Source organism: Sorex fumeus, unplaced genomic scaffold (assembly GCF_029834395.1).
Source record: "Sorex fumeus unplaced genomic scaffold, SorFum_2.1 ptg000108l, whole genome shotgun sequence".
NCBI classification, from domain to species: Eukaryota; Metazoa; Chordata; class Mammalia; order Eulipotyphla; family Soricidae; genus Sorex; species Sorex fumeus.
Genome location: NW_026606165.1, coordinates 855,342 through 927,430, shown reverse-complemented (window position 1 = coordinate 927,430; position 72,089 = coordinate 855,342). Strand labels below are relative to the sequence as shown.

General features: G+C 47.1%; 2 pseudogenes; both read left to right on the top strand.

The window, feature by feature from the left end:
* Nucleotides 1-11,583: 11,583 nt before the first annotated feature.
* On the top strand, nucleotides 11,584-20,732 carry LOC130042701 (60S ribosomal protein L7-like; annotated as a pseudogene).
* Nucleotides 20,733-51,312: 30,580 nt separating this feature from the next.
* On the top strand, nucleotides 51,313-57,491 carry LOC130042700 (uncharacterized; annotated as a pseudogene).
* The last annotated feature ends 14,598 nt before the right edge of the window (nucleotides 57,492-72,089 follow it).

Sequence of the window (72,089 nt, the reverse complement as noted above, 5' to 3'; positions counted from 1 at the left end):
CCTGTGTGAACTGCCCTATGTTCAGTAAGGCCTGAGGACAGACGAAAGGCCTTCCCACATTCCTTACAAACAAAAGGTCTTTCTCCAGTGTGAATTCTCATATGTTCAGAAAGGCATGAGGAAATAGTGAAAGCCTTCCCACAATCCTTACATACATAAGACTTCTCTCCAGTGTGATTTCTCACATGGCAAGTCAAGTGTGAGGAATAAACAAAGGTCTTCCCACATTCCTTACATACATAAGGCCTTTGTCCAGTGTGATTTCTCATATGAACAGTAAGCTGTGAGGAATAAACAAAGGCCTTTCCGCATTCCTTACATACATAAGGCCTCTCTCCAGTGTGATTTCTCATATGAACAGTAAGCTGTGAGGAATAAACAAAGGCCTTTCCGCATTCCTTACATCCATAAGGCTTCTCTCCAATGTGAATTTTCATATGATCAGTAAAGTCTGAGGACATAGTGAAGGCCTTCCCACATTCCTTACAAACATAAGGTCTCTCTCCAGTGTGATTTCTCATATGACGAGTAAAGCTTGAGGATTCAACAAAAGCTTTTCCACATACCTTACATCCATAAGCTTCTCTCCATTGTGAATTCTCAAATGCCGAGTAAGGCCAGAGGATTCAACAAAGGCCTTCCCACACTCCTTACAAACATAGGGTCTCTTTCCAGTGTGAATTCTCATATGGCATGTAAGTCTACAACCATAAGGCTTTTCTCCACTGTGAATTCTCATATGCCCAGCAAGGATTGAGGAATATGTAAAGGTCTTCCCACATTCCTTACATATATAAAGCCTCTCGTCAGTATGATTTTTCATATGTCCAGTAAGGGTTGAAGATCGAGTGAAGCCCTTTGCACGTGCCTTATATTTATGAGGTTTCTTTCCAGTATGAATTTTCCTGTCTCTAGAAAGGGATGAGAAGTAAGCAAAGACCTTCCCACAGTGCTCACACAAATATGCTTTCTGTCCAGTATGAATTCTCCGGTTTTAAGAGGTCTGAGGGTCGAGTGAAGGCCTTCACACAGTCCTTACATGTATGTGGTTTCCCTCCAGTGTGGATCTTCATGTCATCACAAAGGGGTGATGCTGAATTCGAACCATGCCCTTGCTGCTGACACTTTTGGGGATTCTGTCCACTGTGGAGTTCTAAGGGAACATCACAGTCCTGGGAACACGGGGATGCTCCCCAACATTCCTCACACTTGGACAGGGTCAATCCATGGTGACTTTGCCTGTGGACCTTTCGGTGTGAAGGACTCACTATAAACAGTGCTCCTCTCCCACATTCAAGGGTCTGACCCAATGTTGGGGTGTGTTTCTGTGGACCATGAACAACAGACTGTGTGAACCTTTTCCCAGTGGAGGGCTTCTTCAGAGTGAGGTTGCTCTCTCCATTCTCATCACCCTCAGAGGCCATCCTGCCTGCCTTGGCATCCCCAATGGGCTGAGGGCACAAACGCTCACTCGAGACTTTTTCACAGTGCAAAGGGTCAGAGACATTCCACTCGGGCTTGATGCTTCCCTGCAGAACAGCAGAGGATTCCAATTATCATTCTATGCCTTAAGAGTCTCCATGTCAAAAGAAACTGATACCTGCAGATTGATTTCTAACATTTGCACCATACCAATGCAAGCCCCGACAGGTGTATGGCATTACCATAAGGTAAAGGTAAAGGTAATGTTTCTGTAAGACACACATGCAAAATTGATGAATGATGGGCCATTATTTGTGTAAATATTTTTTTCAACTCAATGAACAGGTACAAATAATTCCCTCCGCAGAAAACTGATGCACCAGTTTCAAGATAATATTAAACACACTAAACTCTGGGTTCAGTTCTAGCTCAATGTGCAGTGAAGGCTGGGACACATCTGTGAAGAAAAAGTGCATACCACACTGCTAAGACTGACCACAGAGGCCATTGAAAACATCTCACCACAGGCAGATTCTTTTCAGAATCAATGACTTTTTCTGTTCTGTAGTTTGTTTTCATTTGGGTGTGGGGGTACACCATGCAGTGCTCAAGGATTATTCCTGGTAGGTCTTGGGAAACATATGGAGTAATTTGGATGGACAAGTTTAAAAGAACAGGTCTTTTCACGATTACCATCTGTAGATACTTTCAATCAAATGAAAAAACATGGCATTTTCATGAAACATATTATAATTTTCTTTAGGTTTTGAGCAGAGATGTCAGCACCCAGTGAAGATAAGGGTCCTCTACCTCAAGCATCATACTCTGAATTTCCTCCCGGCCATACAGAGCCCTGCACTTTAAAAATAACATGCTAGTATTTTAAATAAACTGACATTTTCCATTAGTTTTATAATACTGATACCAAACTTGCAAATCTTACCAGCTCACTCATACTCCGTGACTGAGTTCCCAAATCAAATTGCTGAAAGGCCAAATCCTGAAGCCATGCTTTGAGTTCTGAAACCAAACACAATATACAATGTAAGAATTCCTCGAATGGAACATCCTTAAACAGGCAGTACAGCCTGAGGACATCTCTATGGTTCTCACAGTCCAACGTATCCCACAGAAAAGGGAAGATTCCTGGGGAGGATCGCTGTGCGAAGACTGGCAATTCTACTTGACATATTTTTGGGTTTTTGTCTGTTGAACATATGCAGTGATGCTCAGGGATCTATATGGGATGCTGGTTATTGAACCAGGTGGACAGTGCGCAGGACAAGAGCATTTCCTGCATTACTATCACTTAGAGCCAAAGTAGCATTGTTATGGCCTCAATTATTAACTGGAAAAGGCAAAAACATTTTGAAACTACAGCGGCATTATAGGCTGTACAGAAAGGTGGGTAAGGCAAAGACGGGGGGGGGGACAAGGAGCGAGAATTTCATGGACTGGCAGATGAGGAAGAATAATGTCAAAGTCAAGAAGGTAAAGCATAAGATTATTCCATGGCAGACAATCCATGGGAGCAAAGGGCAGCGTGAATGCAGCACAGATGCCTGGATCCAGGAACCCAAGGATATCAGGGTGAGCAGGGCATTCCACATGCGCTTAGGGCACCTGCACACTGTCCAGGGCCTGAGCCATGGAGGGTTCTCAGATACTCACCTGTATGCATGCCTCTCCTCCCCATCCTCAGGGTTCCTCCTTCCAGCCAGGAGATCACCGCAGGCTTCACCCCAGAATTCCCTGAACCTCACAGAGATGGAGCATGGATTAGAGACAAGGAAAACGTGACAAGTAAACCCCATGTGTCCCTATAAAAATGGAGTCAATTACTGGAAAGTCATGAACAGAATCTGCACTTCTAAAATGCTCCAGATTTGGAGTTAGCCAAGAGCTAAGATTCAGGTCGTAATTTAAGAGTAAAATATGGGGCCCCAGAAAACACCACAAATAGAATAGCCCTGGCCTCGCAAAGGGCCAACAGGGGTTTGATCAGATGGCAGTATGTATTATTTTTTTCTATATTTTGGGATCCTCACCTGGGGATTCTCAAGGCTTCTTCCTGACTGTGTACTTAGAAAATCATCTTTGGTGTTGCTTGAGGACCACATGGGATGGTGAACTTGCAAGAAAAGTATCATGTCCTCTGTACTGTCACTCTAGGCTCGGCATCACATGCAATGTACTGAGCTGCGTGAACTGATGCCTGAGTGCAGTATACCCCAAAGCTTAACAAATCCAAAGATGGACAAACAAGAGCAAAGTCCCAAATTGGTTTTTAAAATAAACATAAAAGGATGCAAACAGACAGCACAGAAGGTCAGGCACTGGCCTTTCTAAAGGTCAATTAAAGTTCCTTCCTGATATTCAGTAGCGTCTCTCAATCCATCAGCTGTGATCCCTGACTGCATAATCCAGAGGGAAATCCTGACTCATGATGAACCAGGAACCACTGGAAGTGACCACGAGCACTGAAATAGAGCAACATCTGATGGGGTGAGGCCCTAAGAAATAAATGAGCTATGTTGGGAGCAATATTACTCCAGGCAGGGCACAGACACTGCAAACACATACAGAATTGATGCCCACCAGCACACAATATCCCGGACCACAACCAGGATGAAGAACTGTATATTCAGTCAGAAATAATCCCTAAGTATTTGTAAGTGTAACCCCAAAACCAAATCAAAACAAAACAAAAGGGAATGCTCTGCCACAGAGGCAGGTTGGGCAGGGGGTAGGGGGTGGGAGGGATACTGGCATTAGTGGTGGTACAGAATGAGCACTGGTAGAGGGATGGGTACTTGATCACTGTATTACTGAAACCCAAGCACAAAAATGTTTAAGTCTGCACTGTCCCTCATGGTGTTTCACTAATAAAACTTTTTAAAAAATCAAATAAACAAAATAAAAATAAATTAACTGAAGTTGTGGGCCTGTTGCAATAGCACCAGGATTAAGACAGAAACCTTTTAAGCTGCCAAACATGTTCAATCCTCAGAACCCCATGACCCCTGAGCACCCCCGGAGTGATGCCTCAGCACAGAGACAAGAGAATTCAGGTTGTGCCCCAAATAAAAGCAAAACCAAAACAAAGACATAGAAATTATGTGTAGTACTAGAATTAATCAGAGAACTCAGTATTGGCAGGAACCAGGAACTTTTTAGAGAGACCTGAGCGATGGTACAACACGCAGGGAGCTTGCCATGCACGGGGCTAACCTGGGTCGATCCCCAACACTCCAGATTCATGGAAACCCACAGAGAGTGATTCCTATGGACAGAGCTTAGAGTAATTCCCAAGCATCGCCAGGTGAGCACCAATAAGAAAACCAGGGAAGGAGCTAGAGAAACAGCTACTGAATGGCTGTCCTCGCCAGGACAGTCACAGCTTCTGCTGGACACACCGTCACGACCAGGCACAGGGAGCCATCATGGGTCTGTCCAGACAAGGTTGGCCCAACATTGCTCTCACCAATGGCCGACAGTTGCTCGTAGGTCTCCAGCATCACATCCTTGTAGAGCTTTTTTTGAGAGGCATCCAAGTACGTCCACTCCTCTGGGGTGAAGATCACGGCCACGTCGGGGAAGGTCACCGTGTCCTGAACCAGCATACAAAGGGGTCAGGAATCAGGATCTGTCCCCAACCTGTTACCTGGGCTGTGAGGTCAGGACCCTAGGGACCTAGAGGGGCTCAGGGTCTTTCCCCTCGGGAGGAACCAGCTTCCACCTGAACTCCTGGCAGACGGGTCCCAACTTCTTTCTAAGACAGCTGCACCTATGAAAATGTGAGAATGCTCTACTAGAAGGTTCCTGAAGGTGGTGGTCTAGCTCCTGACCCCAGGGATTTCCACCACTGCTCCTATGAGCACTGCAGAGAATAACAACTGAGCACACAATCAGTGGTTCCCAAATGAGTGACCCTGCTTTCAGCTCAAAACACTAGACATAGAGCCCCTGCACCCCACATCCCATGCTCTAGGGAGAAGGGGACACTTAATATCCAGCCACCTACTGAAAGCTGTACATGCACATATGTGCCTGTTGGACTCTGATCATGGTGCAGGGCAACCCAAATTCCTCTCAAAGTGTCTTAAGCCCAAAAGCTCTGCTGGCCCCAGAGATCCTTTGCTCTGTCTCCCTGGGAACAGCGCATGCTGAGAACTGCAAAAGGAGCAGCGAGTGAATACTAGACTATATGAGATAACAGGCCAAGCTCTCCAGAGTGAGAAGGACAAAATAGGGGAAAAACATGTTCTGGGGCCGGAGTCACTGTAGCTGCAAGGGCACAAACAAGGCCAGCACACCAGGGGACCCATGATGCACATCAGCTGGAAATTCGGAGCAAAGAGGCAAGAGGAAGCCCTGAGCATCTCCCCTGTTGGACAAAAATAAATACGAAAAGAAAAAAGCAGCATGATTTTGTAACAGGACTGTATGTTGTGGATATTGGGTAGGGCTGGTGATCCCCGCCATCCCATAGGGTCCTCTAAGCACTGCCAGGTGCAATGCCAGAGTGCAGAGCCAAGAGTATAATCCCCGAAATCACTGCGTGTGGCTCCAAAAACAAAACAGAATACTCAGACACCAGCCTCTGACGCCCAGTACCCCATATGGTCCCTGAGTCATGCTTGAGCAACAGTAATCTTTTTTTTCAAAATTTTTATTAGTGAAACACCATGAGGTACAGTTGTAGATTTACAATTTTTTTTGCACTTGGATTTCAATTATACAATGATCAAATATGTATCCCTCCACCAGTGCCCATTTTCCAACACCACGGGTCCCAGTATCCCTCACATCCCCCATCCCCCCATCCCCACCTGCCTCTGTGGCAGGGCATTCCCCTTTGATCTCTCTCCCCTTTTGGGTGTTGTGGTTTGTCAAAGAGGCATTGAGTGGCAATCATGTTTGGTTTATAGTCTACTTTCAGCATGCATCTCCCATCCTGGGAGGATCCTCCCAACACTCTTTATTTGGTGCTCCCTTTTCTATCTGAGCTCCCTTTTACCCTAGGATGTGTGGCTGGCCTCCGAGCCATGGAGCAAACCTCCTGATACTAATCCCGACCACTCTTGGGTGTTAGTCTCCTATTTTGTTACTTTATGTTCCCCAGATGAATGCAATCTTTCTATGTCTATCCCTCTCCTTCTGACTCATTTCACTTAGCGTGATACTTTCCATGTAGTACCACTTGTATGTAAATTTCATGACTTCATCTTTTCTAACAGCTACATAGTACTCCATTGTGTAGTTGTACCAAAGTTTCTTTAACCACTCATCTGTTCCCGGGCACTCAGGTTTTATCCAGATTCTGGCTATTGTAAAGAGGAGCACGGGTAATCTATGAGGTGGGAGTGGTCCAAAAGCCAAATACATTGGAATTGACACGTGGCCTCATGCAGCAGAGAGCCGGGTGCTCCCACAAGGCATCAGGATCCTTCCTGAAGCAACTGAGAGACAGACAGCCCAGGAAGCCTGATGCACCTGTCACTGCATCACCTCATTTTGTCACTCTCCTCCTACCTGGGGTCGGGGTGTCCGATGGCACCTCACCACCATCTTCTCCTGCCTGTTTTTCCAGAGGATCAGCAACCTGGAGAAGAAGTCAGAATTTTGAGCACTGGACAGGAGCAAAACCCCAAGTTCTGAACAGCCATGCCCTCGGGCACTGGCTCACAGACCCGCCTGGGAGACACTGCCTAAAGCTTCTGTCTCCCCAGGAGAAGCAAAATGGGTTGGCATCTGTGCTGTCTTTCACAACACAAGTTCTAGGCTTGGCATCAAGAGAGAAAAGTCAGCCCTTCCTTGATCTGGGGACTCCTCCCAGATCCTACAGAAGGTTCACAGGCCCAACCAGTTAGGATATCCCATGCATTAGCTCCCCCTTCTGTCCTCCTGAGAGAGCGACATTCTGGGATATGATTGCCTGGGGATGCCCCTTTCTTCTTAAAAAAAAAAAAAAACAGTGACTGGAGTGCTAGAACAGTGGGTAGGGTGTTTGATTTGCAAGTGGTCAACCTGGGTTCAATTTCCTGGATCCCATATGGTCCCCTGAGCACCTCAAGAATAATTGTTGAGAGCAGAACCAGGAGGAACTCCTTGCATCCTGGGTGTGACCCAAAAACCAAATAAATAAATAATTAAAAAAATTCTACAAACCCTTTTACCCTACTATACACACACACACACACACACACACACACACACACACCCTTTACCCCCAGTACTCACCTTGATAACCAGGGGTCTGGGCAGGACTTTGCAACTTGATGTAAGGAAGCAGATATTCCTATTCCAACATACAGTAAACCTGTTAGGATGCTTGCGTTGCTGACACTAATCAATCCTCTGCATCCCCACGGCCCTCAGAGCACTGCCAGGAATGACAACTGAGGCCAGGGCCAGAGTAAGCCCTCAGGATATCTCCGGGAATTCAGAGCCCCCCATTCCCCACACCAGAAATAGCTCCAAAAGGAAAGTATCACTGGCAAACCCCTGTCACCTGCAGATCCACTGCCCCGGCCCGAACCACGAGGGCAGCCAGTGAAAAAGCTGGACGGCAACAGGGTCTCTTGCCATTGCAGGGGGGCTGTTGCTCTGCCCCTCAAAGTGACTCTGAAGGTTCTACAGCAGCGAAACTTGGGCAGTGTCCCATGAGTCAGCTGGAGGGTCCGAACTGCTAAGCCCCTGACCTCGGCCGGTCCTGTATCTCAAGGCCCGCAAGCCCCGTGCTCAGCCCCGCACCCACCCGCGGCTGCCCCAATTTGCAGCTGAAGGTGACCGTGGCCACAGCGGCCCCCCAGGATCACGCATTCACAACTGCGACCCCCACATCCCACTACAGCCCCCGATGAACTTCCAAAAGCTCTGCGCCACCCAAAAGACTCCATCATACCTCAGCAACCACCTGGATATCTGGGAACACAAGAAAAAGGAGCTCGAGAGGCCCTTTGAGCTAGCGCGGTCCCGCGGCTCAGTGTGGGGATGGGAGGCACAGGGAGCTCACGCGAGGCCACCCCCGTGCTGCAGCAAGACAAAATCACCCTTCAGAGTCCCGCTTCCTCGCTGGGACCCTACTTTGTCCTTCACCCACCTGAACAAGGACTCTCTGATCCTGTTTCCAGGAAGAGAAGCACCAGGAAGTCCCCGCTGTGATGTCATTTCCGGTCCTGCAAGCAGCCTTAAAGGGCCAGACTCCAGATGTGCAGAGAACCATTATCCCCACCCAGGTGAATCAGTGGCTTGAGGGGGATGGATTCGCATAAGAGAGTGGAGAGGCAGCTGCTGGATTGGGAGCTCAGGTAAAAAGAAGTCCCCTGATGCTTTACTGGTCAGTCAAGTGTAAAGTCAAAGCTCTCACACACAAGGCCATCAGGAAAACTAAAACAGTGTTGATCCAGGTAAAACAGGCAGGTAGGGAGTGGGTGGGGCACAGGACAGTGAGTTTCTCAGGGAAGTAACAAATCAAGATTGGGGTGAAAGCCAGCCCTGGAGAGGAACTGGCACAACCCAGACAGAGAGCAGCCACCTGAGGGGTGGACAGAAACTGGAAGAGGAAGAAATGCTGCAAAGGATATCAGAGAGCACTTTACGCCTTAATGCTCTACCTCTGACAACACAGGAGCAATGGAAAATCACCGGCAAGGAAAGTTCGATGGGGGGCATTCAGAAATACATTTCAAACCCAGATTATGGACCAGGAGTGACTGATACAGTGGGTTAGCACTTGCACTGAACTTGGTCTACTTGTGTTCCATCCCTGGCATCCCAAATGGTTGTCGTAGCACCACCAGAAGTGTCAGGTGTGCTTCCAAAATCAAAAGTATTACTGAAAGAGCATAAGGACCCATCCTAGAATGGAGGTATATACTGATTCACAGTTAGCAAACTTCCCTGGTAAAAAGGCCTTATTTAGCCTTTTCAACAACCTAAATGATTTATAGTATCATATGACTACGAGATTATTGGGATTTTTACTACTTCCCAAAACAAAAAGTGTCAGGCTTTTTTTCCTCTCTAATATTAGTGTGAAGTGCTCTTCTTTAACTCTTTTTTTTTTTTGTTTTTTGGGTCACACATGGCAATGCACAGTGGTTACTCCTGATTCATGCAGTCAGGAGTTACTCTTGGAGGTGCTCAAGGGGCCATATGGGATGCTAGGAATCGAACCCCAGTCGGCCACATGCAAGGCAAACGCCCAACCCGCTGTTCTATCTCTCCAGCCCCTTTTTCATTTTTAGTTTTTTTTTAAAGGAAGAATAAAGACAGCGTTAAGAAAGCAAATCACAGGGTCATTCCATGACAAATTCCCAAGAGGCCATGGAGGAGAGCCGTGTGTGCAGGTGACTGTCAGGGACCCTCACTGGCTCGGGTCCTGGACAGTGTGTGGGTGCCCTGAGCTCATGTGAAATGTGCCACTGACCCCTGGGGCCTCAGGCGCCTGGATACAGTCATCTGTGCCGTGCTCTCTCTGCCTTTCACTACATTGGACAGTCCATCATGGAATGACCCTTTGATTTGCTCTCTTGACTCTGTTGTTATTCTTCCTCAACTGTCAGTCCTCAGGGCTCCTCCTTCTAGCCAGGAGATTACCGCAGGCTTCAACCTGGAATGCCCTGCTCCCAGAGACAGAGACCTGGATTGGTGACAAGGAAAAGGTGACAAGAGAACTCCGTGTGTCCCTGACATAATGGGTCAAATTACTGAAAGAGCATGAACAGAATATACACGCACAGCCTGTGTCACTGAATTGGCAAGGCACCCCAGATCAAGGACAAAAAAACCCGGAAACAAATGACTTGTGTCTGAATCATGGTAGCTGCCAGGGTGCGTATAGGGCTACTACACCCTGGTGGTCCTGATGCCTGTCAGGGGTGTATCCGCAGCACAGAGCCAAGAGAACATCTTAAACACTCCACTACGGCACAAAAAATACGAAAGAAAACAAAACAGCAGGCTGGAATAACAGGACAGTGGATGCAGGGACAGTGGGTAGGGCTGGTAATGCCCAACGTCCCATATGGCCTCCCAGGCATTGCCAGGTGCAATGCAGGAGTGTAGACTCACGAGTAACCCAAGAATCACAGGGTGTGGCCCCTCCCCATCAGCACCCTCCAAAACAAAACAAGGCAAGATCAGCCTGGGATTGCTGGCAGCCCACTGGGTTCCCCAGGCCTGGCAGGAGTGATCCTTTAGTATGGAGCTGGGAGTAACCTTTGAGCACCACTACTGTGGCCCAAACACAAATTAACAAAGTTTGGCATCCAACAGCCCAGGTGACCTCCAGCACCTCATCCCCAAGACTTTGCAATGAACTGCCACCCAATTGGCCAGGAATTGCCAGTGGGGACCCCCCGTCGATTTCTTGAGCACTGCTGTTGCCCTCCCAACAGAAAGCATCATGGTTTCCCCCTCTTCTCCACTCGGGTGCTTGCAAGGGAGGCAAAGGATAAAACATCATAAAAAAAACAGCTTTGCCAAGGAGTTCGGTGGTTTCCAGCCCCTTAGCGCTCTGCCACTTTATTATTTTTTAATTAATTTTTTTGTTTTTTTGGATCACATCCAGCAATGCACAGGAGTTACTCCTGGCTCAAAACTCAGGAATTACTCCTGACAGTGCTCGAAGGACCATCTGGGATGCTTGGAATTGAATCTGGGTTGGCCGCATGCAAGCAAACACCCTACCTGCTGTGATATGGCTCCATCCCCAAAAGTCCTGCCTTGAGGATCAGAGAGATAGGTTAGAGGATAGGGTACCATCCCTAGCACCCCAGAGTATCCTTGAGACTCGCCAGTAGTGATCCCTGAGCACAGAAACAGAGGGAATCACTGAGTACCAATGCATGTGGCTTGAAACCAAATAATAATAAGATAAAAGTATGGGTTTGAGTAGCCTAGGACCATGGATCAAACACTGAAAACGGAACTGGTAGGGCACTTGCCTTGCATGTGCGATCCAGTTTCTATCCCTGCACATCATACGTTCCCAATGAGCACCGTCAGCAGTGATTCTTCAATGCAGGGGAAGGGATGACCCCAAAATATCACAGAATGTGGTTCCCGAAACACAAACAAAAGCCTTTCACGGAGGATTCCTTCATGCCAAAGTTGGGGATGCCGAGTTGAGTCTTGCTTCCACCACCTTCCTCCATGGAAGACTGCGAAGGTGTGGGGATGCCCGGGACAGGAACCGTTTGGGAAAGGGGGCTTAGAGGGAGAGATTGTACTGTGGGCAAAGCACTTGCCACACTGCTGGGTTCAATCCCGACACCCGGGTTGCCCCATGCGAGGCAAGCGCCCTGGATGCTCGGCTACCACTCCATGCCCTGAGGCGGCCTGCTGGATCCTAGTGACCTGCAGGGTAACATGAAAGCGAGCCCAAGGGCTGGATATCTTTAGGCAGGAGAGGTCGGGCCACAACTCTTCCACCAATCCACCGCGAGAGGATGCTTTGGGGCGTCTCTGTCCTTACTCTGGGACTTTTCTCTAAGAAATGTATATTCCTGTTCCTGACCTGCCTTCAGGAACTGCTATAGCGCCCCAGGATCATCAGAATTTCTGCAGGAAAAAAATCACTTCTGTACAGAGGAGTCGTATCCATAGCCCTCAGAGCTGACTTCATAAGCTAGTGACTCTGGCTTAATTATTTTGGGGTGTGGGCTGTGGATGTCCGCAAAATTTTTCAGGGCAGCTCAGGTGACCCTATATGGTGCCTGAGTCGGAACCCAGAGTGAGCACAGAAGACGACTGTGCCTTCCCACAGCACAATCTCTTCAAACCGACCAGTTCTTACAGGTCTCCAGCCCCATCATCCCCTCCCTCAGCACCCCACAATTCTGACAGTATATCTTCCTCCCTCCCTAAGAGATCTTTGGGGTTCATATACAAATGGAAAGTCCCAAGTCCTCTGTTTTCCATAAGGAGGGTGGCAGGGGCCAGGTCCAACTCCAACATCTCCAGAAGTTTGGGGTGGAGGTACCTGCCGTTAGAGGAACTTGGGTGGGGTGGGAAGAACTTTATTTAAAATGGTAATAATGAGCCTCAGCAGCCAATTTCCTTCCCTGGAAATTCTAAACACACCAAATCTTCTGAGTTTTTTTTTTGTTTTGTTTTTTGGGTCACACGCAGCGATGTACAGGGGTTACTCCTGACTCTGCACTCAGGAATTATTTCTGGCGGTGCTCAGGAAACCATATGGGATGCTGAAAATTGAACCCAGGTGGCCAGGTGCAAGGCAAACGCCCTAACCGCTGTGCATTCGCTCCAGCCCCACTGCTGAGGATTTTTCATTTTTATGGGGGTTTGGTGTGGGCCTGCGAGGTTCTGGGGACCATCAGAAATGCCTAGGATTGAACCTCATCTGCCACAAGAAGGCAAGTTTTCATTTTTAAAAAAAATTAAATAAACCTCTTCCTCTTTGTCCACAACGCTGTGACGGTCCTCTTCTCCACCCAGGTCAGTTTATCCGCCAGTACTTGAACCTGGAATTTGGCTTTCTCTGTGCAAGTGCCCCAGGCGTCCTCTAGGACCCTAGAACAAAAGCAGCCCTGAGCCTCTTCCTCTTCCTCTTCATCCCCAACTTTGTGCCCGTCTTCTCCTGCACCCAACCTTTACTCTCCCAACACATACCACATTCCCGTGGGGGAGTGGCCTCTTCAGAAGTGGGTGTCACTTTGGTAGGAGTGGTCCTGGTCTAATTTTAGGCAGGCCAATGCTCACACAGATGCAGGTAGTTAATCATACCAAGAAATCTAGCGTAACATCACAATTCCCATACCCACTCACCAAAATGATGAAACAGGGCGATGAAAAGAGACCAGAAGCCTCAGTAGGTGGTACCTAAGGAAACTGTCTGACAAAGAATTCAGATATGAAGTCATGAAGATGTTCAATGAACTCAATGAAACAATCAGACAGATATCCAATAAATTGAAGGAGGACATGAAATATACAATGGATGGGACAATCGAGAAAATCCAGGATGAAATGAGAGCAGAAATTGGAAAGTTATGCACAGAAATGTCACGAATTAAAGATTTCGTTAGATGAAATAAAAAACTCAGTTGTGCCCTCAACAGTAGAATGACCACAGCTGAAGACAGAATCAGTGAGCTGGAAGAACATCTGCACCAAGCTAACTGGCAACAACAATGGCAAGAGACCTCAAAATAGCTCGAGAGCGAATCACAGTCTTAGGAGATGATTCCAAGAGGAACAACATTAGAATCATCGGAGTACCAGAAGCTGAGGGAAACAATCCCAATGAAAAAGTCACGGTGAAACAAATCATTCCTGAAAAATTCCCAGAGCTCGACAATGCAGCTATGCAGATTCAAGGAGCCCAAATGGTGCCAGCTAAAAGAGACCCTAACAAAAACACTCCAAGACATATGATAGTTAGAATGATCGATGCTGTCTATTGAGACACAATACTGCAAGCAGCAAGGTCAAAGAAGGAAATCACACACAAAGGAGCACCCCTTAGCTTCACAGCAGACCTATCAGAGGAACCCTGCAAGCCCAAAGGCAATGGTGTGGTATAGTGAAAAAACTCACTGAAATGAATACTTCACCAAGAATACTCTATCTGGCTAAACTCTCACTCAAACTTTAAGGAATGGTACACTATTTTCTAGATAAACAGCAGCTCAGGAACTTCATAGATTCAAAACCAAACCTCAAAGAAGGCCTAAAGGGACTATTATAAGACAAGACAAACCCTACAAGCACTACAGACCCCTACAAAAAGATGATACAAAACCCCATAATAATAATCTCTCTCAATGTCAACTGTCTAAATTCACCAATTAAGAGACATGGAGTGGCAAAATGGATTCAGAGACAGAACCCAACATTCTGGTGCTTACAAGAAACTCATCTCAACAGTCAGAGCAAATACAGGCTCAAAGTGAAAGGATAGAAAACAATCCTGCAAGCAAACAGCTCCCTCAAAAAGCTGGGGTGGCCATACGAGTATCCAACAACATTACATTCAGGTTAAAAAAATTAGAAGGGACAGCGAAGGCTATTTTTTCTTCTTCAAGGGATACATACAACAGGAAGAAATCACACTCTTAAATGTATACACACATAATGAGGAAACAACTAAATATTTAAAACACCTGCTCACAGATTTTAAGGAGGGCATTTATAGCAACACAATAGTAAAGAAAGTTCGGTCTCCGCGCTCAGGAATCCGTCCTGGTGGAGCTTGGAGATCGGACTTGGGTGGGCCACATGCAAAGCAAACGCCCTAACCACGGTGCTATTGCTCCAGTCCTCTAAGTGAATCTGGAGGTTCTACAGCAACAATGTCGGGCCAAAGGATCCAGGACAGGGCCCAGCGAAGCCCAGTGCTGGGAGGGTCAAGACCGCCCCCGCTTCCCCTCCCCTCTCTGTAACCACCTCACTCATACCCACGCCCACCCGCCACTGCCCATTTGCGGAGCTGGAGGAAATTGAGGCCACATTTTATCCCCAGGATCACGCTCTCACTCCCTCGACCCCTGTGCCCCGGTACAGCCCCTGCTATACTCATCAAAGCTCTGCGTCCCCAAAAAGGTCACTGCTGCGCCACAGGAATGACTGGAAAAGAAGCATGAACGTGCCCCCAAGCTGGCGTTGCCCCTGTACTCACAGTGACGAGATGTGGAGGCGCCAGGTGCTAATGGGAGGCCGCTTGTTCCCTGCCACAAAAGCAGCCCTCAGAGATCCCCTTCAACGCAGGACAGCCACTGCTCCCTTCACCAGTGTGACAAATGGAGACCTGATCCAGAAAAGCAAGCACCTTAAAAGCCCTGCTGTGATATCACTTCCACTTCTGCAAACAGCCTGAAAGGGCCAGACATCAGGTGCACAGAAAACCACTAGAACAAAGCAGGTAAATGTGTATCGCTGGCTGGGCCAGAGTGATAGCACAGTGGACAGGACATTTGTTTTGCATGCAGCTGACCCAGGTTCAATCCCCGGCATCCTTTATGGTCCCCCAAGCACTGCCAAGAGTAATTCCAGAGTGCAGAGCCAGGAGTGACACCTGAACATCGCTGGGTTTGACCCAAAAAGAAAAGAAAAAAAATGCACTGCAAGTGGAATGGGCTCACATAAAGGAGTGGAAAGGTGGTGGCTAGAGTGATAGGTCACAAAGTGGGGATCTGGAAGAAGGAGAAGTCCCCCAATCCTGTATTAGCAGTAACTCTGTAGCCAGCCCTGGAGATGCAGAGAGGAACTGATCTAGGAACAACCCTGAGCGCCGGAGAGACACTGGAACAGAAGCAAAGGCTTCTACCCCTTAACAACACAAGAGCAGTGGACACTTGTCTACAAGGAAAATCCTAGGAGGCAGTTTCACAAACAAGATTTCAAGCCAAGAGTATGTGGCCAGGGCTGGAGTGATAACATAGTAGGTAGGGTGTTTGCCTTGCACGCAGCTGACTTGGGTTTGATTCCCAGCATCCCATATGGTCCCCTGAGCACCACCAGCGTTAATTCCTGATTGCAGATCCAGAAGTCATCCTTATGCATCACTGGGTATGACCCAAAAAGAAAAAAAATAGTACGTGGCCAGAAGGGTAGAGCAGTGGGTTAGGTACCTGCATTGAACTTGGTCAACCTGAATTCAGTCCCAGACATTCCCCAATGGTGGCAATGGGAACCATCAGGAGTAACTCTTAAGAACTGTCAGGTTTCCCCCAAAACAAAAGTATACAAAACACAGCATATAGACAAACCCTCAGAAAGGAGCGGCTAATAGGCAGCAAACCACACTGGTCACTCTGCAGCCTGGCTTGGCCTTTTGCACATATCTACATGGTGTTTACCACTCTGGTGAATATTAGATTGTTAGGATTTTACTGCTTCCAAAGTAAAAATTTCAAAACATTTATCCTCAACGTTTGTGTAAATCTAATGGAAACCTGAATACAAGGAATACAGATATGCTACAGCAAGTAAAGTGCTTCCTTGCACGCGGCTGACCTGGACACCAAATATGGACAGCACAGTGGGATGTGGCTCCCCGAATATAACACAGAACGGCCTGAAGAATGAAGGTTTGGCTGTCTATCCGAGGTCAAAAAGTTCTCCGCAGGATCGTGGTTAATCTCTGCCATGATCCCCCACAAACCAGGACCTCTGAGCCAAGCCAGAGTCACAGCGACAAATGAAACCATGGTGTGCCTTGACAATACCAAGCAAAATGCAATTTTTGTACCTATTTATTTAATATTTTTATTCTTTTTGGGTCACGCCTGACATTGCACAGGGGATACTCCTGGCTCTGCACTCAGGAATTACCCTTGGTGGTGCTCAGGGCACCATATGGGATGCTGGGAATTGAACCCGGGTCAGCCACGTGCAAGGCAAACACCCTACCACTGTTCTATTACTCCAGCACCCACCTATTTTTTAAAAACTTTTATTAGTGAAACACCATGAGGTACAGTTGTAGATTTACAAATTTTTGTGCCTGGGATTCAGTTATACAATGATCGAGTACCCATCCTTCCACCAGTGCCCATTCTCGACCACCACTAATCCCAGTATCCCTCCCACTCCCCAAGCCCCCATCCCACCTTGCCTCTGTGGCAGGGCATTCCCTTTTGTTCTCTCTCCTTTTGGGTGCTGTGGTTTGCAAAAGAGGCATTGAGTGGCAATCGTGTTAGGTCTAGAGTCTACTTTCAGCATGCATCTCCCATCCTATAGCCCCCACCTACTTACGTTTTATTTAATTCCGTCCACCTTGCTCTATCACTGAGACTCATTGTTTACCAGTTAACAGAATGTGAAGTCCAAATGCCAGGGTACACTCTCATAGGCATGGTCCACGTGATAATCAGGAAGTACCTTTCCCTTATGGTACTAATGTCACAGGAAGTTTTTACACGCACCAGGATTATTTCCTTCCGGACTGTACTTTTGTAGCAATCCCCCACCCACTTGTCGAAACTAAAACTGTTTTACTGAAGGGCCATGTTCTGACCCTGGCCATTGTTATTAGGGAATTGATTGATCCAACATAACTTTTATATTTACTAAAGCTTGAGGGGAAAACGAAAACCTCCTTATATTCCTTACCCACAGAATTTTTTGCAGTATTAATTCTCTTATGCCTTAAAAGGCTACAGGTGCCTTTAAATGACAGATGATGGAATTCCCATTTTCTTACATATGTGTGTGAGCGTATATATATATATATTTTTTTTTCTCCCCAGTGTGAATTCTCCTATGCATAGTAAGGCCTGCAGATCCAGCAAAGGCCTTTCCTTTCCGCACTCCTGGCATATATAAGGTTTCACTCTAAAATGACTTTTCATATGCGTAGGAATGGCTGAGGACAAACTGAAGACCTTCCCGCATTCCTTACACTTATGAGGTTTCTCTCCAATGTGAATTTTCCTGTTCAGAAAGTTATGCTAATTGATTGAAAATTATCCTACAGACCTTACATATGAAAGTCCTCAATCCTGGATTATTTTTAAGCAAAGCAAAGCTTGTGGATTGAGTTAAGGTCTCCCCACCCTAATATATGTTTTTTTCAAGTATGAATTTTCCTATGTTTAATAAGGAGTTAAGGGGAAGTGAAGGTGTTGCCAAAATCTTTACAAACATAAGGTTTGTCTCTAGTACGAAATTTTTTGTGCCTCAAAAAGGCTTGTAGAATAAGCAAAGGCCTTGCCATACTCCTTACATATATATATATATATATATATATATATATATATATATATATATATGGATTCACTGTAGAGTGGGTTTTCTTGTGGACTAAAAAGTTTGAGGATAAAGTGAAGACCCAGGCTGCAGCGATAGCATAACAGGTACAGCATTTGCCTTGCATATAGCTGACCCATGTTCAATTTCCAGCATCCCCTATGGTCCCCTGAAAACCACCAGGAGTAACTCCTGAATACATAGCGAGGAATGACCCAAAAAGGAAAAAAGAAAGTGAAGACCCTCCCACAGTCGTGACATGAATAATGTTTCATTCCAGTATGAACTTCCCTGTGCTCAGAAAGAACCTGAAAATAAATGAAAGGTCTTCCCACCTACCTCACATATATAAGGGTTTTCTTCGATACAAATTTCGTGAAAACTAAGACTTCAGGGGAAGGCCTTCCCACATTGTTCACACATACAAGTTTTCTCTCCAGTGTGAGTTTTCCTGTGCATTCAGGCTTATGGAACAACCAAAGACTTCCCACTCATACAAGCATATGGTTTCTGTCCAGTGTGACTTTTCCTGTGCATACTAAGGTCTATGAGTCAGATAAAGTTCTCGATACATTCCTTACATGCATATGGACTCTTCAGTACAAAATCTCCTGTGTATAAGGTATGAGATTCATCGAAGGCCTTCCCACAGTCCTTACACTTAAGCGGTTTCCCTCCTGTGTGCATATTCACATAGTCCTGCCGGGGTGACGCTGGACTCAAGAGTTTGTCCTCAGTGCTGACATTCCTTGGAATTCTGAGCACTGTGGGTTTCTAAGGGAATGTGATGGTGCTGAGAACACGTGAAGGCTCCCCCACATTCCTTACACGTGGACAGGTTCAGTTCAAAATGACTGCCTGTGGGCCTGTCAGTGTGAGAGACACATTATAAACACTATTCCTCTCCCACAGACCAGAGGCTGCCCCACTATGAAGGCGTTATGTTTTCTGACTGAGCTGAACATGCAAGGATCTTTTCCTAGGGGAAGACTTTGTCAGAACAAGCATATTCTTGCCATTTTCATCACCCTCAGAAGACAATAGACCTGTCTGAGCATCCCTATGCTCAGAAAGAACCTGAGAAGAAATGAAAGGGGATGAGGGCAAAATTGCTGACTTAACCCTTTATCACAGTGTGCAGAAAGAGACATTCCACCAGGGCTGGCTGCTTCCACGTAGAACAGCAGAGAAGGATTACAATGATAAAGAAATCAAACTCTGCAGGTAGGTAGCTGCTGAGGTATGAGACAATGGGTATCTTGGGGAAGTAATTAATCAAGATGGGGCTGAAAGCAACGACTCTGAAGCCAGCCTTGGGGATTCAGAGACGAACTGACCTAGTAGAAACCCAGAGAGCTGGAGACTCTGGAACAGGAACAAAGGCTGGTAAGAATATCAGAGAGCACAGCGCAGCCAACGCTCTACCCCTTGACAACACACAAACGGTGGACTCTCAGCTACAAGGAAAACCCAAGGAGGCAGTTTCAGAAACATGATGTCAAACTGAGAGTATCAGGCTAGTGGGTTGGGTGCTTGCCCTGCACGCAGTCATTCTGGGCTCAATGTCCAGAATCCCAAATGGTCCCCTGAGCACCATCTCATAGATGGATGGAATTTGGCTCCATCCAAACATAAATGTTTCCTTTTTTCCTTGTAAGATTAGTGAAGTGGCATGGGTGGGATTCAGGAATGTGACCAACCTTTTGAGTATTCACAGGTAAATGGAATGCCCTGCCGGTATGTGGGGAGCTTGGGAGCTGACCCATATTCCCACTTGTAAAAGATTTCATCATCCTTTTTTCTGACTGGAACCAGGTGCAGAAGAGAAGTAAAAGAAGGTCCCTGCTAAGCCGGCAGCAGCGTCCACCAGAGAGAAGACAAAGAAGCTTCCTGATGTGCCAGAAACCCTGAAGGAAAAGGGAAAGAATTTTGCAGAGCTGAAGATGAAGCGCCTGCGAAAGAAGTTTGCTCAAAAGATGCCTCGAAAGGTGAGGAGGATGCTGATCTACGAAAAAGCTAAGCATTATCACAAGGAGTATAGGCAGATGTACAGGACAGAGGATCGCATGGCTAGGACGGCGAGAAAAGCTGGCGACTTTTACATCCCTGCGGGACCCAAATTGGCTTTTGTCCTCAGAATTAGAGGTATCAATGGGGTGAGCCCTAAGGTCCCAAAGGCGCTACAGCTTCTCCGCCTTCACCAGATCTTCAATGGTACCTCTGTTAAACTCAAAAAGGCTACGATGAACATGTGAGGATCGTGGAACCCTATATTGCATGGAGGTACCCAAACCTGAAGTCAGTAAATGAATTGATCTACAAGCATGGTTATGGCAAACTCCACAAGAAGCGAATTGCCCTAACGGATAATGCACTGATCGCGCGAACTCTGGGTAAATATGACATCATCTGCATTGAGGATCTGATTCATGAGATCTAGACTGTTGGAAAGCGCTTCAAAGAGGCAAACAACTTCCTCTGGCCCTTCAAATTATCTTCTCTCCGGGGTGGGATGAAGAAAAAGACCACCCATTTTGTAGATGCTGGCAACAGAGAAGACCAGCAACCAGCTGATTAGATGGATGAACTAAGGTATCTACCATATTTTTATAATCTGGTCAGTTAATAAACGATTGCTTTCAAATTGAAAAAAAAAGATTTCATCATAGATCCCCTTCTATCCTTTCAAATGACATTCTATGCACAGTATAGTTCATCTAAACTGTCTCCAATTGAGACCAGAGCAATTGTACATAGGGGAAGGGTGTTGCTTGCACACAGCTGACCTGGGTTCAATACACAGGATCTTAAGAGTTTCCTGGAGCACCAACAGAAATAATACCTGGGTGCAGAGCCAAGAGCAACCCCTGAGCATTATCAGGTATGATCCAAATAGACAAAGGCACTTTAATTAAAAAAATAAATTATCCCCCATCCCACCCCATATAGGAACCTTGCCAGGGCCATTTTCCTAAGATGACACTTGGGAAATTTTTATCCTTTATACGTACACAAATATAACAATATCAGAGATGATACAGGGGGTAAGGAGCTAGTCACACATGGCCGACCTGGATACTAAACACAGTACCCCAAAATGATCCAGAGTCCCCAGGTATGGATGCCTGAACTCAGAGCCAGGAGTAGGGCCAGAGAACACCAGTTTCTCTCCAGTATGCTTTCTCTTATGACTAGTAAGGTCTGAGAAATGAAGGCCTCCCACGAGTAAACCTATCCCGGGATCGTGCAGCCATGAATACATCATCTCATATCTCACACCACTCATACTCCAAGAGTAGCGTACCACATTTGATGTGGTTTTAAAGTAGAAGGCAACCAATTTGAGAGAGAAATATATTTTTAAAGATTAATATATATATAGAGAGAGATAGATATAAGCACACAAGAATCAGCCCTTAACAACATATTAGTAATCGCTTATGTAAGGGCTTAATGACCCCTGGGTGAAATACAAAAATCTTTACACACTTTCCTCTAACGAAAGTTTTTTGGAGCATTTTCAGTGGTTTATTCATCAGAAACAATACAAAATAAATTATTTCAGTTCTGCTTTGGGGCAGGGGTTGGGGTACAGGATGAAAACATCCAAATTATGGTGGTGGGAAGGTGTAATGGTGGTGGGATTGGGGCTCAAATATTAAATGTAATCAAATACTATGAACTACTTTATAAAAATAATATACTGTCACTGTCCTCCCGTTGTTCATCGATTTTCTTGAGTGGGCCCAGTAACGTCTCCATCGGAGACTTTGTTGTTACTGTGTTTGGCGTATCGAATACATCATGGGTAGCTTTCCAGGCTCTGCCGTGTGGGCGAGATACTCTCGGTAGCTTGCTGGGATCTCCAAAAGGGGCGGAGGAATCGAACTCGGGTCGGCCATGTTGGCTGTGTGCAAGGAAAATGCCCTACTGCTGTGCTATTGCTCCATCGCTTCGGCAGCACATATACTAAAAAATAATATAAAATTTTAAAAATTTACCAACAAAATGGGGGCTGGAGAGATAGCACGGCAGGTAGGGCGTTTGCCTTGCATGCAGCCGACCCGGGTTCGATTCCCAGCATCCCAAATGGTTCCCTGAGCACCGCCAGGAGTAACTCCTAAGTGCAGAGCCAGGAGTAACCCCTGTGCATCACCGGGTGTGACCCAAAAAGAAAAAAATTACAAAAAAAATAGCAATGATGGGCTTGGACCAAAACACTGAACACAAAAAAAAACCCCGACCCCCAGGGCCCTAAATACTAGGGATGATAAGGGGACACTCAATGTCTAGTGAGCAATTCAAAGTTGTGTGTGGACATTTGTGCCTAGAGGACTCTGAACTAAGAGTTCAGGCTGCCCCAAATTCCTCTCAAAGCAGGCAAAAGTGACCTGACCCCCAACACTTCTGCCAGACCCAAAGATCCTCTGCTCCATCTCCCTGGTACTGGTACATGCCCAGAAGTATATACAAAGCAGCGAGTGAACTTGAGACTGTGTGAATGAGCAGGTGAGGCTCTCCAGAGTGGGAAGACAAAACATAGGAAATGTATGTCCTCGGTCCCGAGTCACTGTAGTGGACAGAGTACATATGGGGCCATGTGGCCCGGGAGCTACGATGCCCGTTAGGGGTGAATCCAGAGCAGAGAGCAAGAGGAAGCCCTGAGCACCTCCACTGTGGCACAAAAATAAATCTGAAAAAAAGAGCGGATAGGGCTGGTGACCCTGGCATCCCATATGGTCCCCCAAGCACTACCAGGGGCAATGCTGGAGTACAGAGCAAGGAGAAACCCCAAGAATCACTAGGTGTGGTCCCCAACCTTCCCAAACAAAACAAAGTCAATGAGGTCAGTCTTGGATCTGCAGCACTACACAGAGTATGAGACCTGGCAGGGATGAATCTTTTGCACTGAGCTGGGAGTACTCCTCAATGGAGTATGATCCAAAACCAAATACAACAAAACAAATGAACAAGGACAAAAGCAGCCTCACAAAACAGTAGAATCAGTGCTCCCTCCTGAAACAACTCTAGAGACAGTCAGCCCTGAAAGCTTATGAACTACTGTCACTGCATCTTATCATTTTGTCACTTCCCTCCTCCCTGTGAACTGTGTGTGAAACAGCGCGACATCATCTTCTCCCACCTATAATTCCCAAAAATGTGCAAGAAGCTCCATGCAAAGATCTAGAAAAGTCAGAACTGTGACCATGAGAGAGGTGCACAAACCCTAGGGTCCTGACCAGAAGTTTCTGCTTTGGAGTCTGAAATTGCTCTCAGGGAAGGCAGGCCAAGCAGCTGACCTGCTCTCCTATCTCAAGGGTCGTAGATCCACTTGAACTGAAAATGTTATGATATCTAAATAGAAATATAGTGGAAGAGAGAAGAATTAAGTCCCGGGCCAGAGCAACAGCATATTGGGGAGGGCACTTGCCTTGAACGAAGCTGACTGTGGTTTAATTCCCCACATACCATAGGATCCCCCAAGCCCACCTGGAGTTAATTCTGAGTGCAGAGTCAGGTTAGCCTAGTACCCAGAGCACTGCTGGCTGTGGCCGCAAAACAAAAACACACAGGTAAAAAGTTAACTGTATAGTTAATAAGAAAAAAGAAAACAACTTTCTGGAATTTTCCCAGCATAAAAGCATTTTTATGATGGCTACAGAGATAGCACAGATCACAAGGTGCTTGTGTGGCACACAGCTGACAAGGGTTCAATCCCCAGCACCCCACAGCATCCCCAAACCTAGAGAAATCAATGACAACAGAGCCAGGGGTAAACTCCGCCCGGTGTGGCCAACCAAAAATAAATTTAGGTGTCAGAACTATAGTCTGGTAGGGTATGGACCTTGTACACAGCTGACCTGGGTTCAGTCCCTGGCACCACACTGGGTACCAAAAGCAGCAACGACAGGGTATGACCAGAAAAAATAAGTTTTTGTTCATGAGTCAACCTCCACCAGCCAGTTTTGGAGAATGCAGGTCAGACTTGGGTTTTGGAGCCACAGGTGGCAGATCTTTGGGCTTACCCAGATGGTTCTTGAGGAATCCTGCATTGTGCAGGAGATTGTACTGTGTGGCAGGCTGCTTGCAAGGCCAGTGCCTGCACTCGTGGCCTATCACTGATCACAGGAATTCAAAGTCTAGATAAGTACTGTGAATCTTATGATAAGGATACAGATAGGAAACAGGGAAGGGGCCCAGCTGGTAGAGATCCAGGCAGGGCTGCTGGCACCTGGGGACTCCTGGTGCAAACCTGAGCCAGAAGTACAAATTGCAATTTCAAAGGTTTGCAGGGGCCAGAAAGAGCACAGAGTGATTGGCAGGGCACTTGTCATGCATGCAGCAGACTCAACTTCACATTCTGCATAGCCAATACCTCTCCTCCCCAAATAAAAGCAATGAGGAATTTATCTGCCAACAGCAGAGGTGTGAAATCTAGTAATATATTTGCAAGGGTCAGTCCTTTGGGTTTTTAGTTTTGGGACCACACCCAGAAGTGCTCAGAGTTTACAGGCCAGATTTTCAGACTATATGATTTTATTCCTGTGGGTACATGATTTTACAAAAGAAAAGGGGGATGTAAAATTACACTTGGGCCAGAGTGACAGTACAGCTGGCAGGGCGTTTGACTTGCACACAGCTGAGCTGAGTTTGGTCCCTGGCATCCCACATGGTTCCCAAACCACTGCCAGGAGTGATTCCTGAGTACAGAGGCTGAGTGCAGAGCCAGGAATAAGCCATGAGCATCGCCATTGTGACCCAAAAAGAGAAAAAAAAATTGCACTTATCCCAAATGAAAGTTTAAAGTCCATAATTTCGCTCAGAGCCTCCAACTGCTTCCTTTCCTCCTAACAGCCTCTTATTCAAAGGACTCAAGAATGTTCATATTTGGGGCTGGATAGATAGCACAGCCGGTCGTGTGTTTGCCTTGCACGCTACTGACCCAGGTTCGATTCCCAGCATCCCATATGGACCCCTGAGCACGACCAGGAGTAACTTCTGAGTGCAAAGCCAGGAGTAACCCCTGTGCATTGCCGGGCATAACCCAAAAAGCAAAAAAAAAGTTCATATTTAAGAACTTCCAATTAAGGTATGAATAGAGCAGTCGATAGAGTACACCAGACTGAAACAGATATTGGCCAACTGAAAACCCAGAGGGCCTTCCCTGGTACCCCATATCCACTAGTCCCCTGAGCAGGGCACAGACCTCAAGCACTGCCAGGTGTGGTCCCAAATCTCACCTCATCTGCTCCCCAAGTAGTGAGATAGACCCAGAGAGAGGAGCTCAGATGGCTGAGCAGCAGCTTTACCTTTGGGGACATGGCATGGCTCCCCCTGCATCCCAGACACACGGACACTGAGGGGGAGAGTCTCTGACTATCTCCAAGTTTGTAGCAAACAGGGGGGAAGGGGGAACAGGAGAAATACCCCAACACCCAAAAAGAAGTTCAAAGAATGTTCATGTGTCAGACAAATTCTGGAGTGGGGGGGTTGTGGCCATACCTAGTGATGCTCAGGAGACCCTATGACATATGGGGGATAACCCTAGTAACCACAAGAAAGACAAATGCCCTCCTGACTATACTGCTGACCGGCCCCTAAGAGTGAGACATTTAAAACCCACTGCATCTGGTCGCTGGAAAACCCCTTTCTGCAAGTACTCACTTCAACATCAGGGCACACCCCTGGTCTGGGAGAGATGGACAGTGAAGGATGCTTGGAATCTTGACAGGTGAGGCAGACATTCTTTTTTCTGAGGAAATATAACCATATAGGTTTAGCAAAGATAATAAGTTGATAGGGTGCTTTTATTTCAAGCAGCTACGCCAGGGTCAATATGCAGCAGTACCTATGCTCACCCACCCCAGCACTGCTAAAAATGATGACTGAGCTCAGAACCAAGAGTAAGCTCTGAGCAATGAGTGGTGTTGTGGCCCAAAAAATTACAATAAATAAATTATAAGTACATTTCTGTGTAAAGGGATTGGAGAGGGTAGTATAGCAGATGAGGTGCTTGTCTGGCACTCAGCCAAACCAAGTTTAAATCCTGGCATCCTATATGGTTCCCTGAGCCCAGCCATAAATAATCCCTGAGTACAAAGGGAGGAGAAGTAACTGAGTCTTGCAGTTGTATTCCTCCAGACTACATAATTAGTTCATTTAAATGAGTAAAGGGGTGTGGCCAATACTGATCCTAAATTGCATTACCTGAGGGTTTAGGGCACACTCTAGAAGTCTTTGAGCTACTTTCTGCTGAGATTGCACATTTGGTTGCAAGACCCACTGTGATGATGCACCCCTCTGGACCCACCCCCCAACACTGCGTTGTCTTATAGCTCTACACCTTGGGGCTTGAGTGATAGCATAGACAAATGAGCATTTGTTTTGAAGGCAGCCGACCTGGGTTTCATCTGGGCATCCCTGGCACCACTAGGAGTGCTTGCTGAATGTAGAGACAGGACTAAACAACATGCATCGCTGGGTGTGACCCAAAAAGAAAAATAAATAAATAAAAAGAAGTAAAGAGAAGCTCCCCACCTCCCTGTACTCCCAGAACCCACTGAATGCACAAGTAACAAGTGAAAAAGAAAGGCTCTGCCAAATGCTTTTGAGCCCCAAGTACATAAAGAATATGCCGTGCCCCTATGCCCACCCAACCCCGACACCCCCCCAAGAATGACAGGACAGAGGGGAGGGTGTTTTTTCTCATGCTGCTGGTCCAGATATGGGGTATCCTGTGCAACCCCAGGAGTGACCCCTGAACACTTCCGGGTGTGGCTCAAACCTCCCCAAGAGGAAAAAATGCGCCCCCAGGTCCTTTGATGAGGGAAACCCATGCTTTACCTACTCCACAATCAGCCAAAGGAATGAAAGGGGGCCAGTAACGGGATGTCCTGGGGACACTGCTGGGATGATCCACCCACCCCTGTGACTGACCAGATGCTGATCGTCACCATGAAACTAAGATAACGCTGAGGTGCCCTCACACGCCCCATCAGATCTGGGGGGAGACTGACACTCCCTCTAGCTCTGACGCTTTCTGCTTTGTGAGGGGCCCGAGGGATGGGTCAGCAGGGAGCGCGCTGGCCTCGCATCCTGACACCCCAAAGGGTCCTCGGATCCCCAGGGAGGGAGTCCTGAGCGCCATCGGGTAAGGGTCTAAAACACATTAAAAAATTAAAACGGGCTGGAGCTATAGCACAGCGGGTAGGGCGTTTCCCTTGCACGCAGCCGACCTGGGTTCAATTCCCAGCATCCCATATGGTCCCCTGTGCGTCGCCAGGTGTGACCCAACAAGCAAAAAAAAAAAAAACAAAACTTTTTTTCCACTTTTGTTTGTTCGGTTATTGTCCTTGTTTCTCAAGCTTTCAGAACGACCTTAGTGCTTCAAATTCGTTTTTCTCCTCAACCACGTGCTTCCTCTACCCACCCACCTTTTTGGGGGGCCCTGGGGGGCTTTGCTCAGGGGTTACTCCGGGCCCTGGGCTCACTCCAGGCTGGTACCCGGACGCTGTGGGGTGCCGGGATCAAACCTGGCCGGCCGCGTTCCCCCCTTATGCATCTTTCTAAGTTCTCCTCAGTAAAAATGACCGTGTATCCCTCAAAATCAATTTATAAATAAGATAAAGCTCCCGGAAGGAACTCTCGGTGCATCTGGGGTGAGGGGCCGCCACCCCGGCCACCACCATGGAGGACCCCGCCACACACAAGGCGGAGACCGCGAAGGTTCAGACGCTCAGAGCGACCACTCCGGCGGCCAGCGGGGAAACCGATGTTCCCGGACCACCCTGCATCCCCTGAGTTCCCCCTCACCCGCTCCTCACCTTCCACAACCACGGGACCCGCCAGCACTTCCACACAGAACGCTAAGGCACCGCGGATAAAGGACCCGGATTTTGTGTCATCACCTGCACATTTGCCCAGAGACTTAAAGGGCCAGACTTCAAATATTCCTGAACAGGTAATTCCCTGGTCAGAGAGGTTCATTTTTCCTCGTTTCTGGGATAGGATCAGGTGATCCAGACAGCTGGGGGTCGCCAGGTCTGGGATAGATAGTGAGGGATGAGCTGAACAGATAACATGTCGAGCAGAAAGTCTTTGTATTTACAAAGGAAATAAAATTCACAAAAATACTTTGCAAACAGCCACCAAGACCATCTCTCTGAGTCCCAATGTTCATTTATTTATTAATTTACAAACATCAGCCACATGCTAGGACCAGGCCCCCAGGAATCCTCCTGGCAGTTGCCAATGAAAAGGACGGGCTTCAACAGGGTCCCTCACCATTGGGGGCTGAGAAGCGGCCACTCAAAGTGATCTGGCAGTTTTACATACGCATGTCTACACAGAAAGCTGCAGGACAGGGCCCGGTACAACCCCTGGTTGAGAAGGTTGGGATGGTTAAGACTTCTGCCAGGCATCTTCAAGAACCACAGCCTCCATGCTCAGCTCTGCATCCTGGCAATGGTGCCCCATCGCAGAGCTGGAAGTGAAGATGCCCCCAAGGATAATGCACTCACACCCGAGACCCCTGTGCCGTGCTAAATCCCCCCAGAGCACCCAGCAAAGCTCTATATCCCCCTAAAGCCTCTGGAGCAAGACAGATCCAGGAAACTACTGGATATGGATAAGGGGGAGTGAAAAACAACCACAAAAGTGTCCCAAAAGCTGGCGCAATCCCGTTGGTCACATTACAGGCACTGGAGGTGAAAGGTCCTCATGTCCTGCCACTAATTGGCCTTCAGTGCCCCCCTTCGACTGAAGTATCACTTTGTCCTTTAAAGGTGTGCCCGGAGGAGGCCTGATCCACTGGACATCATTAGGAAGTAAAGGTGCACATGGAAGACTCCCTTCTGTGACATCATCCATTTCACCAAGGAGCCTTAAAGTGCCAGGTTCCAAGTGCAGACAGACAAGTGCCAGATCAGGTGATTCAATGCAAGAGAAATGAGCTTGGATAAAGGAGAGGAGTGGTAAGTGCTGGAGGGGCTGGTCACAGAGTTCAGGGCATTGACTTAAGGCAGTGTCCCTTGGTCCTGTACTTGTCAAACATGGAACCAATGCTCCCACACACACGTCCATCATAAAAACAAAAGCAGATTGATTCAAAGTAAAACAGTCAAGTAGGTTATGAATGGGTCATGGGACAGTGACTTTCTCTGGGAAGTCATTAATCAAAACGGGTGCAGTGACTCTGAAGCCAACCCTGAAGATGCAGAGGAATTGGCCTATCAGCAACCCAGAGAGCTAGAGAGACACTGAACAGGACCAAAGGCTGGGAAGAACATCTGAGAGCACTGTACAGTGAACACTCTACCCCCTGAAAACACGCTATATAAGAATATACAAGGAAACCCCAGGACGCAGCTCTAGAAACGCGTTTTCAACCAAGAGTATGGGGAAAGAGGTTATTACTGTTGCTTAATACTTATGTTAAACATGGTTTTCTGAGTTCCATTCCTGGAATCCAAAACAACACAGACTCGTAGGAACTGCCAGTATGGCATGAATTACATAAAACATATTTCAATAAATAAATCCATGTATGGACCTACCCTAAGAACGGAGGCACATAGGAGCTAATGGGCACCAAAGTGTACTAGATCATTTTGTAGACTTGGTCTTTTGGACAGACCAAAAACGGTTTTAATCATTCTGGTTGCTAGTAGGGTTGAGATTTTACCACTTGCAAACACAACGTTTTGTCGTCTTTTCTCCAAATATAACTGAAATGAGGAGAGCAAAATCCAGAACTGTGACCACCCTTTATAGTTAGTCATCACAGCTGATGTTATTGCCTGCTGAGACGGGAGTCTGGGCATTCTTCCAGGTTCCCACCATTTGTAAAATATTTTGATCAAGGGGCCTGTTCCATCGTTTCATAGAACCATCAAAAATCTTTCTGTGCACAGTCAAGTCCATTTCAACTATCTCTAATCCACCCTATTTCAGAATAATGACAGGGCCATTATCCTAAACTTTTCAGAAATATTTATTCTCAATGTTAAGGGAAATCTAATAAAAATCTGAACACAACAGTTCAGTGCAGAGCTGATACAGCGGGAAGGTGTTTGATTGCACAAGACTGATTCGGATTCTAAGTCCAGATCCCCATAGGGATATCTATGTCCCCCCTCACAGGTATGGATGAGTTCAGACCCAAGAGTATGGCCTGAGAAAAACAGGTGTGACTCCTCAAAACATAACAGAGGAAGGTTTGAAGTGTGGAGGTTTGCCTCTTTTTCCATTCCAAAGGATTCACTGCAACATCCTGGTTGATCTCTATCATAAACCCCACCAACCGGGGTCTCTGCCTCAAACCAGAGTCCAAGCAAAAATGAGACACTGGGCTGGAGTGATAGCACAGCAGGCAGGGCGTTTCATTCTACAAAGAAAAGGGGTCATGGATACAGCAAGATACAGCTCAAAACCCACCAAGTTAGGGTGGGGGAATCTGCCATCACGGGACTGAGGCTGTTTTGGTTTTATTTGGTTTGTTCATAGTTTGGAGGCCCAACACCAGCAATGCTCAGGGTTACTCCTGGCACTCAGGAATCACTACAACATGATGGTGGGGCTGTATGGAGAGCCAAAGAAAGAATCTTCTTGGGGATTGAGTGGATTGCTCACACTTTGTCTCTGGACCAGGAAGGGTGCAGAGGATTGAACTGACGTGGAAAGTGCAAGGCAAAGTCATTTATTTTCATGTTTTGTTCTCTTCACTGAGCTAGAAACCTTCTGAAGCCACTTTGATATGTCTGTGACCAAGCCATTGAGAAATATTTCCTGTTATGGGCAACCCACACCCCAGCACCTCACATTCTGAGGGAGCCCAAAACTCTACTACAAGGAAGAGTCAGCATGGATACAGCAAGATACAGCTCAGAAACCCCCCACGTTGGGGTGAGGGAATCCCCCAATAAGGGACTGGGGCTCTTTTGGTTGTATTTGATTTTTTTATAGTTTGGGGGACACAAATCCAGCAACAGCAGAGGTTCTCCTGACGTTGAATTCAGGAATCCGGCATGATGGTGGGGCTGTATGGAGAGCCAGAGAAAGAACCGGGGCCTGTGACTGCAAGCCATGAACACTAACCGCTCTGCTCCCGCTGCAGCGACCCAAGTGGCTTGCTTGATACTTAATGACCCTATTCCTAACATTGAAGCAAAGAACTGGGCTGGAAATCTAAAGCGTGGTAAAGGTGGGCTGCGGCAGTTCTGGCGATACACCACGAGATGGCGCTGTGGGCGTTTCTGTCCCTCTCCCGGATCGTTTCTTTGTTTTATTTATTTATTTATTTATTTATTATTAGTGAATCACCACGAGGTACAGTTGTAGACTTACAAATTTTTGTGCTTGGATTTCAGTTATACAATTATCGAGTATCCATCCCTCCACCACCACTGATCCCAGTTAGTCCTTCCCATTCCCATCCCCCCTATCCCACACTGCCTCTGTGGCAGTGCATTCCTTTTTGTTCTTTCTCTTCTTTTGGGGGCTGTGGTTTGCAAATGAGGCAATGAGTGTCAATCATGTTCGGTCTATAGTTAACTTTCAGCATGCATCTCCCATCCTGGGAGGATCCTCCCAGCACCCTTTATTTGGTGCTCCCTTCTCGATCTGAGCTGCCCTTTTCCCTAGCGTGTGCGGCTGGCCTCCGTGCCATGGAGTAAACCTCCTCGCACCTGTCTCGGCTATTCTTGGGTGTTAGTCTGAAAGAAAGGGACAGACATAGAAAGATTGCTTTCATCTGGGGAACATAAATTAACAAAACGTGCTCTTTTCTCTAAGAATTTTCCACCTTTGTGTTTGCTTCAGTGTTCAGTATGGGGTAATAAAGGATCAAGCAAGCCTCTTCCACAGGTGCAGCAGTAGGAAGGAAAGCCTGCGGTTGCTTGCCTTTCACTTGAGTAATCTGTGTTCGATTCCAACCTTCAGATCTTTGTGGGGTGGATAGCTGAATCGCCTTGGGGGTCGAGTGGGTTGCCCTAGCTTTGACTCTAAACCTGGAGGGGTGCAGAAGATTGAACTGAAACTTTAATGAGCAAGGCAAGGTTATTTTCTCACATTAATTGTTCTTTTCTCTCTGTACAAGAAAGGTTCTGAATGCACCCTGTGATGCCTGTGACCGAGCCCTTTGAATGTTTCCTTTTATGGGCAACCTACATCCCATCACCCCACATTATGAGGATACTCTGTCTTCTACACCGTAGTGGGGAATGGAAGAATATACAGTTCTGACATCCTCAAGTCGGGGTGATGGAATTCGCCATCAAGGAACTGAAGCTCTGTGTTTTACTTTTCTTTCTTGTTTGTTCCTTTATGGTTGTGGCCACACCCGGATATGTTCAGGGCCTTCTCCTGCCTCTGCACTCCATACTCACTATGTACATGACTGAAGAACCATAGGGGAAGTCTATGACTATACCTGGGTCCTTTAGATGCAAGGCAAAAGCCCTATCTGCTCTGCTCCCGTTGCAGCAGCCCAAGTTGCATGCTGGATCCTTACAATGACCCCATACTTTATATTTAAGCAAGGAGAAGATCTGAAAATCTTAAACGTGGGAAAATTTGGACCACAGAAGTTATGCTGAAAAGCCATGGCATGGAGCTGTGAGCAATCCCGTGCCTCTCCAGGCCCATTTTTCTAAGAATTTTCACCCTTAGGTTTGCTTCTGTGTTAAGTATGGGGTAATTAAAGATCAAGCACGGAGCTTCAAACGGGCAGTGGTCGGAGAACCTTGAGGTTGCGAGTCTCTCACATGGGTGACCAGCATTCGATTCCCGCCTTCAGATCTTGTGGGATATATGGCTGAATCACCTCTGGGGTTGAGTGGGCTGCTCCATCTTTGCCTCTAGACCAAGAGGAGTGCAGAGGATTTAACCTGACGTGGACAGAGCAAGGCAAAGCTGCAAGGCTGGAGCAATAGCACAGCGGGTAGGGCGTTTGCCTTGCATGCGGCCGACATGGCCGACCTGGGTTCGATTCCTCCACCCTCTCAGCAAGGAAACAAGAGTATATTGCCCACATGGCAAAGCCTGGCAAGCTACCTGTGATGTATTCGATATGCCAAACACAGTAACAAGTCTCACAATTACTGGCCCCCCCTTGAGTAAATCAATGAACAATGGGAGGACAGTGACTGTGACACTCTGAGCTAAAAAACATCTGAAGCCACCTTTTTATGTCTGTGACCAAACCATTTAGAAATATTTCCTGCTATGGGCAACGCACACTCATCACCCTACGTTCTGAGGGTACCCGACCCGCTTCTACGAGGAAGAGGCAGCATGGATACAGCAAGATACACCTCAGAAACACCCACGTTGGGGTTAGCTAATCCTACAATAAAAGACTGAGGCTGTTTTGGTTTTATTTGGTTTGTTCATGGTTTGGGGGCCACAAATCCAGCAACCCGCAGAGGTTCTCCTGGCTCTGTACTCAGGAAGCACTCAGGCATGATCGTAGGGCTGTATGGAGAGCCAAAGAATGTGAGAGCTTTCTTTCAATTGGGTAACCTGGGTTCGATTCCAGTCTTCATATCTTGTGGGATACATAACTGGACTCACTACAATCAGTGCTCCTCTCCCACAGTCCAGGGCCTTCTCCCCTGGGGCGGTTTGTGCCCATGGACTGAGCAGAACAGTCTCTGAGTAGCTTGTGCCAGGGGAGCTCTTGTTTGCAGCATGGACGCTTACTTCCTACTGGTAACCTACAGAAGACATCCCACTTGTCTTGGCATCCTCATGGGGCTGAAGGCATAACTGCTCACTCGAGATTTTGTCACAGTGTGCATGACCAGAAGAATTCCACCTGGGCTGTTGCTACCCGAAGAAAAGCAGAGAAGGATTCCAATTCCTGTGCTGTGCCTGATAGTTTTCTCGTCAAAAAAATTCTAGATCTGCAGGTTGGTTTCTAACATTTACCCGACTCGGTTGCAATTCTGACATGTGGATGGATTTCCAGGCAACGACTTGACATTTCAGCAAGATGGACAAGCAAAATAGACCGACGGCAGGTCACAGAGCTGTGTAATTTTTTTCCAACATAAAGAACAGAAACAGTAAGTGTAAATAACTCCCTCTGCAGAAAATTGAAGCACCAGTTTAGAGTGAAAATAAAAGGGGCCCGAGACTGGGTTTGGTACTAACTTATTGTGGAGCATAGTGGGATAGCTTAGTGGGATACATGTGCGAAGGCAATGATGCATCCTCACAGAGCCGAGACAGACCTTTGAAAATATCTCACCTGAAGCAGATTCCTCTCGAGGATCAATGAGTTTTCTGTTATCTTGTTCTATTTACTTAGGTGGGGAGAGGCTCACACCAGCATGCTCACGGATTCCTGCTGCGGGGACTCCCGGGGCCGAGAGAGATAACCACGAAAACACCACCTTTCTTCGAACACTCTTGAACTTATTCACCAACGTGGCTTGGCACATGCCTCAGGCAACCGCAAGCGAACATCCGAGCTGGCAAAATAATGCAGAGAAGCCATCAAGGATGACCTCAAAGACAGGAGAACAGCAATGCTGGTAGATGCGGCAGAAGCCAGGAAAAGCATTCGTAATGCCCGCCTGTCCTTCACCAACTACAAGACCAAGATGACTGCCCTCCGACATCCTGATGGATCTATCACATCTTCCAGAAGGGCAATGGAGAAGATTATTCATGACTTCTACTCAGATCTCTTTGATAGCCAAGTCCACTTGCCCACATACCACATTCTGCATGATTGACATATCGTTGCCAATGTTCTCCTTTCCAAAATTCAACAAGTCATCTCATAGATAAAGAAGCAAAGAGCACCTGGGCCAGACAAGATCAGACCTGAACACCTAAAGAAATTACCATCAATACTCATAAATGCACTGGCTCGGCTCTTCACACGCTACCTGTCTGAATGCAAGGTTCCATCCCAATGGAAAACCAGCAAGACAGTACAACTATACAAGAAGGGAGACATCCACAACATTGGCAACTATCTCCCAATCTGCCTATTGTCTGTCATCTGCAAACTGTTCACTCTAGCCATCCTGAATAGGATTAGCAGAACACTAGATGGAGAACAACCATGTGAACATGCCGGGTTCCGAAAAGGATTCAGTACCGTCTACCATATCCACACGATTACTAAGCTCATTGAGGCTTCTCAGGAGTTCAATATGCCGCTCTGTGTAACATTCATTGATTTAAAGAAGGCCTTTGATTCTGTTGAGACGGAAGCGGTCATAGAAGCCCAAGCTAATCAGGGTGTACAAACTCAATACATCAGGATCCTCCGTGAGCTCTATTACGGATTTACTACCAGGATCTCACCATTATACAAAGAAGTAATCATCCATGTCAAGAGAGGGGTTCGGCAGGGTGATACTATTTCACCAAAACTCTTCAGTGCCACCCTCGAGAACATCATGCGATGACTGGCATGGGAAGGAATGGAGTGAAGATAGATGGTCGGCAACTACACCCCCTCCACTTTTCTGATGACATCGTTCTAATAACACCAAACATCAGCGAAGGGGCACAAATGCTGACCTACTTTGACCGTGACTGTGGAAAGGTTGGACTAAAGGTAAATGTTACGAAGACAATGTTTATAAGAATCAGCCTCGTTCCTGACGATCCATTCGCTCTCATTGGAACCATCATCTCCGAATGCAACAGATATATATATACCTAGTTTGAGAAAGCAACATGATGAATGACCTGGCACCTGAGTTACGCAGGAGGAAGAGAGCAGCTTGGAATGCCTTCAAAAGAGTTGAAGAAATAACTAAGAGGAAAAAGAACCTCCAGCTATGAGCAAATCTCTTCGACTCCACTGTTCTTCCTCCATTAACATATGCCTTAGATACCTGGGCCCTACGGAAACAGGATGAGAAAGCTATTTGTGTCTCTCAAAGAGGAATCAAAAAAGCTATGCTTGGAATATTACACATCACTCAAATGAGAGCTAGAATCCGGAGTTTTAATCTCCATCAACGGTCAAGAATCAGGAACACTGTCTCATCTCCCAAGGCATCAAAAATCAGATGGGATGGACACGTAATGAGGTTTACAGACAACCACTGGCCTAGAGCCATTACTGACTGGATTCCATGGGACGTCAAAAGATCACGTGGACGCCCACCTACAAGATGGTCAGACTTCTTTTTCAATACCCTGAATGATTGGTTTAGGACTCTGCATGCTCCTAGAATGAACAGATGCCTTTGGGCTACACTAGCACACAACAGGCATGCATGGAGACGTTCCTGGCACTCACTCGAATAAATCGATGGATAAAGGGTGATCAAGTTATCAAGTGATATATTTTTTAGGTTTTATAATTACTGCTTTTATGCAGCAACATGATAGGAACGGAAGATACTGTCTTGAGTGAAGTTAGCCAGAAAAAGAAAAAAAAACAGGATGATGTCACTCATCTTTGGAATACAGAACACTGGATGTGGAAATGCACTGTAAAGGGGCTGCTTCAATCATCCCTGATTCCAGTGTTTAGAGAGAAGCCGGACAAAGAAGGAAAGAAATTTGGGGTGGAAGAGAACCAGAAGTTTACAGGGATCAGGGATTCATTTATGCCAGTGACATGAGTGAGGGGTGTAGCCATTTACCCAAAACACAGATGTAACAGAACTGAAAACTAGAGAACTAAGCTGTAACCACTGAAACCTAGTCATGTGCTTGTCCAGATGACAGGCGGGGGTAGAGTGGGGACTGGGGTGGGGAGGGAATATGGGAACACGGGTGGAGGGAAGCTGATGCAGGGATTGGTGTTCAATTAGTGTATGCCTAAATACAACTACCAATAATTTTGAAAATACTGGCACTTTAATGAAAACTTTAAAAGCAATACAATAAAATAAATTTCCATATTTCAGCACCCACTGAGGTTAAAGACCCTCTAGACCCAGCATTAAAAGGTAAAGGTAAAGGTAAAGGCCCTCCCGTTGATCGTCGATTTGCTCGAACGGGCCCAGTAACGTCTCCATTGGAGACTTTGTTGTTACTGTGTCTGGCATATCGAATACTCTCGGTAGCTTGCCGGGCTCTCCGAGAGGGGCAGAGTAATCGAACTCGGGTTGGCCATGTTGGCCGCTTGTAAGGCGAACACCCTACCCGCTGTGCTATCGCTCCGACATTTTTCCTGTGATGCTGAGACCATAGATGTGGTTGTGGAGATGGAGCCAGACCCCACTTTTCAAGTCGCATGCTCGGTCCACTGAGCACTCCAATGGCATAATAGTTAGTTTCAACAAGACAATCTTAGAGCACACTTGTATGCAATATCCCCATTCCCTAAAGAAATTGCTGTAATGCCACATCTGAACCTGTGATTTGAGTTCTAAAATCAAACAAAATGCACAATGAGAATTAGTCCAATGTTGAATGGAATGCAGTTGAATGACCAAGCAGGTAGAGGACATCTCCATAGTTCTCACAGTCCAAGCAAGCCTACAGAAAGGGAAAATCTGCGGGAAGTGTTGCTGGGAGGAGCTCGGAAATCCCCAAAAAAGCCTTTAGGGTTTTATTTTAATCAGACCCAGTGATGCTTGGGATACCAAAGGGGATGCTGGACATTGAAGGTAGGTGGCATCTGTAAGGCAAGCACCCTCCGTGATGCACTAATGTTCTGGTTCTAATTAACTTCACTATGGGCTCACAGTCACAATTTAACATACACACAATAAACCATTTTTGGTGCGTACTAGCGTACAGCAGGTAGGCCTTGCATGAGGCTGATAGGAGTTGATCCCTGAGCACTGCCGAAAGCAACTTACGAGAACCAACAGGAATAATTGCTGAGCATCCCCCGGCCCCAAAACAAAAGAAAACTCAATTTCTCATTATACTCAGAAGACCAAGGCAATGATCCAAAGGCAAAGATAAACATGGTGTCAGATTGACAGAGTGGGGTTCAGAAAGAGCACCCAGCCCTTTAGGTGTACAGTCAGGCTAGTTATACAGCCAGGAAAACAAGGGCCTTAAAACACATGGACTACTCGACATACCTGACAGATGAGGAAGAATGACCACAAAGTCAAGAATGCAAAGCACAGGATTTCTCCGTAATGAACAGCTCTGGGGAGAAGACACCCCTACCCCATGCCACACCCCCACATCACATGTTCTAGGGATGAGAAGGGGACACTCAATGTCCAATGAGCAACTCAAAGATGTTCTGGACTGGAGGACTCCTGGGTTGGCCACATGCAAGACAAGCATCCTACTTGCTCTACAATTGCTCTGGCCATTTCTAAATAAATGGGAGAAAACGGGAAAAAATGGGAGAGCAATTACAAAACTCAGGTTTAAGTCTTGGTCATACAATGAAAGACCCGTCCCTTCACCGTGCCCATTTTCCACCACTAAAAACCCAAGTATACTGCCATTTCACAGCCTCCTCCTACCTGTGGGGCAGATAATTTCCACATTCTTCTCTCTACTTTGATTACATTCAATATTTTGACACGAGACCCACCATTATTATTTGGGATTTTACTCCAGCACTCAGATCTGGCGAAAACGCAACAATAGACATTTTTTTTCGATTGCTGGTTATAAATAACATATGATTTTGGAATTCTGAAATTTTAACAACTAAATCTGGAGAGATTACTGCCAAAACCTGCTGGGTTCCGAGATTTGTCCCTGAGTCTCTGGGATTATGGCCAATAAACAGCTTTATCACAAGCCAGAGAGGTGGTTCGTGGGAATGACTTAGGCTCTTGTTGGGGTGGGGAGGAATTGACCGGCTCCACCTCATCCTGAGAGGCCCCACGTATCTTTGTGAGTGTGGGCCCAAACCTGACCTTCCAAAGGCCTTTGGAGGATGGGGGCCACCAAGCCGCCAGGCGAGAGCAGTTGGGGGGACAGCACCAATTCCCCCTGGTGTGGACCAGGGACAGTAACCTACTGCAGGGTACAGACACATTTCTGCTAAAACACGCTTGGTTTCGAGATTTGTCTCTGAATCTCTGGGATCATGGTCATTACGCACCTTGATCACAAGCCACAGAGGTCAATTGTAGGTGCCAGACAATCCGGGGTTTTATTTGGGGTGGGGAAAAAAGGGCTGGCTCTACCACCATCCTGTTAGGCCCTGCATGTCTCCTCACTGCAGTCCCAAACCTAACCATCCAGAAGCCCTCAGAGATGGCGGCCACTAAACCACCAGGCACGAAACCTATTCCTACCTGAAATACCCAGCTTTGGTAACCTATTGTGGGGACCAGACACATTTCTGCTGAAAGCCGCTGGGTTCCGAAATTTGTTTCTGAGACTCTGGGATCATGGACGTTAAACAGAGTGATCAAGAGCCAGAGAGTCCATACATGGGCAGCGACTCGGGGTCTCTGTGAGGTAGGGAGGAAAGGGCAGAGTCCACCCCAATCCCATGAGGCCTCACATGTCTTGTCACTGCAGGCCCAAACCTGTCTGTCCAATGGCCTCTGGAAGATGGTGGCCACCGAGCCACCAAGTGGGATCAGGTGGAGAGACACACCCTTTCCCCCTTGTGGTGGTCTGTCGCTGATAGCTCATTGTGGGTACCGGGCGCATCTCTGCAAAAAGCCGCTGGGTTCCGAGATTTGTCTCTGAGTCTCTGGGATCATAGCCTTTAAGGAGTTTGATCAGGAACCAGAGAGACCTTGCCTCCAATTATATAGCTGAGCAGGAAATGGTTTGTTGGTGTGTCTTGCACATACCTAACTTTGGCTGTTTACTTTCTTGGAAGACTTTGACCAAAGTTTTTGGAGTGTGGCCAAAGGCACAGCAGCAATTTTGGAGTCTCTGGACGTCTGACGGTGCCATCAGGCTGCTGATGCAGTCGCCTTACAGGCACAGATTGATGGGCTGTGGTACCATACTCCCGGGAAGTAGAAATTCTATATAGGAGAAAAAAACACCAATAGTGGGGTTGGAATCACTGTGAAGCGACTAGGATGCTACTCTTGCTGACTCAGGTCAAACCTCTCCATCCTATAGGTACCCAGCAGCAGCACAGAATAATTCCTGAGATGCACAACCAGAAGTAAACCTTGAGCATCAAAGAATCCCTTCCAACTCCCCTGAATAAAAACAGCTATTAAAATTAATCCAAAGAGGGGCTGAAGTGATAGCAGAGCGGGTAGGAGGTTTGACTTGCAAGTGACCAACCCGGGTTCGAATCCCAGAAACAATATGGTCCCCTGAGCTTTACCAGGAGTAATACCTGAGTGCATAAGTCAGGAGAAACCCATGTGAAACGCTGAGTGTGACCCAAAAAGCAAAAAAATATATATATATATATAATCCAAAGAATAAATTTTCAAGGCAAATACCTCTCACTTGTCCAAACACACCCCAAAGACCCACACCCAGCACTGAAGCCAATGAAAATGACCGACGGCAAAAGTGTCCCGAAAGGGGCTGCCCATGAACATATCTGAAGTTTCGATAAGTGTTATGTCCAGTCCAGAGGCTCCAAACAGGGTCCTTCACAGTCTCCAGTAGGGAGGAATGAGATGACCAAGACCCCCACTTTTTGCAGGCTACTCACACCAAGGCCTGAAATGCATGTGCCCAACCTCCAGTGCCATCTTGGACCTGGATCGATCGTAGCTGCAGGGACCCTCAGGATAACGCACCCTCACCCATGACACCTGAGCCACAGAACAGCACCCAATGCACCACTCAAAAGCTCCACATCCACTAAAGCCTGGATATCCAGAACAAGTAAGAAACAAGCGTGAATGCACCATACAAGCTGGTGTGACCTGGCGCTCAAATTGCCAAACCAGGATTTGCAGGGTGCTCAAGCATTCCAAATCCTAACACAGGAAAGACTGAAGAATGAAGGTTTACCTATTTTTCCATTTTCAAAGTATTCAATGCTGCATCTTGGTTGATTTCTGCCATAATTCCCGCTAACCAGACCCTCTGGGCCAAGCCAGAAGCATAGCAAACAATAACAGAGTAGTGAGAAATGACAGCTCTGAGCAGGAGGGTGTTTCTGTACCTGTTTATTCAGTCAACTTCGTCCTTATTTTCATCACCATGACCCATTATTTACAAGTTAATACACAAGCAATTCCAAGCACAAGAACACTGGCATAGGTGCAGCCCGGGTGAAAATCAGCAGGCTTCAGCAAAGGACTTCCCACATTCCATACAAATATACGGTTTCTCTCCACTGTGAATTCTCCTATGTACAGTTAATTGTGAGGATGAAGTAAAGGTCTTTCCGCATTCCTTACATATATATGGTTTCTCTCCAGTGTGAAATCTCCTATGTACACAAAGGTGTGATGCTTCAGCAAAGGACTTCCCACATTCCTTACATATATTACGGTTTCTCTCCAGTGTGAATTCTCCTATGTACATTAAGGTTTGAGGCTGTAGCAAAGGCCTTCCCACATTCTTTACATATATACGGTTTCTCTCCAGTGTGAATTCTTCTATGTTCAGTAAGGCTTGAAGCTCTAGCAAAGGCCTTCCCACATTCCTTACATATATATGGTTTCTCTCCAGTGTGAATTCTCCTATGTACACGAAGACTTGAAGCTTCAGTAAAGGACTTCCCACATTCCTTACATATATATGGTTTCTCTCCAGTGTGAATTCTCCTATGTCCACGAAGGCTTGAGGCTTCAGCAAAGGACTTCCCACATTCCTTACATATATATGGTTTCTCTCCAGTGTGAATTCTCTTATGTACACTAAGTCTTGAGGCCAAAATAAAGGCCTTTCCACATTCCTTACAAACATAGGGTCTTTCTCCAGTGTGAATTTTCCGATGTTCACAAAGTCTTGAGGCCAAAGCAAAGGCCTTTCCACATTCCTTACATATATACGGTTTCTCTCCACTGTGAATTCTCCTATGTACACTAAGTGTTGAAGCTACAGCAAAGGCCTTTCCACATTCCTCACATATAAACGGTTTCACTCCAGTGTGAATTTTCCTATGTACACTAAGTCTTGAGGCTACAGCAAAGGCCTTTCCACATTCCTTACATATATATGGTTTCTCTCCAGTGTGAATTCTCCTATGTACAGTAAGTCTTGAGGATTCAGCAAAGGCCTTCCCACATTCCTTACATATATACGGTTTCTCTCCAGTGTGAATTCTCCTATGTACAGTAAGTCTTGAAGCTTTAGCAAAGGCCTTCCTACATTCCTTACATATATACGGTTTCTCTCCAGTGTGAATTCTCCTATGTACAGTAAGTCTTGAGGATTCAGCAAAGGCCTTCCCACATTCCTTACATATATACGGTTTCTCTCCAGTGTGAATTCTCCTATGTACAGTAAGTTTTGAAGCTTTAGCAAAGGCCTTCCCACATTCCTTACATATATACGGTTTCTCTCCAGTGTGAATTCTCCTATGTACACTAAGTCTTGAAGCTCTAGCAAAGGCCTTTCCACATTCCTCACATATAAACGGTTTCATTCCATTGTGAATTTTCCTATATACACTAAGTCTTGAGACTACAGCAAACATCTTCCCACATTCCTTACATATATACGTTTTCTCTCCAGTGTGAATTCTCCTATGTATACTGAGGCGTGAGGATTGAGTAAAGGCCTTTCCACATTCCTGACATATATATGGTTTCTCTCCAGTGTGAATACTTCTATGTATACTGATGCCTGAGGATCGAGTAAAGGCATTAGCACACTCCTGACTTATATAAGGCTTCTCTCCACTATGAGTTTTCATAGGTCTATTAAGACTAGAGGACTGAATAAAGGCCTTCCCACATGTCTGATATTCATGAGGTTTCTCTCCTGTATGAATTCTCCTATGCATAATAAGATGTGATGAGTGATCGAAGGCCTTCACACATTCTTCACATGCAAAGGTTTCGCTCCTGAATTTATATTCATATAGTCATGATGGAGTAACCCTTGACTCACACTTTGTTCTTGGGGCTGACTTTTCTGGGGATTCTGTCCACTGTGGTTTTCTAAGGGAACACCACAGTGCTGAGAACATGGGAAGACTCCCCCACATTCCATACACATAGATGGGTTCTGCTCACGTTGACTGTGGTTGAGGGTATGTTGCTGTGAGGGACTCACTATAAACAGTGCTTCTCTCCCTAGCAGGTGCCCCAGTGGGGAATTTTGTGTCTCTGAACTGAGAATAACACACTCCAAGGAACTTTCTCCAGGAGAGGGCTTCTTCAGAGTGAGGTAGCTCTCACCATTCTGATCACCCTCAGAAGACATCCCGCCTGTATCGTCGTCCTCATGGGGCTGAGGGCAGGATTGGTCACTAGAGACATTATTATACAGTGCAGGATCAGAGACACTCCACTCGGGGTGGCAGCTTTCCTGTGGAACAACAGAGGATTGTAATTATTGACTTATTCACTGAGTCTTCCTGTCAAAAAACTGAGCCCTTCAGATGTGGTTTCACACAAATGCACTGCACAAATGCAATTACTGACATATGAATTGTCTTACTATTGAATAACTTCATGTTGCTGTAAATTGGACGCACAAAATTGATGGATAGAGAGTCAGTAAATTCTGTGACTTTCCCCACTTTAAATTAATGAAGGAAAACAACTAGAAATAATTCCTTCTATAGAAAATGGACACATCCATTTCAAGAGAAAATGAAATACATCCACAGTGGGTTTGGTTAAAGCTCAGAGTGGAACCTCTGATGCAGGGGTGAAGACTACGCTGTATCATCACACAGCTGAGACAGACCACCTGGCCATTGCTAAGCTCTCACCACAAGTTATTGCTTTCACAATCAACAATTTTTTTTTCTTTCTGTTTTGTAGTTTCTATTTATTGGGGGTTGGGTGGGCGGAGGAGCACACCACGCAGTATCTAGGATCAGTTCTCTGGGTCTATGGTGTCTATAAGGCGTGCTGGGTAAGGACCATCCATCTCTGTGCAAAGCAAGTATATTTCTCACTGCACCATCTCTAGGGTGCACAAATTAGCTTTCTAAACAACTACCACTCTCAAGCAAATCAAAACTCACATTATTTTTATACATGGTTGGTTTCAGCACCTCTTGAATCTAAGGGTCCTCTACTCCAAGCATAAGGCTTTGGAATTCCTTCCTGCCATTCCCAGCCTTCCACCTTAACAATCACATACTTGGTCCACTCCTGCTGGCATAATAATAGTTATTCTGAATTAGTGAATCTTACCAACTCACTCTTAATTGCGGACCCCATTCCCAAATCAAAGTGCTGTAATGCCAAATCCTGAAGCCGCGGATTCAGTTCTGAAACTGAACAAAACATGCAGTTCAAGCACTTGTCCAAAAATGTAGCAAAATGATGCCTGTAGTTAAGAGTACATTTCTGTTATTCTCAATGTCCAAAGAGTCCCACACTAAAGAAAAGATTCGATAGCGGAAAAATGTGAGGATCTTGGCAACTCTACACTAGGTATTGTTTTTGTTTTTGAGCAGACCTGGTAATGTTAGGAGAACCAGGTTATTGAACACATTATTGAAGAGATCACCTTCAGGCACTGCAAGGCACTCCCTGCTGTACTATCGTTCAGATTCAAACTAGCTCTGTTATGGTCTTACTTATTCGAAAGACATGGAAGCAAATTATAGGATCGTTCTGTGACTTACAGTCAAGGTGAATGAAGAGCAGATAGTGAGTCGCCAGTCTCAGCAGCATGTTGCCTACATGCTCAGCGCACCCATACACTGCACAGGGCCTGAGCCAGGAAGGGTACTCAGACACTCACCCGCACACATGCCTCTCCTCCCCGACCTCAGGGGTCCTCCTTCCAGCCAGGAGATCACCGCAGGCTTCATCCCAGAGTGCCCTGCCCCGACAGAGACAGAGGCATGGATAAGTCACAGGGAAAAGGTGACAGGTAAATCCCCATGTTTTCCTGATATAACTGGGCAAATATTTGAAAAGCATGAACAGGATGTTCATTTCCAAAATGCTACATATTTCTACTTATTCAAGAGTTAAGACCCAAGAAAATATCACAAATACTCTAGACCTGGCCTTGTGTATGGCCGACAGGGGGACGTTCAGCATAATATGTTGTCGTTTTTTGTATTGTTTGGGGTCTCACCTGGCAATGCTCAGGGGTGACTCCTGACACTGTATTCATAAATCACTGCTGCTGGTGCTCAGGAATGACATGGGTTGCAGGGGATTTAACCCATGTGCGCTGCTTGCAAGAAAATCACTTTCCTCCCTGTACTGTCTTTCTAGGCCCAGCAGCACATGAAGTTTCCTGAGTCCCTCATGAACTCATCACGAATTTCAGTAAAACTAAATGCATAATAAATCTGGAAATGGTCAAGGGTGGCAAGAGACCCTTATTTTTTTAAGCTAAAAAATGTATCCAGAAAGAGAGCACAGCAGGAGTTTCTCACGGACAATGCAGTTGCGATACCAGATATCTCCTAGGGTCCCTCATGCCAGCCAGGAGTGATCCCTGAGTGCAGAGTCCAGGAGCAAACCCTAAGTTCTGCTGAAGTGTCACAAGAACCATTAGAATTAAATCAAAGCAGTGAAATAGGGCAGCGTCTAATGAGTTGAGAGACGAGATATCAAATCCCCTGTGGTGGGAAAGAGATAAAAGTAAAAGTAAAGTAAAGGCCCTCCTGTTGATCATCGATTTGCTCGAGCGGGCCCAGTAACGTCTCCATTGGAGACTTTGTTGTTACTGTGTCTGGCATATCAAATACTCTCGGTAGCTTGCCGGGCTCTCCGAACGGAAAGAGATAGTACAGCAGATAAGACAGAAGCGCTGCACACACATGTGGGTGTGATCCCAGGCAGCCCATATGGTCTTGGAGCAAGGCCAGGTGTGGATCCTGAATACACAGGCAGGAATAATCCCTAATCCCTAAGGAAAAAAGAAAATGCAAAGACCGTTGACTGACTGGTGCAAAAGTACTGGGGGTGAGGCACCAACATTTTAAGTTGCCAAGAGGTTTCAGTCCATGGTACCCCATGGCCCCTGAGCACTCTTAGGAGTCATCCTTTAGCACAGAGCCAGGAGAACTGTGGACTGTGCCCCCAAACAAAGCAACAGCAAAACCAATTAAACATACAAAAGTTCGTGTAGTATACAAAGTAAATTGATACAACAATGGATGGATCTATTTAAAGGACCTGAGCGATAACTGGGCAGATAGGGATCGATCTTCCAATGGACACAGTCGAAACAGGTTGATCTGAATCACCCCATAGGGTCTGGCAACCCCAGAAGAGTAATTCCTGAGAACAAAGCTGAGAGTAAGCCCTGAGTATACACAGGTGAACCCTAAAAAAAAATAGAGAGAGAAGAGCTACTGCACGGCTGTCCAATATCCCAGCGTGTCACAGAGCTACTGTTGGACACACAGCTGCCTCCCAACCCCAGGGAGCCCACGTGGGTCTCTTCAGACACGGTTGGCTCCACATTTCTCTCACCGACAGCCTGCAGATGCTGGTAGGTCTCCAGCATCACGTCCCTGTAGAGCTTGCGCTGAGAGGCCTCCAGGCATGACCATTCCTCCAGGGTGAAGTTCACAGCCACGTCATTGAAGGTCACTGTGTCCTGAGTCAGCAAATGGAGAGGGTGGGAGTCAGAATACATCTTAGCCTCATTCTCACTATTCTGAGGCCAGGACCCAGGGTCCTATATTGTCGCTGGGCCTCTACCCTCCGAATGAACCAGCCTCCATGCACACGCATGGCTGACTGGCCCCAGAAATCACATAAGGCAGCTGGATCTGCTAAAGTGGGAGGACGTCATTCAGAAGGTTCTTGGATGTATCTGCCTTTCCTGGTAACCCCAGGGCCAATTCGAGCACCACTGGTCCAGTGAGCACTGTAGAGAGGATCACCTGATCACAGACTTGTACAATCCAAAAGACTATCCCTGGGTGTAGCAAAAAACACTGCATGCTCACCACTGCACCCCCACAGCACATGACCACTAGGATTGAGAACTTGACAGTCCATATAGACAACTACTTAGAGCAGTGCATGGCATGTGTGCCTGTAGGAACTCACTGCTCAGGACCACCCCAAATCCCGCTCAAAGAAGGTAGAAATTTCTTTACCCAAACATCTCTACTGGCCTCAGAGATCCTTGGCTCTTTCTCCTTGGGATCAGAGCATGCCCAGAAATCCACACACAAGATTATGTGAACGTAAGACTATATGACCGAGCAGGTAGTCTCTCCAAAGTAGGAAGGACAAAACAGGAGAAAAGCAAGTCTGGGGGCCCAAGTCACTGTAGTTGCTAGGGCCCAAACGGGGTCAACACACCCCAGGGTGCTCTGAGGCCTGTCACTTTTGAATCCAGAGCACAGAGTCAAGAGGAGAGCTGATGACAAAAACAATGCAAAAGAAGCCGAAGCAGCAGGTTGGTGTAACAGGACAGCATGTAGAACTAGCAATCCCCGACATCCCATATGGTCCCACAAGCACTGCCAGGGGCAATGCAAGAGTGCAGCACAAGGAATGATTGTGAGAATCCTTGCTCTGCCACCCCTAATAAAACAGAACACCCAAAATGAAACCTTTGGACCTCCAGCATCCCATTGGTCACCTAGACCTGTCAGGAATGAGCATTGAGTACTGAGCTTTGAGTACTCCTCATGCACCACTGGGTCGGCCCCAAAGCCAAATCAAACAAAACAAACATATACAAAAGCAGCTTCAAACAGCAGAATGGGACGGTCCGATTGGAAGTCTCATCTTGGAATCCGTCCAAAAGAAACTCAAAACAGAAGGCTCAGGAAGCCTGGGCACTCCTGGTACTACCTCATGTCATTCTATCCGTCTACTCCTACCTGGGAACGGTTTATCAGAAGCTGCGTCACCATCTTCTCCTGTCACTGTTGTTCTGCGGATCAATAGGAGGCTCGAGGTGTTGTCTGCTCAGGGAGAGAGGAAGAGTCACAGGTGCTTTGCAGCTTGATGTGAGGGAGCTGAAATTCATGATCCAGAGAAAGAACACCAGTATTGTAATTAGAAGGCAATAATGTGAACTGGGTGCTTGACTAGATGAACTGATCAATCCTCTCCATCCCATATGGCCCCCAGCAGCGCCAGGGATAATACCTGAGCTTAGAGACTCAAGTAAGTCATGAGCATCTCCGCGTATGTGCCCTCTCTCCCCCCCAAAATCTAAAGAAACAAAAATAGCCCCCCAAATACAATTTCATTGGCAAACCTCAGCCACCTGCAAGTCCACCTCCCTCCATCCCCCGCATGAACCGGGATCTCACGGCAGAAAATGAAGATGACAAGCAACAGGTCTCCTGCCATTAGGTGGAGGGGCTGAAGCTCTGCCCCTCAAATCTGGAGATTCTACAGAAGCGAGCTTAGGGCCGATGGTTCAAACATGGGATTGCTGGGAGGGTTGGGACGGCCAAGCCCCTGGCTGAGTCCCACATTCACCTACTGTTGCCTCATCCCAGAGCTGGAGATGATCGTGGCCAAAAAGGCCCCCCAGTATCACGCACTCACAACTGCGACCTCTGCACCCTGATACAGCCCTCACGGCACCTCCAAAGCTCTGCATTCCCCTACAGCATCCACTGCACCTCATAATCCACGTGGACCTCAGGGAACAAGTGAAAAACCAGCACAAAAATGCCCCCCAATCTGGCTCAGCCCCTCCGCTCACAGGGTGGAAATGGGAAGGTGTGGGTTGCTCACAGGAGGCTTCTCGAATCCTGCCACAAAATATGCCTTCAGAGTCCCCCTTCCAGGATGAGGTGCAAATTTACTTGTCCTTTGCCAAGTGAGCAAAAGCCCTAGTGTCTGTGTCAGGGATGGAAAATGAACCATGACACACTTATGACATCACTTCCATTTCCATAAGGTGCCTTAAAGAGCCAGACTCTAGGCACTGAGAACCTTTTTGCCACCCAGGTGAATCTGTGCTGCAAGGGGGATGGACTCAAATAATGGAGTGGAAAGGCAAATGCTGGACTGGTCGGTCACACACTGGGGGCCTGGGGGTAAGGAGAAGTCCCCTGATCCTGCAGTTGTCACCAAACATAGAACCAATGATATCTAGACACACAATGCTACCCTGAATCTTGTCAAATGATCCTTGAGCTCAGAGACAAGAGTAAACACTGAGCACTGTAGGCTGTGGTGAAAAATATAACAAGAAAAAAGGCAAATTCTACCGAAGGGGGCGGAAATGATGTACAAAGACAAATTCGAGAATGAAACATTAAAAGAGTCAAATTTCTGGTCCTTAAAAATCCCCTATTCTTGGGGCTGGAGAGACAGCACAGCAGGTAGGGCGTTTACCTTGCACGCGGCCAACCCGGGTTAGATTCCCAGTATCCCATATGGTCCCCTGAGCATTGTCAGGAGTAACTCCTGAGTGCAAAGCCAGGAGTAATCCCTGTGCAGCGCCAGTTGTGATCCAAAAAAGAAAAAATAATCCCCTATTTTTGATCTATCTCTGCTACAGAAACTCACAGTTTCTCCTGAATCCCTATTGTTCTTTCACCATTGTTTGTGCATATATATGTGTATATTTAAGTGTGACTTAGTGTGATTTTGTTTCAGGGCCACAACCTGCAGATTCAGGGCTTACTCCTAGCTCTACACACAGCAATCACTCTGGTACAGACCATATGGGATGCGGGGGATAGAACCTGGGTCGATTACTTGGATGCTTAAGTCCTTACTCACTGTACTATGGCTCCGGCCCTAAGTAAATGTGCTCCTAGCACACCCAGTGGGATTCCTGTGCAAATGTCCCTACTCCTGGAAAACCAAAACTTTCTTGCTGAAAAAAAAACAAATCCCTTTACGCTGGTTGGATTCTGGTTCTAAACAATTTAGGTTTAACATTGGTTCATCATTTCTCCTCTGCTACAAGAAGCTGAGGCTTACTGAGTAACACCCATCCCAATTACTCCCATTTCCTTAGTATTCATCTTTAACTTCCCTGTGCTCTGCTTCCCCTATGCATTAATCACCCATTTCCCATAACCACAACCTGTGAATTGTAAAGTCAGATTCTTCAGAGATCTCTGGATTTTGTATTTGTAAGTGAAATGTTAACTTTCTCTTTCCTTTATATCCTCTACTGTTTACTTTAGACAAGTATCCTTTTTTGCTCCTGGACAAGGACCAGTGCAGTCCTAGGTTGGAAAGATTGTGCTGGGAGGATTGGGATGGCCATGCCCGCAGCCCTCAGCTTTGTATAGATAAAGGAAGGCAATATTATGCTTTTGTAACTTCAGAGTTAATTGAATGCAGATACTATATACTCCTGGGCATTGTCATGTTTATGAGACTTAAGCCTCATCCGCCTAATAAGGCCACAGGGCCAGAGAGGGCCTAATAAGGTATTTCCCTGTTTTTGGAATCCACCTAATATGGCCATAAAGCCAGGAAAGACCTAATTAGCTGCCCGTTGGGATGGCCTGGTGACCTGTACAGAAGAGAGTGGCTGGTGCTGATGGCTTGTTGCAAAATGATTGGCTGCTTGTGTGCAGCTTCTAATGTAATAGTTCAAATGTATTGGATAACTTGTGCACGGGCTTTCTGAAATGCGCGGGAAAATGCCCTATAAAAAGCCCCCTTTGAAGAGGCCCGGGGTTCTCAGTCACTGACTGTTTGCGGTCACATTGTGAGCCCGAGTATGCTTGAATAAACCTCTTGCTTTTGCATCGACTTGGTCTCTCAGAGTTTTCCTTGACAGGTATGGTTGTCCTGCGCTCGAACCCTAACATCTGGGGACTCACCCGGGATTGGGAGCAAAAGGACCCTTGCCCACCTGATCAAGACCTCCCTGACAAGACGTTCTGGGGTGAGTAAAGCGCCTGTACTCAGCGATCGCTAAATCGGTGTGTGTGTGTCGACTGGTCAGGGGATTCTCGCAGTGGCTGTCAGATCGGTTCCGAGAGGGCCCTCTGGCTGTGGCGAACAGACGTGTTCCGAGACCAGAGGCCACGACCCTGGGGGACGCCCCAGTGGTGATAGAACCCTGGGGACACCTGAAGGCTTCGTTTGGGCGGAAGGAGACACGGAGGCCTCCTTCCAGACAGAGAGCGAGACAGTGATGTTTTTACCAGTACCCCTTCCAATAGCTGGAAGACTTCTTCCCTTGGCGTGTCTGTGGACGACCCTCCTGGGTCGCTGTGTGACTTCCTGTCTCCTTCTCTCTCTTTGTCTTTATCTCTTCCTCTCTGAAGTCTCCCCACTGGCCATGGGGCAGACCCTCTCAACTCCTCTTTCCCTTACTCTGGACCACTGGTCGGAGGTCCGCAAGCGAGGATCTAACCTCTCTTATTTCATTCAGAAAGGAAAGTGGCGGACCTTCTGTTCGGCCGAATGGCCGACCTTCGGAGTCGAGTGGCCGGCGGATGGAGCGTTCGACCTGGACTTGGTCCGGGCAGTACAGGACGTTATTTTCAGACCTGACCCACTAGGTCACCCTGACCAACAATCCTATATTCTTCTTTGGAGGGACCTTTGTGAGAACACCCTTCCCTGAGTAAAGCCGTTTCTTTCCAAACAGACACCGAAAGAAGAATCCAAGGTCCTCATGGTCCAGGGAGAAACGCCTTCGCCGCCCACTAACCTCAGATCACAGATCCCGTCAGCCCCGATTCTCCCCGAGTCGCAGGGGGACCTTATTCTTTTGGATTCCACCCCGCCTGCTCCTCCCCCTTATCCAGCTGTGCCACACATATACCCAGATCTCCCCCTTGCAGCAGTGGGAGACCCGGCTCCGGCTCCTCCCCCGCAGGCAGGAGGAGCGGGGCAGAATGCGTTGGAGAGGGAGCTGGAGCCCCCTACGATGGCCGCTAAGGACAGGGGAGGACAAGCCCAAACTCTTCCAGCCTGGTCGGGAATACTTGAGCCCCCAGGCCAAGGCACCTGTGCACGGCGACGACGAGCTCCACAGGAGGACCCTGAACTGGTCGAGTCTCATCTCTAAGAAACAGTTGCTCTCCCTCTGCATCCATTCGGTCCCATGATAGACGATGGGCATGGGGGGTGGTTGCAAACTTTACAATGTTGGCCCTTTTCTACCTCGGATCTTTATAACTGGCGGAATAACAATCCCACTTTTTACGAGGAACCCCCCAGGTTGGCTGGGCTGGTTGAGTCTATCTGCCACTCCCACCAGCCTACCTGGGACGACTGTCAGCAACTTCTGGACACTCTCTTCACCACCAAGGAATGGGACCGGATTCTTCTGGAAGCCGGAAAGAATGTTCCAGGAGATGATGGGAGACCGACCACACTCCCTAACGTCATTGAGGATCAGTTCCTGCTGCGTCGCCCCAATTGGGACTCAACACCTTACAAGGTAGGGAGCATCTGTCCAATTATGGCCAGATTCTGTTGGCGGGTCTCTGGGGAGCCTCCAGGCGCCCCACTAATTTGGCCAGGGTAAGGGAAGTGAGTCAGAGTCCTGATGAATCCCCCAGTAGGTTCTTGGAAAGACTCATGGAAGCCTTCCGGAGATACACACCCTTCGACTCCGAATGTGAAGAGCATAAGGGGTCGGTGGTCATAGCTTTTATTCGACAGTTCGCTGCAGACATTCGGAGAAAACTACCAAGACTAGACGGGATCCAGGATCTGACCTTGTGGGACCTAGTTAAGGAAGCAGATAAGGTGTATCACAAGAGGGAGACCCCAGAAGAGAGAGAAGAAAGGAGAAAGAGAGGGAAGAAAGGGAACGTGAGAGAGAGTTGAGAAAGGAGAAAAGGGAATGAGAGGGACCAGGAGGTGACAAAGATACAAGCCGCTATGTTGCAGCCAAGCAGGGGAGAAATTAGAGGGCCTCCCAAGGGGTCCTGTTGACCCTTGGGGCAGGAATTCAAGACCCCACGCCCGCGACTGCAGTCAGACCAATGTGCTTAAAGAGTTTGGGCATTGGGCCCGCGAGTGGCCCCAGAAAAGGAAAGGAGAAAAGCCTGTAAACTTGCTGGCCCTTGGATGACTAGGGTCGTCGGAGCTCGGACCCCCTCCGTGAGCTCAGGGGAAAGTTTGAAGTGGAGGGGACCCCCATTGACTTTGAAGTAGACACGGGGGCAATGCACTCGGTGCTGCAAAAACCTCTAGGGAAACTGTCAACAAAGAAATCTCTAGTTCATGGGGCAAACGACAGCAGCTACCGACCCTGGACCACCAAACGGATCATGAATTTGGGAAAAAGAGAGATCCAGCATTCATTCTTGGTCATACCAAATTGTCCTGCTCCCTTACTGGGAAGAGACTTGCTAACCAAATTAAGGGCCAATATCGCCTTTGACCCAACGGGCTCCAAGGTAACATTCCGGAATCCATTAGTTGGATCAGTGGAATTGGACGATACCCCAGTGACTACCATACTAACCCTGAGGGCAGATGAAGAATACTGACTGTATCAGGCCGCGACCTAGCACGGGCCCCTGTTGAAGGAAGCGGATTCCTGGTTAAGACAGTTTCCTGAGGCCTGGGCAGAAACGGCGGGGATCGGCCTAGCTACCCAGCAACCTCCAGTGGTGGTGACCCTCAGAGCCACTGCCACCCTAGTGTGGATTCGTCAATACCGGATGAGCAAAGAAGCTAGGGAAGGGATCAAACCTCACATTCATAAATTATACCAGCAGGGGGTGCTAGTGCCCTGTCAATCAGCCTGGAACACACCTCTGCTCCCGGTCAAGAAGCAGGGAACAGGGGATTACCTCCATGTACAGGATCTCCGGGAGGTAAATAGCAGAGTAGAAGATATCCACCCCCACTGTGCCGAATCCTCATAATCTCCTCAGTTCTTTGGGGCCGAACAAAACTTGGTATACTGTCTTGGACTTAAAAGACGCCTTTTTTAGTCTGCCTTTGCATCCTTCCAGCCAGCCTCTGGAATGGACTGACCCCGAAATGGGGATTTTAGGTCAACTCACCTGGACGCGACTACCACAGGGGTTCAAGAACTCCCCCACCATTTTTGATGAGGCACTCCATAAGGACCTGAACGCCTTCCGCTGGGGAAACCCAGACATAACCCTGTTACAGTACATAGATGATCTGTTGCTGGCGGCCGAATCTGAGGAGGACTGTGAGTGCGGGACACAGACTGCTCGCCGAGCTGACTAGACTCGGATACCGAGCCTCTTTTCGAAAAGCTCAGCTATGCAAGAGAGAGGTAACGTTGCTGGGCTATAAGATTCGGGGTGGGCATCGCTGGCTCACAGAGGCCCGGAAAAAGATGGGAACCCAGATCCCTGCCCCCAGTTCCCACCGTCAGCTAAGGGAATTTCTAGAGACGGCAGGATTTTGCTGACTGTGGATCCCCGGGTTTTCCTCCTAGCCACGCCTCTGTACCATCTTACCAAAAATGATATTCCCTTTGAGTGGGGGCTTGAGCAACAGAGGGCATTTGATGATATCAAGAAGGCTTTGATCAGCGCACCAGCATTGGCCCTTCCTGACGTAGAAAAGCCCTTTACCCTCTATTTGGATGAGAAAGGAGGGATAGCCAAGGGTGTATTGACTCAAACTTTGGGACCATGGAAAAGGCCGGTGGCCTATTTGTCAAAAAGGTTGGATCCTGTCGCTAGTGGATGGCCCCGGTGCCTGAAGGCAATAGCAGCTGCGACCCTCTTGGTAAAACACGCAGACAAGCTGACACTAGGACAGAAAGTGATGCTGATAGCTCCACACACACTGGAGAGTGTGGTTCGCCAGCCACCTGACAGGCGGCTCACAAACGCCCGCATTACATACTATCAAAGCATCCTGTTGGTCTTTACCGAGTAACTTTCGGTTCCCCTTCCATCCTGAACTCCGCCACCCTATTACCCGATAAACAGCAGGAACCAGTCTTACAACTTGCCAAGACATCCTAGCCGAAGAGACGGGAGTCAGGCGAGATCTAAATGACTAGCCCCTGCAGAACCCGGATGTTACCTGCTACACAGATGGGAGCAGCTTTCTCCAGGACGGAAGGAGGAGGGCGGGGGCAGCCGTGGTGAGTAATGAAGCTATCATTTGGACCAAAAAGTTAACTGAAAGAACCTCGGCTCAGAAGGCCGAGCTCATTGCCCTGGCCAAAGCATTGAAACTGGCAGAAGGTAAGAGAACTCCAATTTATACTGACAGTCGGTATGCCTTTGCCACTGCCCACATATATGGGGACATTTACCAGCAGCGGGGCCTTTTGACATCAGCTGGAAAAGAGATCAAGAACAAGCCTGAGATCTTACGGCTCCTGGCAGCAGTCCTCCTCTCTGCTGAAATAGCCATCATCCACTTCCCGGGTCATCAGCGGGGATCAGACCCGGTGGTCACTGGGAACCACAAGGCAGACGAACAAGCCCGCTGGGCAGTTGCCTTCTCCCCGGCTGCATCAATCCAGGTGGCCGAGGAAGGGCTAGAATTGAGGGATGATGGGCAAGAGGCAGAGTCTCCACAGCAAATCGGTGACGGGCATGAGGGGGACGACCACCAGCAGGCCTTGACTTACTTACAGACTCTTCACAAACTCACTCACTTGGGGCCCCAGAAAATAGCTGAATTACTGAAAACCCAGACCTTTGGCCTGACCGTTGAGGAGGAACAACAATTGGCCAAGGCAATAGTAGCGGACTGTGAGGCTTGTCAAAAGGTTAATGCCTACCCAGCAGGTATGGTAGTTAGTGCAGGGACAAGACTCGGGGGGACCGACCGGGGCAGTATTGGGAGATCGACTTCACAGAAATAGTTCTGGCTAGATATGGATTCAAGTATCTACTTGTGATGGTGGACACTTTCTCAAGATGGTCCGAGGCCTACCCGACAAAGGGAGAAACTGCAAAAGTAGTAGTGAAGAAGATCATGGAAGAAATCTTCCCCAGGTTCGGTCTTCCCCATACTATAGGGTCTGACAATGGGCCGGCCTTTGTGGCCCGAGTAAGTCAGGGACTAGCTAAAGCACTGGGGATAAACTGGAAATTGCATTGTGCATATAGACTCCAGAGTTCAGGACAGGTAGAAAGGATGAACAGAACCATAAAAGAGACCTTAACTAAACTAGCTGTAAAAACCGGCTGGAAAGATTGGACCATGCTCCTACCTTATGCCCTGTTCTGAGCCCGAAACACCCCTTCCCCGACTTTGCTAAATCTGACCCCCTTTGAGATCCTACATGGAACTCCCCCTCCGGTGAGGGACTTGAATTTATTTGATGGCATGATCCCTTTGTCTACCCCTCTAATTGCCAGGCTGAAAAAAATTGAAACAGTCCAACACTCGGTCTGGAAGCAGTTGGCCACCGCGTATCAGCCTGGTGACCTGCAGGTGCCACACTGGTACCAGGTCGGGGACATGGTTTACGTCCGCCGACACCAAGTCCAGACTCTGGAACCTCGGTGGAAGGGACCCTAACTGGTGATCCTGACCACCCCAACTGCCGTGAAAGTCGATGACATTGCCGCATGGATCGATGCCTCTCACCTCAAACCTGCCCCTCTGACCGAATCTGCCTAGAAGCTGGAGAAGACTGAGAATCCCCTCAGACTGTGTATCCGCCGTGTGGGTAGGACTGTGGACTCTCCCCCCCCCCATAACCTGTAATCCCCACGCTCCCCAATACTTGACTTGGGAGATGGTATCCCCTACCGGACAAGTGGCCTGGTCCGTCAAGGGAACTTACACTCCGAGGACATGGTGGCCCACTTTGCGCCCAGATATGTGTCAGATTGTCTTGGGACTAGACACCTGGGATGTGGGGGAGGAGGAAGTAATACCAGACAGAGCTGACTCCCGAGCAAATGCTGGCCATGCAGGAGTAGGGGGAACCATCGGGTGTTTGACTAGGGCGAGAAGGTGTCGCCTCGGGCTGCAACAATTCTATATCTGTCCAAAAGATGGCAGAGATCGTTAAGGGAAAAGGACTTGTGGAGGGCTGGAGGCTCTGTATTGTAAGGCCTGCGGTTGCGAGACCACAGGGCAAGCTTACTGGAAGCCTGCCTCCTCATGGGACTGGATCAAGGTTGCTTGGGCCTGGAGCGATGTAAGGAACTTGAGGGGCTGTAATCAGGGCGGCCCCTATAATACCCTCAGCATCACCTTAACTACCCAGAGCAAAAGGCAGGAAAACCTTCTCCAGTGGCTTAAAGGGAGAACTTGGGGACTAAGGATCTATGTCCATGACTTTTCCCACCCTGACCCTGGATTCTGGTTTACCATTAGGTTGAAACAGGAGGCTGTGGACCACAGGGCGATTGGTCCAAATAGAGTTCTCCCAGATCAAGGTCCGGTCACAAGTAGACCCCTCTAGCCCCCACAACGATCCCCCACTACTCCCATGAGTACTTCCCCACCTAGCAGTTCAACCACTACGCCACGGGTAACCGGGACTCCACCGACCCCATCTACACCTCCATCTCACACTGGGCAGCGGCTGTATAACCTGATCCAGGGGAGTTATAAGGCTTTAAACACCTCCAACCCAAACCTAACTGTCTCCTGTTGGTTATGCTTGAGTGCAGCGCCACCATACTACGAGGAGCTGGCAGTAAATGGATCACCCCAAGAAACGAATGATCCCACCCGCTGTGATTGGAGTACCACCCACAAGCTTACACTTGTCCAGGTCTCGGGAGAGGGAACTTGTCTAGGAAAGCTGGCAAAGGGTGATTCCAGGTGTGCTCAGGTTATAACCCCCACATCTTCGGCTCAGTACATCTTACCAGCAAACGGTACCCGCTGCGCCTGCAACACTGGTCTGACCCCGTGCGTCTCCACCCAGATATTTAATAGCAGCCGGGACTTCTGCTTAATGGTACGAATATTTCCCAGACTGACTTACTACCCTGGGGAGGAATTCAAAGAAGTACAGCTGGGAAAGACTCGGTTCCAGAGGGAGCCTGTTAGCCTTACCCTGGCAGTTTTGTTGGGATTGGGAGTAGCCGCAGGGATAGGTACTGGAACTGCTTCGCTAATCCAGGCCCCTAGACAGCAGGAACAACTGCACATAGCTATTAATCAGGATCTAAAGGTGATCGAAGGCTCCATATCGGCCTTGAAAAAAGCCTAACATCCTGGTCATAAGTAGTCCTCCAAAATAGGTGAGGGCTTGTGGGAAGCTGGCCCTTTAACTGACCAAGGCCTAAGTGCCTGTATGGTCATCCTGACCTACGACCCCACAGCAGGCACAGCCTGTGCTATGTATGGTCATCTTGACCTACTTGACCCCGCAAGAGGCAAAACCAGTGCTATGTATGGTTATCTTGATGTATGGTTATCCTGAGAGAACATCTGTCATGGCTGTTAGTAATAACAAGAAGTAACTATCTTGTGTCTGGTACGTGATGCATGTAAATTTTACGGATATGGCTCTTTGTGTATCTACCTCATGTCCGGCAAATCATATGGACATGGCCCTTTGTGTAATCACCTCGTGTCTGGTACCAGATACACATAAACCTTGTAATGCATGATAGGTGAAAACAAACCTTCCTAACCATATATGGGCACAACCTTTAGTGTAGCTGCCTCACTAATGGATATATACCCTGATTGCCCCCAATAAAGTCTGTCCCTTTTTCTCTCTGTTTCTGAGCTGCATTCTGTCTCTTGTGTCTTGTGTTCATTCGGTCGGTTCTTCCCTGCACCTACGGATCCTAGGGCCACCTCTGCGGGCCAGAGAGTGGTTTTGCGGGCCCCCGCAAGGGCTGGCCTTGTTATTCCTGAAGGAAGGTGGTTTATGTGAGGCCCTAAGGGAGGAGTGTTGTGTCTATACTGACCACACTGGGGTGGCCAGAGACTCTATGGCCAAGTGAAGAGAAAGAATACAGGCCCGGGAGAAACATCTGCTGGATCAGCAGGGTTGCTTCGAAGGATGATTCCACAAGTCCCCATGGCTGACCACTTTACTTTAGGCCATAGCAGGACCTCTCGTTCTGCTCCTCCTAATAGTGACAATCGGCCCTTGCCTTCTTAGTCGCCTGCTTGCATTTATACAAAACCGACTGGGAGAGGTCAAGCTATTAGTGATGAAACAGCAATACCAGGCATTACAGAATGACGGTCTCTAGGATTAGAAGACCTACTAGAAGAAAAGGGGGGAATGAAAGATAGCCCCATGACAATTGGGCCCTAGCAAAGCAAGTCCCAGCCCATATCCTGCCCTGCAGCTGCGTCCTGTTGACAGCACCAAGTACCCCTATCTTCTTGTTGCCCCTGGAATTTGCCAAAAAAGACCATAAGTCCGGAAAAGACATAATGAGGTATTTCCTTGCCCTCGGAATCCACCTAATAAGGTCACAGGGCCAGAGAGGGCCTAATAAGGTATTTCCCTGTTTTTGGAATCCACCTAATATGGCCATAAGGCCAGAAAAGGCCTAATTAGCTGCCCATTGGGATGGCCTGGTGACCTGCACAGAAGAGAGTGGCTGGTGCTGATGGCTTGTTCAAAATGATTGGCTGCCTGTGTGCAGCTTCTAATGTAATGTAGTTCAAATGTATTGGATGACTTGTGCATGGGCTTTCTGAAATGCGCGGGAAGATGCCCTATAAAAAGCCCCCTTTGAAGAGGCCTGGGGCTCTCAGCCACTGACTGTTTGCGGTCACGCTGTGAGCCTGAGCATGCTTGAATAAATCTCTTGCTTTTGTGTGGACTTGGTGTCTCAGAATTTTCCTTGACAGGTGTGGCTGTCCTGCGCTCGAACCCTAACACAGACACCGGGAGGCGTGGAGCGGGGTGCTCACGGGAGGCCGCTAGTGTCCTGCCACAAAACCGGCCTTCACAGACCCCTTCCACGTGGGACAGCCTGTTCTCCCTTCACCTGCGTAACAAATGAACGCCTGACCCAGCGTCTTGCAGGCAAACACGCAAATGCCCTGCTGTGACGTCACTTCCGCTTCTGCAAGCAGCCTTAGAGGGTCAGTCACCAGCTGTACCGAGAACTAGGAAAATTCAGGTAAATTTGTAAGGCTGGTTTGCTGGAGTGAAAGCAGAGTGGATAGGGTGTTTGCCTTGTTTGCAGCTGACCCAGGTTCAATCATCTGGATTCTATATGGTCCCATTTTGGTGTATAATAGATAGTTAGGATTTTACTGCTTCCAAAGTGTAAGTTTCAAAACATTTACCCTCAATGTTTGTGTAAATCAAATGGAAAACTGAATACGATGAGTGCAGATATGCTACAGCGAGTGAAGTGCTTCCTTGCATGTGGCTGACCTGGACACAAATTATGGACAGCACAGCGGGATGTAACTACCAGAACATAACATAGAAGGGCCTGAAGAATGGAGGTTTGACTGTCTATCCCATGTCAAAAGGGCTCACCACAGCATACTGGTTGATCTCTGCCATGATCCTCTGCAAAGCAGGGCCTCTGAGCCAAGTCAGAGTCACAGCAAAGAATGAAACAAATGGTGGGTCTTGACAGTACCCAGAAAAATGCAATGTTTGTACCTATTTACTTCTTATTTAATTCCTTCCACCTTGCCTTATCACTAAGAACCATTATTTACCAGTTAACATACTGGGAAGTCCACATGCCAGGACATTATCATAACCATGCTGTAGGTGATAATCAGCAAGTACCTTTCACTTACGGTACTAGTATCACAGGAAGCTTTCACACATAACAGGATTATTTCCTTCCCTATTGTACTTTTCTATCAATCCCCCACCCACTTGTTGACACTAAAATTGTTTTACCTCTGGGCCCTGTTCCGACGCCGGCCATTGTTATTATGGAAGTGATTGATCCAGCATAACTTTTATATTTACTAAAGCTTGAGGGAACATGAAGGCCTTCCTATATTCCTTACCTACAGGATTTTCTCCAGGATTCTCTTTAAAGTCACAGGTGCGAATAATGTGCTTTCCACGTTCTTACATAAATATATATATATATATATTCTTACATATATATAAATATGTATATTTATATATAGATTCTCTCCAGTGTGAATCCTTCTATGCATAAGGCCCCAGGATCCAGGATAGTCCTTCCCATACTCCTGACAGATATAAGGTTTCACTGCAAAAATACTTTTCACATGCGCAGTAAGGGCTGAAGTCAAACTGAAGACCTTTCCACATCCCTTACACTTATGAGGTTTCTCTGCACTGCGAATTTTCCTGCTCAGAAAGCTATGCCAATTGCATCAAAATCTTCCTACAATCCTTTCATATATAAGGCCTCAATCCAGGATAAACTTTTCTCACACAGCAAAGCTTGAGGATTGAGTAAAAATCTTCCCACACCCCTACATATGTTTTCTTCGAGTATGAAGTTCCCTATGTTTAATAAGGAGTTAGGGGAAAGTGAAGGCTTTGCCAAAGTCTTTACAAACATAAGGTTTGTTTCCAGTATGAAAAATTCAGTGTCACAAAAGTATTGTGAAATAAGCAAAGGCCTTGCCACACTCCTTACATATATATATATACATATATATATATACATACATATGTATATATATGGATTAACTGCACTGTGTGTTTTCTTATGGACGAAAAAGTTTGAACAGTAAGTGAAGACACTCCCACAGTAGTGACAAAAATAGTGTTTTACTCCCCTGTATGAACTTTACTATGCTCAGAAAGACCTGAGAAGAAATGAAAGGCCTTTCCACCTAACTCACATATAAGGGTGTTCTACGAAACAGAAATTATGAAAACTAAGACTTCAGGAAGAAGTAAAGGCCTTCCTACATTGCTCCCAAGTGTAAGTTATCTCCCCAGTGTGAGTTTATCTGTGTACTAAGGCTTGTGGAATAAGCAGAGACTTTCCACTCCGTATATGTATATGGTTTCTTTCCAGTGTGACTTTTTCTGTGCATACTAAGATGTATGAGTCAGAGAAAGGCCACAGCACATTCCTTACATGCATACAAACTCTGCAGTATGAAATCTCCTGTGTATAAGCTATGAGGATCCATTGAAGGTCTTCCCACAGTCCTTACACTTAAACGGTTTCTCTCCTGTCTGGATGTTCACATAGTTCCACCGGGGTGATGCTGGACTCAAAAGTTTGTCCGCAGTGCTTACATTTCTGGGGATTCTGTCCAATATGAGCTTCTATGGGAAAGTGATGGTGCTGAGGACATGGGAATAGTGATCTTTTGACAACCTCAGAAGACATCCCACCTGTCTCAGCATCCCTGTGGGGATGAGGGTCAAACTGCTCACTTGAGCCTTTATCACAGTGTGCAGGAAGAGACATTCCACCAGGGCTGGCTGCTTCCATGCAGAAGTACAGAGAATGATTCTAATTATTAGTCTATGCCATGAGATTCTAATTATTAGTCTATGCCATGAGAGTTTTCATGTCAAAAGAAATCAAGCTCTGCAGGTAGGTAGCTGGTGGGTACGGGACAATGAGTTTCTTGGGGAAATGATAAATACTGATGGAGATGAAAGCAGAGACACCGAAGCCAATCCTGGCGATTCAGAGAGGAACTGGCCTATTTAGAAACACAGAGAGTTGAAGACATGGAACAGGAGCAAAGGCTGGTAAGAACATCAGAGAGCAAGGTCCAGCCAACGCTCTACCCCTTGAAAACACGCGAGCAGTGGACTCTAAGCTACAAAGAAAACCCCAAGAGGCAGTTTCAGAAACATGATTTCAAACTGAGAGTATCAGGATAGTACAGTGTGTTTCATGCAGTCAATCTAGGTACAATGTCCAGAATTACAAAGGGTCCCCTGAGAACCATCTGACTAATAGATGGATGGAATTTTGCTCTATTCAATCATAAATGTTTCCTTTTTTACCTCTAATATTAGTAAAGTGACATGGGTGGGACCCAGGAATGTAACCAACCTTGTGAGTGATCACAGGTAAAACGGAATGGTCTGCAGGGATGTGGGGAGCTTGGGACCTGACCCATATTCCCACTTATAAAAGATTTCATCAAGGCGCCCCTTCCATTCTTTCAAACGACATTCTGTGCACAGTTACTTGCATCTAAACTCTCCAATTGAGACCAGAGCAACTGTAGATCTGGGTAGGGTGTTCCTTGCACATGGCTAACCTAGGTTCAATCCCCAGGATCCTGTAAAGTCTCCCGGAGCACCATCAGAAATAATACCTGAGTGCACAGCCAGGAGAAACCACTGAGGATCACCAGGTATTGTAGGATAATAGTGGTCTGCCCTTACTCCCTGGCATGTGAGAGTTTATGTTTGTTGATTGCCCATAAACTTTCAATTACCTTTGTCTCCTGATCAGACTTTGACTTGTAAATATTGTCTTTCTCTTCTCCTTAATGTCTTTTGCATGGTTAGCTATTTCAGAGCAATTGCTTTTTGTATGGATACAGGAAGACATTTACAAAAGCAAGCCTGAGCTTGAGAGTTGATGGTCTCCTAGACATCTGCTCTTTTGACTGAAGCCTCAGTTGCCCTTACTTCCTCAATCCCCAAAAGAAGGGTCCGATGAGGGACTAGATGGACCCATGGCAAGTGGTGAGCTAGCTACCCTGGCATCGAAATGTGCCTGGCCAATGTACCATAATGCTTATCTATAAGAGCCTGGTCATGGACAAATTCTGTCATGAATCAAAAAGTAATAACTAGACTTTGACCCTGATAGGATTAGGAGTGATTGATCCGGCCTGAGCACCGTAGTCTGAATCTGTGGTGAGAAGTCCCCAGGAGAGTCACCAACAAGACTAAAAGTGTCTATTACTGTGTCCATACACAATGGTAATCATTAGGAAGTAAAACTAAATATGTCAATTAAGTTGCTGGTCTAAAGAGAGGAGTAACACACCTTAAGGGCTGCTTTTCCTTCGTGGGCTGCAGGTGATGGGGAAGTCTGGAAAACCATTGAGCTTCATTGAGCTTCCCGTGGGGAGGCGTGGATTGGGGTCGTGGTGAGAGAAGGAAAAGAGCAGCTTCAGGGAGACAGGGAGAATGAAGGAGACTGAAAAAGGGGATGGTACTCCTCCATCCAGATCCCCTAACTTCCAGTATGTAGGCGTTACACCCACCAACTGCCACCGGTGCTGTGTAATCCCATCAATGGCAAAGACCCAGAGACTATAAAACCCTGCTCCTGGAAGAGAACAGCACAGTCTCCTACCTCCGCATCTGGCTGTCTTACTGGGGCCTTTTGGAGGAGTGTGTGTTGAGTTTCCCTCCCCACCCTGAGAAGAGCCCCGGCAGCTGAAGATCTCTGGTTCGTGCCACAGCCATGCTTAACACCACTCTCCACAAGTTCAGACGAGCCTCACGCATGAAGGAACCAGCAGAGGAACCCAGGTGTGCAGGACCTGGGGCTTAGATCTCCAAGCTGCTCGTATTGGGACTGGGCCTCCTCCACCCAGATCTCCCATCTTCCAGTATGTAGCCATCACACCCACCAACTGTCCCCGATGCCATGTAATCCCATCAATGGCCAAGACCCAAAGACTATAAAACCATGCTCTGGGAAGTGCGCGGCCACACGAAATCTTACTACCTAGTCTTACTCTGGAAAAACTGGCAGGCTACCAGAAGTATCCTGCCCACACAGCAGAGTCTGTCAAACTCCCCATGGTGTATTCAATATGCCAAAAATCAGTAACAATGATGGTTCTCATTCTCCTGACCCTGAAAGAGCCTCAAATGTGGCACTTCTTAAAATCTGATATAGGAAGAAGGAGACATTACTGGGGCCTGCTTGAGTCAATCAATGAACAACAGGATGACAATGATACAGTGAGAGAAGTAGAGACACAGAGTGGAGGACACGGTTGCGACTTAGAGAGAAGGCTGAGAGCTGAGAGTAAAAGTGTCTGGGGAGATTGGAGAGGAGTCACAGAGAGCATTGAAGAGCGAGTTAGAGAGAGGGTTGGATAGAGCTGGGAGAGACAAGAGACTGAATAAACTGCAACTAATCAGCAACCAGCCTGGTCCTTGTTCTACTTTCATCGGTCCAAAGCAACAGCTGTCCAGGGCGGAGAAGTGGCTCAAGAGCACCAAATGTTGACAATGAGAGAGACCCGCCAGGAGAGACCAGGAACATCTGTTAACATGTAAATCCTGTTCAAACCCCCATTTCTCACAGGGTCCCCCAGACCCCTCTGGAGTGACTCCTGAGTGCAGAGTCAGGAGTAAGCCCAGAGCACTTCTGGCTGTGATCCGAGAACAAAAACACAAAAAAGTGAACTGTGGGGGACTGGAGCAATAGCATAGCGGGTAGGGTGTTTACCTTGGACACAACCAACCCAGGTTTGATTGCCAGCATCCCATATGGTTCCAAGCATCGCCAGGAATCACTTTTGAATGCATGAGTCAAGAATAACCCCTGTGCATCACCGGGTGTGACCCAAAAAGAAAAAAAAAAGTGAATTTCTGTAGTTAATCAGAAAAAAGAACACAACTTTCTAGACTTAGCATAAAAGCATTTTATGATGGCTATAGAGATAGCACAGACCACAAGTTGCTTGTCTGGCACATACCTGACCAGGGTTCAATCCCTAACACCTCACAGGGTCCCCAAACCTAGTATTATCAATGAGAACAGAGCCGGGGTAAACTCTAATCTCCATTGGGTATAGCCAACCAAAAATATACCAATAAATTTAGGTGCCAGAACTATAGTCTGGTAGAGTACTTGCCTTGTACACAGCTGACCTGTATACCCCGGCACCACACTGAGTACCGTTTGGTACCTTTTGGCAGCAAGCAAAGGGCATGACCATATATCTATATCTATCTATCTATCTATCTATCTATCTATCTATCTATACACACATGCATATATGTGTGTGTGTTTGTGTATGTGTGTATATCTATATGTATATCTATATCTATCTGTCTATCTATCTATCTATATATATATATATGTAATTTGTTCAGAAGTCATCCTCCACCAACCAGTTTTGTAGAATGCAGGTTTGGAATTTGGTGCTACAGGTGGCAGAACTTTGAGCTTACCTGAGTGGTGCTTGGGGAATCCTGCATTGTACAGGAGACTGCACCACGGCAGGCTGCCTGCAAGGCCAGGGCCTGCACCCCTGGCCTATCACTGACCCCAGGAAATCAAGGTCTCTATAAGTACTGTGAACATTATGAGAAGGATACAGGCAGGAAACAGGGATGAGGCCCAGCTGGTAGAGGTCCAGGCAGGGCTGCTGGCACCTGGGGCCTCCTGGTGCAAACCTGAGCCAGAAGTACAAACTGCAATTTCAAAGGTTTTCAGGGGCCAGAAAAAGCACACAGTGAATGGCAGGGCACTTGTCATACAGGCGACAGACTCAACTTCACATCCTGAATCACCAAGGAGTGATTCCAGAGCACTGCCGGATTTGGCAAAAGCCCACACAATCCCCCTCTTGACCAAATAAAGGCAATGAGGAATTTATCTGCCAACAGCAGAGATCTGAAATCTAGTAATATTTTCACAAGGGTCAATCCTTTGGGGTTTTTTTTTCTGTTTTGGGACCACACTCAAAAGTGCTCAGGGCTTATAGGCCAGGTTTTCAGACTATATGATTTTACTCCTCTGGGTACATGATTTTATAAAAAAGGGGGGATGAAAAATTACACTTGGGGTCAGAGTGACAGTACAACGGGCAGGGTGTTTGACTTGCACACAGCTGACCTGGGTTTGGTCCCTGGCATCCCACATGGTTCCCCGAGCACTGCCAGGAGTGATTCCTGAGTACATAGGCTGAGTGCAGAGCCAGGAATAAGCCCTGAGCATCGCCAGTGTGACTCAAAAAGTGGAGAAAAAAAATTGCACTTATCCCAAATGAAAGTTTAAAGTCCATAATTTCGCTCAGAGCTTCCAAGTCCTTCCTTTCCTCCTAACAGCCTCTTGTTCAAAAGGACTCAAGAATGTTCACATTTAAGAACTTCCAATTAAGGTATTAATAGAGGAGTAGGAGAGAATACATCATATTCAAGCAGATACTGGCCAACTGAAAGCCTAAAGGCATTCCCTAATACCCCTATTCCCCTGAGCAGGACACAGACCTCAAGTACTGTCAGGTGTGGTCCCAAATCTCACCTCATCTGCTCCTCAAGTAGTGAGATAGACCCAGAGAGAGGAGCTCAGAGGGTTGAGCACTGGCTTTACCTTTGTGGGACATGGCATGGCTCCCCCTGCATCCCAGACACACAGACACTGAGTTGGGAGAGTCTCTGACTATCTCCAAGTTTGTAGCAAACAGGGGAGGAAAAGACAGGAGAAATACCTCAACACCCAAAAAGAAATTCAAAGAATGCTCGTGTGTCAAAACAAATTCTGGAGTGGGAGTGTTGGAGGCAAACCTGGTGATGCTCAGTGGACCCTAATGCTTGTCAGGGATAACCCTGGTCACTACAAGAAAGACAAACGCCCTCCTGAGTATACTGCTGACCAGCCCCTAAGACTGAGACATTTAAAACCTATTGCAGCTGGTCCCAGAAAACCCCTTTCTGCAAGTACTCACTTCAATAGCAGGGCGCAACCCTGGTCTGGGAGAGATGGACTGTGAGGGATGCTTGGAATCTTGACAGGTGAGGCAGAAATTCTTTTTTTGTGAGGAAATATAATCATACAGGGTTAGCAAAGATAGTAAGTTAATAGGGTGCTTTTCTTTCAAGCAGCTAAGCCAGGGTCAATATGAAACAGTACATACTTTCACCCACCCCAGCAATGTTAAACATGATGCCTGAGCTCAGAAACAAAGAGTAAGCCCTGAGCCCTGAGTGACGTTGTGGCCCAACAAACTACAATAAAAAAGATTATAAAGGAATTTTAGCAATCATGAGGTGCCTGTCTTCCACTCGGCCAAACCAAGTTTGAATCCTGGCGTCCCAATATGGTTCCCTGAACCCAGCCAGGAGTGATCCCTGAATGCAGAGGCAAGAGAATTAACTGAGTCTTGCAGTTGTACTCCTCCAGACTAAATAATTCATTTAAGTAAATAAATGTGTGTGGCCAATACCTATGTGAAATTGGATTACTAGAGGAGTTAGGGCACACTCTAGAAGTCTCTGAGCTACTTCCTGCTAAGATTGCACACTTGCTTGCAAGACCTGCTGTGGCACAGCACAGCCCTGATGCACCCCCTGCCGATCCCCCTCCTCCCAGCCCTGAGTTGTCTTAAAGCTCTGCACCTTGGGGTCAGAATGATAACATAGACAGATGAGCATTAGTTTTGAAGGCAGCCAACCTGGGTTTAATTCTGGGCATCCCTCATGGTTCCTGGCACCACTAGGAGTGCTTGCTGGAATAGAGAGCCAGGAGTAACCCACGTGCATCGCTGGGTGTGACCCAAAAAGCAAAATTTAAAAAAGAAAGAAAAAGTAAAGAGACGCTCCCCACCTCCCTGTACTCCCAGAACCCACTGAATGCACAAGGAACAAGTGAAGATCAAAGGCTCTGCCAAATGCTTTTGAGCCCCAAGCACATACATGTGCCCTGCTTCTCCCCCCACCCACCCTATCACTGGCCCCCAGCTCTGGGCTCACTTCAGGCTGGTACCGGGACTCTGTGGGGTGTCGGGATTGAACCCGGCTGGCCGCGTTCCCCCCTCATGCATCTTTCTAAGTTCTACTCACTAACAATGACCTTGTTTCCCTCAAAATCAATTTATAGGTAAAGGTAAGGTAAAGGCCCTCCCGTTGATCGTCGATTTTGCTCCAACGGGTCCAGTAATGTCTCTATTGGAAACTTTGTTGTTACTGTGTCTGGCATATCGAATACTCTCGGTAGCTTGCCAGGCTCTCCGAGAGGGGCGGATGAATCGAACTCGGGTTGGCCATGTTGGCCGCTTGTAAGGCGGACGCACTACCGGCAGGGGCGCCCGGTGGGTCCCTGGTGAGGGGCCGCCACCCCGGGCCACCGTCACGGGGTGACCCCGCCGCCCAGAAGGCGAAGACCGCGGAAGTTCAGGCGCTCAAACCGGCCACTCGGGCGGCCAGCGGGAAACCGACCATACCGACCCCCCCTTTTCCCCTGGGTGCCCCTTCACCCGCTCCTCACCTTCTGCAGTTGGAGGCCAGCCAGCACTTCCACGCGACCTCTCAGACCCTCAGGGAAAGAGGATCCCGATTTCGTGACGTCATCAGCACGTTCGCAGAGAGCCTTAAAGGGCCAGGCTTCAAATATTCCTGACCAGGTACTTGCCTGGTCAGAAAGGTTCATTTGTACCCGTTTCTGGGATAGGACCAGATGATCAGGACATCTGATGTTTGTGAGGTCTGCGATAGATTTAGAGTGACGGACTGAACAGGTAGCATCGATCAGAAGTCTTTGTTTTGACGAAGGAAATAAAATTCACAAAGATACTTTGCAAACAACCACCCAGACCTTATTTCTGAGTCCCCATGTTCATTTATATCGCACTGAAAGTCCAGGTCTTGAGTAGCTTCAACTGTTTATTTTCACAATGATAGGAGAGAGCTAGAAACTAAGTGAATTACGTGGCTCAGAAAGGGGTCAGGGGTAGCCCAGAAAGGGACTCAGGGTTTGGTGATGGCTGGGAAGATATTTGTGTAAGCAAAAATTCCTGTGTCTGTATTTGTGTGTGTTCAGAGCAAATGGTGCTCTCCAGTTATTCCTTGAGAGGTATGTGCAGCAACTCTTCAAACAGTGCTCAAGGTCTACATAGCTGTGAATTCTAAATGGATCAGACAAATGAACGGAAAGTCCCTTAACTGCTGTGCAGCTAAATAGTCTTTTAATACTTTGTACTAGATGATTTATTAAACTATAATTCTTCAAAATTTGAACCAGTGGGCAAGAACAATGGTATAGCAGGTGTGTAGGAGAAAGCCTCTTTTTCAGACACATTGATCTATTGTTCGGCTATGATGATTTGGTGTTTGTTACAGTAAGAATATGAAATTTAGTTCGTAAGTTTACTTCTTAGTGGATTTATTCCATAAACATACTCAATTTCTTGTAACCACTCCACTAGGGTGCCAGATCGTCACAGAGTGCAAATAGGAACAATAGGTTAGGGTCCCCCCACAAGTGAGGTAGTAAACATCAATAGCTGGTTTCTTTGTGTATTCTCTTTTCCTTACTTCAATAACTAAATTTAAGGGGTAACAGGATGTAGGCCTGGTGAATTTAATTTTGTGGGTGCTTATGAAAAGGACAGGTGTGTAAGGATGTGCTTTTTTCTAACCAACAGACTATGCTTCTCTTGGGAGGCTGCTGCGTTGCCTAGCAGAACAGCCTGCAAGCTGGTGTGAACAAACACTCCAAATTTTGGACTTAATTCGAGATTTGATGGTGTGGGGGCCCAACATCCCAAGTCCCTGGGATGTCCGCAAAGGGCCTTCAAAGGACCTGTTATTGCTGGCGATCTTCTCTCTGGTTCCGAGAGTCAGCTCTGGGATTGTGTAGAAGGATGGACGCAGCACAACCTCCCCTATCTTCAAATTCCCCTATCTTCCCACTACTACACTGTCCTCCCGTTGTCCATCGATTTGCTTGAGCAGGCCCAATAATGTCTCCATCCTGAGACTTGTTGTTACTGTGTTTGGTGTATCTAATACGCCACAGGGAGTTTGCCAGGCTTTGCCGTGCGGGTGAGATACTCTCAGTAGCTTGCCAGGCTCTCCAAGAGGGGTGGAGGAATCGAACTCGGGGCAGCCTCAAGGGCCACGTGCAAGGCAAACGCTCTACCTGCTGTGCTATCGCTCCAGCCCAACTACTACACTATTTTGTTGGAAATATAGCTCTAAACATCCTAGGTTTAACATCAGGATGTCCATTCTCCCTTGTCACAGGGAGTTTAGGTTTATTGGATTACACCCATCACAATGCTCCTGAGGCACTCCCATCCGTCTGTTTCTTGGAATATAGCTCTAAACACTTTAGGTTTAACATTGGTATGTCCTTCTTCCCTTGCCACAGGGAGCTTAGGTTTACCACAGTGCTCCTGAGGCACTCCCATTCTTCTGTGTTTCTCTGTAACTTCCTTCTCTGTGCTTTGCTTTCCCAACTGGCCTGTCACCTTTTTCTTCGATTCAGACTCTGTTAATTTGTAAGGTCTGAATCCTCAGAAATCTGAGTGAAAAACTCGTTTATCTTCTCGTTATGTCCTTGGCATAGTTACTTTAGAGCAACGTCCTTTTTGTATAGACTAGGAAGATAGTTAATACTCTGACTTTGTAACTTGGGCGTTAATTGACTCCAAAGAATACTTCATACCTGGGCATCTGCTTTCTCAATCTAAGCCTTAGCTGCTCTTATTTCCTAGCACCCCAAAGGCAGTGTCACGATGAGGGAGTGGATGGACCCAGGGCTAGCTCTGAGGTACCCTGGCATCGAAATGGGCTAGACCAAAGTGCCATATAAGTTAAGAGCATGGTCATGGACAAATTCTGTCATGATCCACAAAATAAGAACTAGATTGGTACCATGCTAGGGCTAAGAAAGACTAATCTGGCCTGAGCACTGTAGTCTGAGATCTATAGTAAGATGTCGCCAGCTTAATGTATCTATTACTGTGTCCATACAAAATGACTGATTTTATTAAGGAGTAGAATTAAGATGAATGTTTATATGTTTCCTGGACTAAGGGAAGGAAAAACGCACCCATAGATGGCATGTCACCGTTAGGTAGGTCTTCTTGCTGAAAGAGTTTGTCCTAGAAGAAGCTTCCTCTGAGAGAGGGACCATACATCCATTGATTGTATAACCTCGCCTACGTGTAATTGCTACCCCAACTCCCTCATGATTTGGGAGATAACTAAGGCTGTAAGAGTCGGCAAGGGAAAAAATTCAAGAGAGAATCCGAGAGGGAAAATCCAAGAGGAATGAAGGAGATTCATGGAAGGAGAATCAGAGGAGAACTGAGACGATATTGGAAGAAACTGCAATTGATACCAACCAGCCTGCCCCTCATTCCCTCCGTCATCCACCCATGGCCGTCAGCTGGCCAAGGGTGGGGGAAGTAGTCTGAGACCATAAAATTCAGGTGGTGGCGGGGTGGGAGGGAAGAGAGAGAGCAGAGAGGGGGGGCTTCATATTCATTTTTGAATACACAACATGAAATGACAAACCAGTTCTTTGAAACAATTACCACTTGTATTTGCTTTCAACAGAAGAAAAAATTCAA